Source organism: Lepus europaeus, chromosome Y, assembly GCF_033115175.1.
Source record: "Lepus europaeus isolate LE1 chromosome Y, mLepTim1.pri, whole genome shotgun sequence".
NCBI classification, from domain to species: Eukaryota; Metazoa; Chordata; class Mammalia; order Lagomorpha; family Leporidae; genus Lepus; species Lepus europaeus.
The window spans coordinates 3,221,921-3,294,009 of record NC_084851.1 but is presented as its reverse complement, the minus strand read 5'-3'; the positions used below and the strand labels follow the sequence as shown (position 1 = coordinate 3,294,009).

Genomic DNA, 72,089 nt, shown 5'->3' with positions numbered 1-72,089 from the left:
TTTCATCAGTCAGACACCTGGAAATATGGTCCTTCCTTTGCTCTTTTCAAATCCAAGAGCAGTGGAAATCATCATGGTTAAACCCTGTTCACTCACCCTGTTCTTGCTTGTCAAATGCAATTAACCCTTTTTGTGAGCGAAGCAGATCTACAGCTTCATCCATAATAAGATGACTTAACTTTTCAAATGTTTGCTTAAGTTTTTCATTGATAAAACAAGTCTCTCTAAGTTCTCACCTCTTGTTTTGTCATGCCTGGCTTCCAATGGCAGCAGTCCTCATAATTGTCAAACTCTGAAATTATAGTGAATGGTAGTGTGTGGTGGAATGAGGTGAAAAGGTCATATCAAGATGGCCTCTGAGGTGAAAAGGTCATACCAAAATGGCCACTGACAACAGAAACTTACTGGCAACATGCCGTGATTGGATGGCTTTGGAAACCACATGACAACAGAGCCTGACTGACGGCAGGCCGTGTTTGGATGGTTTCAGAAACTGCCTGGCGACAAGAGCCTGACTGCCAACAGGCTGTGATTGGATGGCTTTGGAAACTGCCTGGCAACAGGCTGTGATTGGTTGGGGCATAGACCACCCCTTGACCGGATTGGCTGGTCTTGGCTATATAAGATGTTGTACTAACTCAAATAAATGAGTCTGCAGGCTGCTCGCCTCAGGCTTGTTTTCACCTGACTCACAGGGTCTGTGTGGTGGTGACTCCATGCCTCTTGCCCCCACCACGCTCCTTCTCTCAGAAAGGAATCCACTGCAACATTGTTGAGAAATCAACTGCCACAGTAGTGGGCAGTTGGGCAGTTTTTGTTACATTCATTGTCTCCTCACAAACCAGAGGGAAAAATTGGAAATCTGGAGAATCCTTCACTGTTGTTGTTGTTTTCCAGCACATTGCACTAAATCAGTAATCCTATCTCAGGCTGTTCTCTGTGACAAACTAACAATCTGAACGAAACAACTCACTTTTATGGTGCTAACACCTCTTCAACACCCAGGGGCAGCTATAATTCCTCCTTTTACAACTCTTTCTGAATGAGGCTTCATCTTCTTTGTAATTAGCTCACTCACACATAATTCATCTGAATAATGTCTCTGTCATAAGGACTAGGGAAAGTGACTTCTTGTGCTTCCAGATTCCATTGAACAGCATCAATTTTTTAAAAAAGATTTATTTATTTAATTGAAAGGGTTACACACACACACACAGAGAGAGAGAGAGAGAGAGAGAGAGAGAGAGAGAGAGAGGTCTTCCATCTGTTGGTTCCCTCCCCAGATGGCCGTAATGGCCAGAGCTGTGCCGATCTGAAGCCAGGAGTCAAGATCTCCTTCCACATGGTGTGTAGGGGCTCCAGGACTTAGGCCATCTTCTACTGCTTTCCCAGGCCATAGCAGAGAGCTGGATCAGAAGTGGAGCTGTCAGGACTCGAACCAGTGCCCATATTGAATATTGGCACTGCATGCAGCAGCTTTACCTGCTACACCACAGCGCCGGTCCCAACAGCATCAATTTTTATCCAGGTGCATTTGCCTCCAAAGTCATTGAACTTAGCATATTTTGAGCCATAATAAAACTGCAGATAGGCTTTTTTCATTGCTATTAATAATGCACCACAAACTAGGCACAAAGTCTTGCCTGTGACTTCAACAAAAAAAAAATAATTTGCCCATTTCCCTTGGAAAGAGACACTCTGCCTCATTTTTTGTTTTCTCGGTAGTCACAGTTTGTGATAAGGATGTGATACCACTTACGTCTTGGTAACTATCCAATGTGAGTGTTGTCAGCCAATATGATCATTTGCCTTTATCAATGTTCTAGTTCTGCCTCTTGGATTTGGAACACATCCAACGTCCATGTCATTGACTCTTGTGGTCTTTTCTGTGTACTGAGATTCATCTTGTGTGAGGATCATTGATTGTGCAAGTGTGGATAAAGGTTCGATTGCAGTTATACCCTGTGGCAGCAAAGAAGTCAAAAACATCATCACAATCATCAGAGGCAAGATTAACAGTGACATAAGGAATCATCTCATCTCATCATCTCATCTCATCTTTGCAAGGTGTCCAGTGCATAACAAGTCTTTCCAGGCAGATGAATCAATTAATTCACATGGTTTTATTGGAATTCTGCTCCCAGGTGAGGTTCCCTGGTCCCAAAAGAGCGGGGGTCAGGGAAGTTGCATGTCAGAGGTTGGGAGGGCTCCTTTTATAGATTCAGGGCATGGGAGTTGCAGGTTGAGGCAGGTTTGATCCTCATTGGTTGACCTTTAGGCTCCTGCGGGGACCTTAATAAGGACTTTTCTTCCCCAGAAGTGAGGGTAGGGACTCTCCATTCCCGGAAGTGTAGGCCTTCTCTCCTTGCAGATCCCAAAGCTACCATCCCAACCTTTTGATGATAGGAAAAGGGCAATGATGAATCTCTCTGGCTACTTCCTGTTGATTGGAGACCATGAGGTACTCTTCACTGGCATGGGGCAATGTCTCAAGCCACTGTCTCCTGGGTGGGGAGCCAAATATATCCCTGTAGCAGCATTTGGTTGACCACCTGGTTGCTGAAGGTCTTGGTTCATTCCATTACCACCTGCTGTAAACACTTAAACAGACACTGTGGTCTACAAGTCAGGGTGAGAATAGCCACTGATGATCCTAAGAATGGCATTAACCGGGTAATGAAAGGATTTCATAGAGGAGAGGAAATGGGGGGGGGGGTCCTCTGGACCTTTGTGAAGCCTGTTTGATGGACATGGTTTAAAACTGATCCCAGCCAGGGAGAAAGGCCACTCAACTTTTTCAGGTAGAGGGGTTTGTCTGTAGAGAAATTCTGAATAATCATACAACATTAAGTGGAGGAGAGGACCATCAGCACACACAGATTGGGAGCAGAGCCATTGATGTTAGAGTAGAGGCTATGATTATAAAGGAATGAGGCCCAAGAGGGTTAGACAGGGTCTAGAACAAAGGACAGAGTCATTATTAGAGGATACAAGAAAGGTGCTGCTTAAGCCATGAATAAGTTCTCTGAGAGGCAAATAGAAACTGACAGAAGGGGCTTGATAATAACCTGGTGGGCTTTAGACCTTATAAATTAGGAGGTCCGGACCTATCTCTTCACATAGGGTACATCCTAAGGGAGCTGTGAACCTCCTTGGGGAAGGCACCCTGTTGACTTCCATTACCTAGCTGGCCTGGGAGGAGAGCTGGCCAGGTAAAGGCAGGTGGCATCTCTAACAAGAAATTTACAGTTCTGCCTGCAATGTTGCTGACCCTACTTGGCCGTCCCTCAACTGCAGTGGTCACTTTGGAAGCTTGGCTGAGTGAAGGGCTTTTCAGCTTAGAGACAATAAGATCCATGGCTCTGACCTGAAGTCCTTCAACTTCAGAGAAGTTCCACTCCCAGGGATCTACCTCTTGGCTGGCAGAGCTGCCAGGGCTCTTCACAAGCTGACTTCTGCTGAAGCCCAGGCTTACCACATTGAAAGCCACTGCAGTGGACTGGCTTATTGGGTCTCTCTGATGGCAGATCACTGTACAGAGCAGCCTTTAATAGACCTACCACATATCTTTACATTGTTTCAGATGCCTAGCTTTCTTTTCCTCCTAGTTTTTGTTAAATCACACCAGAGGATGCAAGTCAAGGCGTTGCTCAAGTCCCATCTCTAATCTTGGTGGCCTAAACTGGAAGTCTATAGTCACAGGCATGTTCTGTAGTAGTTTTTCTGAGGTAGATAATGCCCATGAGGAAAGCTATGTCCTCACTTTAAAACTTTCTTTCCTTTTGGTCTGAAAGGGAGGTCTTCCCTGTTTACTGTGCGGATGGGAAAGTAGATCTAGCTGTGAAATTATAATTTAAGCTTTCATTTTGGCTATGCTATTGTTACAGAAAATGTTAGCCATTCCTTTTATAAGATATCAAGATCAAATTTTACATCTTGGAGAGTCCTTCAGAATAGAATTACTCTCCTACCTAAAGAGAATAGAGAAATGAGAGAACAAGTTGGACTTTTAGGATAGAGAAATGAGGGAGCAAGTCCTAGATTGCCTAGTGACCACAGCAATATCAAATGAAAACTTAGCAAGCTATTTCAACCATTAGATAACAACTTAAGAAAATATTTACCTAAAGGTCAAATGCCTTCTATAAACTTTAAGAATACATGTATTTGGAAACATCTCTTAAGTATCTAACATGGTGTAGCTTGTTTAACCAGTAAACTTAAGAACAAACAGATAAATTCTTTTAGTTTCTTTCCACTAACAAATTTGAAACATCGGATACAGAGATTCAGAATAGTTGTGTGTTAATTACAGAGTACAACCACTAGTACTAGAACAACAACAACAACAACAAATTCTAAAAAGGATAAAGTATTACATTGTACATCTAGAGTCAGGACAAGAGCTGATCAGGTCATTGTTTCTTATAGTGACCATTTCACTTCAACAGGTTTCCCCTTTGGTGCTCAGTTAGTTGTCGCCGATCAGGGAAAAGAAATGAAATTTGTCTCTTTGCAACTGGCATAATTCACTCAGCATGATGTTTTCCAGATTCCTCCATCTTGTTGCAAATGACTGGGTTTCATTGTTCCTTACTGCTGTATAGTATTCTATGGAGTACATGTCCCATAGTTTCTTTATCCAGTCTACTGTTGATGGGCATTTGGGTTGGTTCCAGGTCTTAGCTATTGTGAAGTGAGCTGCAATAAACATTAATGTGCAGATGGCTTTTTTATTTGCCAAATTAATTTCCTTTGGGTAAATTCCAAGGAGTGGGATGGCTGGGTTGTATGGTAGGGTTATGTTCAGGTTTCTGAGGAATCTCCAGACTGACTTCCACAGTGGCTTAACCAGTTTGCATTCCCACCAACAGTGGGTTAGTGTCCCTTTTTCCCCACATCCTCTCCAGCATATGCTGTTGGTAGATTTCTGAATGTGAGCCATTCTCACCGGGGTGAGGTGAAACCTCATTGTGGTGTTGATTTGCATTTCTCTGATTGCTAGTGATCTTGAACATTTCTTCATGTGTCTGTTGGCCATTTGGATTTCCTCTTTCAAAAAATATCTCTTGAGGTCCTTGGCCCATCTCTTCAGTGGGTTGTTTGTTCTGTTGTTGTGGATTTTCTTGATTTCTTTGTAGATTCTGGTTATCAACCCTTTATCTGTAGTATAGTTGGCAAATATTTTTTCCCATTCTGTCGGTTGCCTCTTCACTTTCCTGACTGTTTCTTTCGAAGTACAGAAACTTCTCAATTTGATGCAATCCCAAATGTTAATTTTGGTTTTGACTGCCTGTGCTCCTGAGGTCTTTTCCAAGAAGTCTTTGCCTGTACCTATATCTTGCAGGCTTTCTCCAATGCTCTCTGATAATTTAGTCATGTCAGGTCATAGATTTAAGTCTTTAATCCATGTTGAGTTAATTTTTGTGTAAGGTGAAAGGTAGGCGTCTTGCTTCAAGCTTCTGCATGTGGAAATCCAATTTTCCCAGCACCATTTCTTGAATAGACTGTCCTTATTCCAGGGATTGGATTTGGATCTTTGGTCAAATATAAGTTGGCTGTAGATGTTTGGGTTCATTTCTGGTGTTTCTGTTCTGTTCCATTGGTCTATCCATCTGTTTCTGTACCAGCACCATGCTGTTTTGATAACTACTGCCCTGTAGTATGTCCTGAAATCTGGTATTGTGATGCCACCGGCTTTGTTTTTGTTGTACAAGATTGCTTTGGCTATTCGAGGTCTTCTGTGTCTCCATATGAATTTCAGCATCATTTTTTCCAGGTCTGAGAAGAATGTCTTTGGTATCTAGATTGGTATTGCATTGAATGTATAAATTGCTTTTGGGAGAATAGACATTTTGATGATGTTGATTCTTCCAATCCATGAGCATGGAAGATTTCTCCATTCTTTGGTATCCTCTTCTATTTCTTTCTTTAAGGTGTTGTAGTTTTCATCATAGAGATCTTTAACGTCCTTGGTTAAGTTTATTCCAAGGTATTTGATTGTTTTTGTAGCTATTGTGAATGGGATTGATCTTAGAATTTCTTCCTCAGCCCTGGAATTGCCTGTGTATACAAAGGCTGTTGATTTTTGTGCATTGATTTTATATCCTGCTACTTTGCCAAACTCTTCGATGAGTTCCAGTAGTCTCTTAGTAGAGTTCTTTGGGTCCCCTAAATAAAGAATCATGTCATCTGCAAAGAGGGATAGTTTGAGTTCTTCCTTCCCAATTTGTATCCCTTTAATTTCTTTTTCTTGCCTAATAGCTCTGGCTAAAACTTCCAGAACTATATTGAATAGCAGTGGAGAGAGTGGGCATCCCTGTCTGGTACCAGATCTCAGCGGAAATGCTTCCAGCTTTTCCTCATTCAATAGGATGTTGGCCGTGGGTTTTTCATATATTGCTTTGATTGTATTGATGAATGTTCCTTCCATACCCAGTTTGCTTAGAGTTTTCATCATGAAAAGGTGTTGTATTTTATCAAATGCTTTCTCTGCATCTATTGAGAGAATCATATGGTTTTTCTTCTGCAGTCTGTTAATGTAGTGTATTATGTTGATTGCTTTGCGCGTCCTGACAGTATTTTTTAGATTTCTGATTCCTTCTTCTTTTCTTTGATTTGACTGTTTCCTTTCCTGTTCTCTGTCTTCTGATTCCGATATTCTCTCTTCTGCTTCACCCCTTCTGTATTTAAGGCTGTCTAATGTGTTTGTCATTTGATCTATTGAGTTCTTCATTTCATTGTGGTTTTTGGTCACTATCACAGTTTCATGTTCTAGTAGTTGTTTCATTTCATTTTAATTCCTCCTTAGTATTTCATTTTCACGAGAGAGATTTTCTATCTTGTCATTTAAGGATTTCTGTAGTTCAAGAATTTATTTTTGAGAACTTCTTAATGTTCTTATCAGTTTTTTGAGATCCGCTTCTTGCATTTCCTCTATCTCTTCATCTTCATAATCTTGGATTGGGGTGTCTTGTTCATTTGGGGGCATCATAGTGTCTTCCTTGCTCTTGTTACCTCGGTGTCTACGTTTGTCGTTTGGCATGTTGGAGATAATTTATGGTGTTTTTTTTTTTTTTTTGCTGTGGTGTTTCTTTCTTTTTTTTCGTTATACTATGCCTCTAAGTGGGCTGTCTGCTTTGATGGATCCTTAGAGGCTGTGATGGTTGTGGCCAGAGAGCTCTGTTTGATTCCTCAGGTGTAAGGCTGTGCACAAAGCGACTCATCCAGATTGTTCTGTCCCTTGCTCCTTGGTGGATCTCTCTCTTTCTTTCTTTCTTTCTTTTTTTTTTTTTTTTGATTCAGTTGGGAAGTAAATCCACACAGCTGAGTGGAATTGAGGGTAGTTGAAATCTGGCCTCTGTGAGTATTCGTTTGATCTACCCCGGGGACCACACAAAGAGTTTATGCAGCTCTCAATGTGTTCTCAAGTTTCACCAAAGTTCCAAAGTTACTGTTTTGTGTACTAGTTGGCGGTGCTTTACATATGTAAAATGGTGCCTGCTCATTTTTTTGCTCGGTGAGTGAAGAGAGAGGCCTCTGCCTTTCCCCCTCAATGTCTCACGTTTCTGACGTTTTTGTCTTACCTCCCGTTCATTCCCGTGCTGGCGAGATTCTGCAGCTTGTCTCCTGTGGTTGGGTTTCCATGCGGTGGGCTCCCTGTAGGTCCTCTGTGTGACATCCACTAGATCTGGAAAGTTTTCCTCTGCAGTTTTTTTCTTGAGTCTTTTCCTGAGGCTACAGTAATTCCACTTTTATGAAACTTTATTTTCCCAAACTACGGCGCACATCCTCACTATCCGCCATCTTGGCTCTGCCCACCACCATGAACTTTTAAAGCTGACGGTCATAGGGCATGGCAAACTAGAAGGCCAACTTCAGTGCCTTGTGTATTTTCTTTATCTCTTTTGGAGATCAATGATTCCCAAATGTCCAAAATCTCTTAAGATCAACTGTAAAAATTTATCAGGATGAGAGTGTCTTTAAACTGTGACAAGAAATGTTTGATCTTTCCCTAGGCAGATTGGTTATGAAGTGAGGGAGATCAGGCTTAATTTTAATCCAGGTCTTTGCCTTCTACTTAGAGAAGCATTCTATGTACAGGCTCATATAGAGTGTATGAAGTGGTAAAGTGAGAGAGCAAACACACACATACACATGCAGGCATTTTGGAGGAGTGGAGTGCGCCAGGAAGAAGAGGGGTCAGGGAGGGAAGGTGCTGAGAGAGCACCTTCATTGACTCTTCTTGTCCAGGTGTCAAATGAAAGAAGAAAAAGAGGGGACCCTCCCAGGTGCAGGTCTCTTTTATAAGATTAAAAAAATTGGCTACATGGCACCTCCCATCTCAGGTCCCAAGCTAAGGGATATACATCCTGGGGAGGGGGCTGTTTAGATGACATAGAGTTGGGGATGTGGCTTCTAGTTTGTTGTCGTAAATATAGCCACTTCACCTTATTCCTCTCCAATTGCATTTTTCTCCTTCCAGGCCTTAGTGTTTGTGGTTCCTTCATGTTTGGTGTTTCTGTTTTATTTAGAAGGCAAAGAGATAGGTAGAGAAAGTTTTCTCCATTCTACTGGTTTACTCCTCAAATGCCTACAACAGCCAGGGCTGGAAAGACCTTTGCCAGAGGTCAAGCAACAATATGGGTTATTGAGTGATCATCCGGTGCTCCTGCACTTAGCAGGAAGCTATGCTGATGACTGGAGCTGGATTACAAACCCCGGCACTCTGATACAGGGTGCAATGTCCCTGGAGGCATCATAACCATTGCACCAAGCACTGTCCCCCTTTGTTGTACTTGAAACAACAGTGCTATCTGTAAGTCAACTTTGGCAGTGTAGTATCAGGATATGTAGCTTGGACATGGATGGTGTCTGAGGCTGGAGCAGGAGCCCTTGGTACTCCTAAGGGACAGGCATGGCAGTCAGGTGTGTAATGCTGATTGATATTTCTTTAAGGGGAGTAGTCCAACTATCCAGTGAGTTTATATATTTAGGCTTGTACCTTGTTTTAAATGGCTGATTTTATGTTAACCCTAGTGTTGCAGGTTATATGGCAAATGAAAATGCCACGATATATCACAGATTCAGGTCCAATCATTGTCAGTATATTCTGTAAAGGGGGTATCAGTTTTTATCATCACTGTCATGAACTCCATATAAATTGTTTGAAACTCCTGGAGTGTCCAATTTATGACTTACATTCATGAACATCTCTTACCTACAAGCTTAATCTTTTGTAAAGTCTTGCTGCTTAGGAGTCCTATCTCATCTTGTGTAGTGGAATGAGAAGGCCATGTGAAGGTGGCCACTGGCAAGCGAGTGTCAGTTAGTCAGGAATGGCTTTGAAACCTACCTGGCTCTGGAAACTGCCTGGCGACAGGCTGTGATTGGATGGATTTGAAACTGCCTGGCGACAGGCTGTGACTGGATGACTCTGGAAACTGCCTGGCGACAGGCTGTGATTGGATGGATTTGAAACTGCCTGGCGACAGGCTGTAATTGGATGGCTCTGGAAACTGCCTGGCAACAGGCTGTGATTGGTTGGGGTATAGACCGCCCTTTGACCAGATTGGCTGGTCTTGGCTATATAAGCTGTTGTACCAACGGTAATAAACGAGTCTGCAGGCTGCTCGCCTCGAGCCTGCTTTCACCCGACTCCCGGGGTCTGTGTGTTGACTCCGCGCCTCTTGCCCCCACCACGCTGCTCCTCTCAGAAATGAACCCACTGCAACATTGCGGAGAAATCAACTGCAACAATCTTGCTCACTTTTGGCTCACAATCGAAAAAAAGGACACCAAAACCGGGCAGTTCCTTTACTGTATTGGGCTTGGGATAGTCTTGGATATTAATCAATAACTGCCATAACATTTCAAGTAGCATTCTGATGACACTTGGGAATTTGACCAATGGTCTCAAGCCCTCTTATGCATTTTACCTCCCATTATTTCTCAGCTTTTTGGCTAAAATCAAGTTCAGTTTTAACTCCCATCACAATGACCACAAATGACAGCTGAAACCAAGTACCTCTGAGTACTTTGAATAACGTTTGTAGCTACCATGAGGTCCCTATCTCCCAGCCTCCCCCCCCTCCCCTTAGCTTAAAATTTCCTCCTCCTTTTATGTTTGCAGTCAACCCTGTACATAAACCAATTCATGAATTGAGGGAGTGGTACAGATTCATGAAGTCATTTGTTTCTCTAATTGACAACATCTTGAAAGGTTTCTTTCCCAGGAATTCCTGGCCTGGTGTAAAAAAGAAACTACCATTAGCTTGTAGCTCCCACAGTGACTGACAACTATTTTGTCATCATAAAAACTCTCTAATAAACACAGTGCACTAAACAATGCAGGGAAGGACAGGAGCACTGCTGACCGCCAGAAAAATGAATAAAAGCTGGACACATATTTTTCTCTCTGGGTTTGTGTGTGTTGTATGAAATCACCTTAGCTATTCAGGATCTCCAGTGTTTCCAAATGAGTTTCAGAATCATTATTTTTTTAACTTTTATTTAATAAATGTAAATTTCCAAAGTACAGCTTATGGATTACAATGGCTCCCCACCCCCATAACTTCCCTGCCAACCGCAACCCTCCCCTTTCCCATTCCCTCTCCCCTTCCATTCACATCAAGATTGGTTTTCAATTCTCTTTATATACAGAAGATCAGTTTAGTATATATTAAGTAAAGATTTCAACAGTTTGCACCCACCCAGAACATAAAGTGAAAAATACTGTTGGAGTCCTAGTTATAGCATTAAATCACAATCTACAACACATTAAAGACAGAGATCCTACATGAGGAGTATGTGCACAGTGACTCCTGTTGTTGACTTAACAAATTGACACTCTTGTTTTATGGCATCAGTAATCACGCTAGGCTCTTGTCATGAGTTGCAAAAGCTATGGAAGCCTTTTGAGTTCACCGACTCTGATCATATTTAGACAAGGTCATAGTCAAAGTGGAAGTTCTCGCCAGTCTTCAGAGAAAGGTACCTCCTTCTTTGATGACCTGTTCTTTCCACTGGGATCTCACTCGTGGAGACCTTTCATTTAGGTCATTTTGTTTTTTTGCCTGAGTGTCTTGGCTTTCCATGCCTGAAATACTCTCACGGGCTTTTCAGCCAGATCCGAATGCCTTAAGGGCTGATTCTGAGGCCAGAGTGCTGTTTAGGACATCCGCCATTCTATGAGTCTGCTTCCCATGTTGGATCGTTCTCTCCCTTTTGTTGTATCGGTTAGTATTTTCAGACCCTATTCTTGTTTATGTGATCCCTCTGACTCTTAGTCCTATCATTATGATCAATTGTGAACAGAAATTGATCACTTGGACTAATGAGATGGCATTGGTACATGTCACCTTGATGGGATTGAATTGGAATCCCCTGGTATGTTTCTAACTCTACCGTTTGGGGCAAGTCAGCTTGAGCATGACCCAAATTGTACATCTCTCCCCTCTCTTATTCCCACACGTATATTTAACAGGGATCTCTTTTCAGTTAAGTTTCAACACTTAAGAATAACTGTGTATTAAATACAGAATTCAACCAATAGTATTAAGTGGAATAGACAAAAAAATACTAAGAGGGATAACGTATTAAGTTGTTCATGAACAGTCAGGGCAAGGGCTAATCAAGTCAACATTTCTCATAGTGTCCATTTCACTTTAATGGGCTTCCTTTTTGGTGCTTGGTTAGTTGTCACTGATCAGGGACAACATATGATATTTTTCCGTTTGGGACTGGCTAATTTCACTCAGCATAATGTTTTCCAGAGGTAACAAGAGCAAGGAAGACACTATGATGCCCCCAAATGAACAAGACACCCCAATCCAAGATTATGAAGATGAAGAGATAGAGGAAATGCAAGAAGCGGATCTCAAAAAAACTGATAAGAACATTAAGAAGTTCTCAAAAACAAATTCTTGAACTACAGAAATCCTTAATAGACAACATAGAAAATCTCTCCCGTGAAAATGAAATATTAAGGAGGAATCAAAATGAAATGAAACAACTACTAGAACATGAAACTGTGATAGTGACCAAAAACCACAATGAAATGAAGAACTCAATAGATCAAATGGCAAACACATTAGAGAGCCTTAAAAACAGAATGGGTGAAGCAGAAGAGAGAATATCGGAATTAGAAGACAGAGAACAGGAAAGGAAACAATCAAATGAAAGAAAAGAAGAAGAAATAAGAAATCTAAAAAATACTGTCAGGAATCTACAGGATACTATCAAAAAAACGAACATTTGGATTCTAGGAGTACCTGAAGGCATGGAGAGGGAGAAAGGATTAGAAGGCCTTTTTAGTGAGATACTAGCAGAAAATTTCCCAGGTTTGGAGAAGGACAGAGACATCCTAGTACAGGAAGCTCATAGAACCCCTAATAAACATGATCAAAAGAGATCCTCACCACGACACCTCGTAATCAAACTCACCACAGTGAAACATAAAGAAAAGATCCTAAAATGTGCAAGAGAGAAATGCCAGATTACTCTCAGAGGATCTCCAATTAGACTCACAGCGACTTCTCATCAGAAACCCTACAAGCTAGGAGGGAATGGCGAGATATAGCCCAGGTACTAAGAGAGAAAAACTGCCAGCCCAGAATATTATATCCTGCAAAGCTTTCATTTGTGAATGAAGGTGAAATAAAGACCTTTCACAGCAAACATAAATTTAAAGAATATGTTGCCACCTGTCCAGCCCTGCAAAAGATGCTTAAAGATGTGTTACATACAGAAACACAGAAACACGGTAACCAATATGGAAGAAGATAAAGGAAGGAAACCTCACAGCAAAAGATCACAGGAGTCTCAAACAATATATTAGAAAAAACCTTTGGCAAATGACAGGGCAAAGTTACTCCTTCTCAATAGTCACATTGAATGTTAATGGCCTGAACTGTCCAGTTAAAAGACACCAGTTGGCTGAGTGGGTTAAGGAACAAAACCCATCTTTTTGCTGCTTACAGGAAACTCATCTTTCCAACAATGATGCATAAAGACTGAAAGTGAAAGGCTGGAAAAATATATACCATGCCAACAGAAATGAAAAAACAGCGGGTGTAGCCATCTTAATATCGGACAACATAAACTTTACCACAAAAACTGTCAGGATAGACAAAGAGGGGCACTATATAATGATGAAGGGATCCATTCAACAGGAAGATATAATGATTATCAATGTATATGCACCTAATCACAGGGCACCAGCTTATTTAAAAGACTTGTTAAGGGACTTAAAGGGAGACTTAGACACCAATACAATAGTACTGGGGGACTTTAATACACCACCCTCAGAGACAGACAAATCAACAGGACAGAAGATAACAAGGACAGTAGATTTAAATGACACTATAGCCCAAATGGATCTAACAGATATCTACAGAACATTTCATCCTACATCTAAGGACTTTACATTCTTCTCAGCAGTACATGGAACCTTCTCTAGGATTGACCACATACTAGGCCATAAAGCAAGTCTCAGCAAATTCAAAAGAATTGGAATCATACCGTGCAGCTTCTCAGACCACAAAGGAATGAAGTTGGAAATTAGCAACTCGGGAATCCATAGAGCACATGCAAACACATAGAGATTGAACAACATGCTCCTGAATGAACAATGGGTCATAGAAGAAATTAAAAGAGAAATAAAAAATTTTCTGGATGTAAATGAGGATAACAGCGCAATATACCAAAACCGATGGGATACAACAAAAGCAGTGTTAAGAGGAAAGTTTATATCAATAGGTGCCTACATCAAGAAACTGGAGAGGCATCAAATAGATGAGCTTTCAAGTCATCTCAAGGATCTAGAAAATCTGCAGCAAACCAGACCCAAACACAGTAGGAGAAGAGAAATAATTAAAATCAAAGAAGAAATCAACAGGATTGAATCCAAAAAAACATTACAAAAAATCAGCAAAATGAGGAGCTGGTTTTTTGAAAAAATAAACAAAATTGACACCCCATTGGCCCAACTAACTAAAAAAAGAAGACAAAAGACCCAAATCAATAGGATCAGAGATGAAAAGGGAAACGTAACAACAGACACCACAGAAATAAAAAGAATCATCAGAAATTACTACAAGGACTTGTATGCCAGCAAAAGGGAAATCTATCAGAAATGGACAGATTCCTGGACACACACAACCTACCTAAATTGAACCAGGAAGACATAGAAAACCTAAACAGACCGAGAAATTGAGGCAGTAATAAAGGCCCTCCCAACAAAGAAAAGCCCAGGACCAGATGGATTCACTACTGAGTTCTACCAGACATTTAGAAAAGAACTAACTCCAATTCTTCTCAACTATTCAGAACAATCGAAAAAGAGGGAATCCTCCCAAATTTTTTCTATGAAGCCAGCATCACCTTCATTCCTAAGCCAGAAAAAGATGATGCACTGAAAGAGAATTACAGACAAATATCCCTGATGAACATAGATGCAAAAATCGTCAATAAAATTCTGGCCAATAGAATGCAACAACACATTAGAAGATCATCCACCCAGACCAGGTGGGATATATCCCTGGTATGCAGGGATGGTTCAACGTTCGCAAAACAATCGAGATAAAACACTACATAAACAGACTGCAGAAGAAAAACCATATGATTCTCTCATTAGACGCAGAGAAAGCATTTGATAAAATACAGCACCCTTTCATGATGAAAACTCTAAGCAAACTGCGTATGGAAGGAACATTCCTCAATACAATCAAAGCAATATATGAAAAACCCACGGCCAACATCCTATTGAATGGGGAAAAGCTGGAAGCATTTCCACTGAGATCTGGTACCAGAGAGGGATGCCAACTTTCACCACTGCTCTTCAATATAGTTCTGGAAGTTTTAGCCAGAGCTATTAGGCAAGAAAAAGAAATTAAAGGGATACAAATTGGGAAGGACGAACTCAAACTATCCCTCTTTGCAGATGATATGATTTTTTATTTAGGGGACCCAAAGAACTCTACTAAGAGACCACTGGAACTCATCGAAGAGTTTAGCAAAGTAGCAGGATATAAAATCAATGCAAAAAAATCAACAGCCTTTGTATACGCAGCCAATGTCACAGCTGAGGAAGAACTTCTAAGATCAATCCCATTCACAATAGCTACAAAAACAATCAAATACCTTGGAATAAACTTAACCAAGGATGTTAAAGATCTCTACGATGAAAACTACAACACCTTAAAGAAAGAAATAGAAGAGGATACCAAAGAATGGAGAAATCTTCCATGCTCATGGATTGGAAGAATCAACATCATCAAAATGTCTATTCTCCTAAAAGCAATTTATACATTCAATGCAATACCAATCTAGATACCAAAGACATTCTTCTCAGATTTGGAAAAAATTATGCTGAAATTCATATGGAGACACAGAAGACCTCGAATAGCCAAAGCAATCTTGTACAACAAAAACAAAGCCAGTGGCATCACAATACCAGATTTCAGGACATACTACAGGGCAGTAGTTATCAAAACAGCATGGTGCTGGTACAGTAACAGATGGATAGACCAATGGAACAGAATAGAAACACCAGAAATGAACCCAAACATCTACAGCCAACTTATATTTGACCAAAGATCCAAATCCAATCCCTGGAATAAGGACAGTCTATTCAAGAAATGGTGCTGGGAAAATTGGATTTCCATGTGCAGAAGCTTGAAGCAAGACCCCTACTTTTCACCTTACACAAAAATTCACTCAACATGGATTAAAGACTTAAATCTATGACCTGAAACCATCAAATTATTAGAGAGCATTGGAGAAACCCTGCAAGATATAGGTACAGGCAAAGACTTCTTGGAAAAGACCCCAGGAGCACAGGCAGTCCAAGCCAAAATTAACATTTGGGATTGCATCAAATTGAGAAGTTTCTGTACTTCAAAAGAAACAGTCAGGAAAGTGAAGAGGCAACCGACAGACTGGGAAAAAATATTTGCCAACTATACTACAGATAAAGGGTTGATAACCAGAATCTACAAAGAAATCAAGAAAATCCACAACAACAAAACAAACAACCCACTTAAGAGATGGGCTAAGGACCTCAACAGACATCTTTCCAAACAGGACATCCAAATGACCAACAGACACATGAAACAATGTTCAAGATCACTAGCAATCAGAGAAATGCAAATCAAAACCACAATGAGGTTTCATCTCACCCCTGTGAGAATGGCCCACATTCAGAAATCTACCAACAGCATATGCTGGAGAGGATGTGGGGAAAAAGGGACACTAACCCACTGTTGGTGGGAATGCAAACTGGTTAAGCCACTATGGAAGTCAGTCTGGAGATTCCTCAGAAACCTGAACATAACCCTACCATCCCACTCCTTGGAATTTACCCAAAGGAAATTAATTTGGCTAATAAAAAAGCCATCTGCACATTAATGTTTATTGCAGCAAATTCACAATAGCTAAGACCTGGAACCAACCCAAATGCCCATCAACAGTAGACTGGATAAAGAAACTATGGGACATGTACTCCATAGAATACTATACAGCAGTAAGAAACAATGAAACCCAGTCATTTGCAGCAAGATGGAGGAATCTGGAAAACATTATGCTGAGTGAATTAAGCCAGTCCCAAAGAGACAAATCTCATTTGTTTTCCCTGATCGGTGACAACTAACTGAGCACCAAAGGGGAAACCTGTTGAAGTGAAATGGACACTATAAGAAACAATGACCTGATCAGCTCTTGTCCTGACTCTAGATGTACAATGTAATACTTTATCGTTTTTAGTATTTGTTGTTGTTGTTGTTCTTCTTGTTGTTGTTCTAGTACTAGTGGTTGAACTCTGTAATTAACACACAATTACTCTTAGGTGTTTAAATTTTAACTGAAAGGTGATCCCTGTTAAATTTAAGAGTGGAAAAAGAGAGGGAGGAGATGCACAATTTAGAACATGCTCAATCGGACTTGCCACAAATGGTGGAGTTAAAAATGTGCCAGGGGATTCCAATACAATCCCATCAAGGTGGCATGTACCATTGCCATCTCACTAGTCCAAGTGATCAATTTCAGTTCACATTCGATGGCTCGGATAGGTTTAAGAGTCAAAGGGATCACACAAACAAGACAAGTGTCTGCTAATACTAACTGATAGAATCAAAAAGGGAGAGAAAGATCCAGCATGGGAAGTGGGAGACACAGCAGACTCATAGAATGGCAGACGTCCTAAACAACACTCTTTCCTCAGAATCAGCCCTTAAGGCATTTGGATCTGGCTCAAGAGCCCATGAGAGTTTTGTTGGCATGGAAAGCCAAGACACCATGGAAAAAAAAAAAAGAAGACCTAAATGAAAGATCTCTGGGAGTGATATTCCAGTGGAAAGAACAGGGCCATCAAAGAAGGAGGTACCTTTCTCTGAAGCGAGGAGAGAACTTCCACTTTGACTATGACCCTATCGGAATAAGATCAATGTCAGCGAACTCTAAAGGCTTCCATAGCCCTGGCATCTCATGACTAGAGCCTAGGGAGATTACTGACGCCATGAACAGGAGTGTCAAATTGTTAAGTCAGCAACAGGAGTCACTGTGTACTTACATGCCATGTGGGATCTGTCCCTAATGTGTCTTCTAATGTGCAGTGATGCTATAACTAGTACTGAAACAGTATTTTTACACTTTGTGTTTCTGCCTGGGTACAAACTGATGAGATCATTACTAATTATATACTAAATCGATCTTCTGTATATAAAGATAATTAGAAATGAAAAAAGGAAAAACCTGGTGTTAAATTGGAAATGGCATAGAAAATTAATTAATTTAAAAATATATATTATGTAAGATCTCTGTCTTTAATGTACTGTACACTCTTATTTAATGCTATAACTAGTACTCCAACAGTATTTTTTTTCACTTTGTGTTACTATATGGGGGCAAACTGTTGAAATCTTTACCTAATATATAGTAAACTGATCTTCTGTATATAAAGAGAATTGAAAATGAATCATGATGTGATTGGAAGGGGAGAGGGAGCAGGAAAGGGGAGGGTTGTGGGTGGGAGGGAATATTTGGGAGGGGGAAGCCATTGTAAACCATAAGCTGTACTTTGGAAATTTATATTCATTCAATAAAAGTTTAATTTAAAAAAATTTAACAATAAAAAAAAGAATGAGAAAAGGAGAGGGAGGAGATATATAATAGGGGACATGCTCAATTGGATTTGCCCCAAATGATGGAGTTAGAAAAGTGCCAGGGAATTCCAATACAATCCCATCAAGGTGTCATGTACCAATGCCATCTGACCAGCCCAGGTGATCAATGTCAGTTCACAACTGATCACACTGATAGGCCTAGGAATCAAAGGGATCACACAAGCAAGATTAATGTCTGCTAATACTAACTGATAAAAAAAAGGGAGAGAAGGATCCAACATGGGAAGGGGGATACACAGCAGACTCATAGAATGGCAGGCGTCCTAAACAACACTCTGGCCTCAGAATCAGCCCTTAAGGCATTCGGATCTGTCTGAAGAGCCCATGAGAGTATTGTAGGCATGGAAAGCCGAGACACGCTGGGGAAAAAAAAAGATGAAGAAGAAGAAGAAGTCCTAAATGAAGGATCTCAGTGAGTGTGATCCCAGTGGAAAGAGTGGGGCCATCAAAGTAGGAGGTGCCTTTCTCTAAAGGGAGGAGAGAACTTCACTTTGACTATGGCCTTGTGGGAATGGGATCAAAGACGGCGAACCCTAAAGTCTTCCATTGCCTCAGCAACTCATGGCTAGAGCCTAGGGAGATTAATGATGCCATAAACAAGAGTGTTAAATTGTTAAAACAACATCAGGAGTCACTGTGTACTTACGTCCCATGTGGGATCTGTCCTTAATAGGTTGTTGAAGATGAAGTAATGATATAGCTAGTACTGAAACAATATTCTTACACTTTGTATTTATGTGTGGGTGCAAACTGATGAAATCTTTACTTAGTGTATACTGAAGCGATCTTTGTATATAAATATAATTGAAAATGAAAAAAAAAAACCTTGGTTTTTTTTTAAATTGGAAATTACATAGAAAAATAATCAATCTTTTTTTTTAAATAAATTATTTTGCAGAATCTCGGTCATTAATGTGATGTACACTGCAATTTAATGCTATAACTTGTACTCCAACAGTATTTTTTTCACTTTGTGTTGCTATGGGAGGGCAAACTCTTGAAATCTATATATATATATACTAAACTGATTTTCTATATATAAAGAGAATTGAAAATGAATCGTGATGGGAATGGAAGGGAAGAGCGAGTAGGAAAGGGGAGGGTTGTGGGGGGGAAAGTTGTGGGGGGGGAGCCTTTGTAATCCATAAGCTGTACTTTGAAAATTTATATTCACTAAATAAAAAAATATATATATCATGTAGGATCTCTGTCTTTAATGTGCTGCACACTCTTATTTAATGCTATAACTAGTACTCCAACAGTATTTTTTTTCACTTTGTGTTGCTATATGGGGGCAAACTGTTGAAATCTTTACCTAATATATACTAAACAGATCTTCTGTATATAAAGAGAATTGAAAATGAATCATGATGTGATTGGAAGGGGAGAGGGAGCAGGAAAGGGGAGGGTTGTGGGTGGGAGGGAAATTTTGGGAGGGGGAAGCCATTGTAAACCATAAGCTGTACTTTGGAAATTTATATTCATTAAATAAATGTTTAATAAAAAAAAATTCAGTGGAGGGGCGGAGCCAAGATGGCAGAAGAGTGAGGGCGCACACAACAGTTTGGGAAAAGAAATTTTAACAATGGCGGAGTTACTGTACCCTGAAGAAGAGTCTCAGAGGAAAAAACTGCAGAGGAAACTCTTCCGGATCTAGTGGATGCGACACGGAGGACCTACTGGGAGAGTAAGATGGCCCACTGCCGCGCCAGGCCGAGCCCTGCTGAGCCGCACGGAGCTGCGCTGAGCCGCACCTAGCAGCGCCCAGCCATGCCGTGCCGCGCCGCGACCACCCGACCCAACCCGCATAGAAGCGTGCCATGGACACGGCCCACCCACAGAATTTGAGCCCCAGCGCTGGAAGCAAAGGTAACCCGAGACATTGGCCGTGAAGGTTAGACCGTGGTCTGAGCTCATGTGCGGGGGAAGGGGGAACTACACCAGGCTGACTGAAAAAAAAAAGGGGGGGGGAACCAGCTGGGACACTAGCCTCTCTCTGCATTCTCCTTACAAACCCCATCTTAATATCAGATAACATGTTTTTAAGACTCTCTAATGTGTTTGTCATTTGATCTATTGAATTTTTCATTTCATTATGGTTTCTTGTCACTATCACTGTTTCTTGTTCTACTAGTTGTTTCATTTCATTTTGATTCCTCCTTAATATTTCATTTTCGCGAGAGAGATTTTCTATCTTGTCCATTAAGGATTTCTGTAGTTCAAGAATTTGTTTTTGAGAGCTTCTTAATGATCTTACCATTTTTTTGAGATCCACTCTTGCATTTCTTCTATCTCATCATCTTTATAATCTTGAATTGGGGTGTCTTTTTCATTTGGGGGCATCATAGTGTCTTCCTTGCTCTTGTTACCTTGTTTTCTACATTTGTTTGGCATCTTGGAGGTGTGGCCAAGGAGCTCTGTTTGGTTCTTCAGGGTTAAGGCACAGGGTAACTCACCCAGATTGTTCTCTGGCTTGCTCTCTTGCTCTCTCTTTTTTTTTTTTAGACTCAGTTGGGAAGAAATTCCACACAGCTCACTGGGTTGCCTAGGCTAAGGAGTTTGTTTTACATATGTAAGTGGTGCCTGTTCTTTGTCTTGCTGAGTTTTGTAAGCAGAGTGCAGAGAGAGGCTAGTGTCCCTGATGGTTCCCCTTATTTATTTGCTTTTTTTTTCTCTCCTCCAGTCAGCCTGGTGCAGTTCCCCCCGCCCCCGTGTGAGTTCAGCCCATGCTCTAACCTTCCCTTCCAATGTCTCGGGTTACCTTTCCTTCCAGCGCCGGGGCTCAAATTCTGTGGCTGGGCTTCTGTGGCTGGGCTCGCTGTTTTCCCCTCTCATGGCTCCCGTGTCTGCGGCGCAGCTCCCATACATCTTTTTTAAAAAACAACATTTCAGCTAGTTTTTGTTGGACAGATTGTGGTCCTTTCATTAAAGGAATTTTATCTTGCCCTTAGGAAGGCAAGGCAGATGTATGTAGTGGCAATGAACTTCTGTTTGATGCAAAGAGAATTTAAAGTCAGCCCCAGTGTTTTTATTTTTACTTTGCCCCCTACATTCGAGCAAACAGAATTCCTCTGCATGTACTGCCTTAAAAGTACCACAAGCTAACCAACTGTACCACAGGAATTCCAGTGCAGAGAATTCCTAAATAATGGAGGGACAACAGGTTCAATGTCTGCTTTTGGCTTTTGAACTGAACCAGTGTTCTGAATATTTCTGAATATTTAATCATGGCAAATGATAGTTTGAATTGGAGTTTCCTCATTATTTTTATTTTTTTATTTAATGAATATAAATTTCCAAAGTACAGCTTATGGATTACAAAGGCTTCCTCCCCCATAACTTCCATAAATTCCCTCCCACCCGCAACCTTCCCCTTTCCCACTCACATCAAGATTCATTTTCAATTCTCTTTATATACAGAAAATCAGTTTAGTATATATAAAGATTTAAGCAGTTTACCCTCACATAGCAACACAAAGTGAAAAAATACTGTTGGAGTACTAGTTATAGCGTTAAATCACGGTGTACAGCACATTAATGACAGATCCTGCATGATACTTTTTTAAAAAAGATTGATTAATTTTCTATGTTTTTACTGTACAAGGTTGCTTTAGCAATTCAAGCTTTCCTGTGCCTCCATATGAATTTCAGCATCATTTTTTCCAGATCTGAGAAGAATGTCTTCGGTATTTTGATTGAGAACTTCTTAATGATCTTACCAATTTTTTGAGATCCACTCTTGCATTTCTTCTATTTCATCATCTTCATAATCTTGAATTGGGGTGTCTTTTTCATTTGGGGGCATCATAGTGTCTTCCTTGCTCTTGTTACCTCGGCTTCTACGTTTGTTGTTTGGCATGTTGGAGATAATTTATGGGTTTTTTTGCTGTGGTGTTTTTTTCTCGTTATATTATGCCTCTAAGTGGGCTGTCTGATTTGATGGATCCTTAGAGGCTGTGATGGGTGTGGCCAGAGAGCTCTGCTTGATTCTTCAGGTTTAAGGCTGTGCAACAAGTGACTCACCCAGATTGTTCTTTCCCTTGCTCCTTGCTCGATCTCTCTCTCTCTCTCTCTTTTTTTTTTTTTTTTTTTGACTCAGTTGGGAAGTAAATCCACACAGCTGAGTGGAATTGAGGGTAGTTGAAATCTGGCCTCTGTGAGTATTTGTTTGTTCTACTCCTGGGACCACACAAAGACTTTATGCAGCCGTCAGTGTGTTCTCAAGTTTTCCATAGTCCCAAAGTTACTGAGTTTGTGTACTCATTGCCGCTTTACATATGCAAAATGGCACCTGCTCTTTGTTTTGCTCGGCTTTGTTAGGTGAGTGGAGAGAGAGGCTAGTGTCCGTGCTCATTCCCCTGATTTATTCATGATCTTTGCCCAGTGGGGCCTCAGGCCTCTGCCTTTCTCCACCAATGTTCGGGTTTCTGAGGTTTTTGTCTTACCTCCCGTTCCCGTGCCGGCGAGATTCTGCGGCTCGGCTCCCGCGGCTGGGCTTCCACGTGGTGGGCTCTCTGTAGGTCCTCTGTGTCACATCCACTAGATCCGGTAGCGTTTCCTCTGCAGTTTTTTTCTTGAGTCTTTTCCTGAGGCTACAGTAATTCCACTTTTATGAAACTATATTTTCCCAGACTATCGGTGCACGTCCTCACTATCCGCCATCTTGGCTCCGCCCTCCTTCTTAATCTTTCTTACCAAGCACACAACTCGTGATGTTTTTCATAGAGTCTGGTTGGCTCTTTCTATCTTATTGGAAAACTGATGTCTCCATGCAGAGTGAAGGTGCCAGGTTATTCCTAGGTCCTTACAAATCCCTTGTGTAACCTGGGAGATGAGGGAAGGCCCATTGTCGCTTTGTAAAGGTTTTGGAAGACCAAAGCGTGGAATAACTTCCTTCAGGAGAGTTTTCGTCACTTCCTGAGCTCTTTTAGTTCTGGTTGGGAAGGCTTCTACCCATCCATTAAAGGTGCCTATAAGCACAAGCAGGTACCTATAGCCTTGACAGAGTGGCATCTGTGTAAAATCTATTTGCCGGCCTTCCCCGGGGTAAGTTCCCTTTTGCCGTATAGACCCCTGGAGGTTATTTTCTCTTGTCCTTACCTAGTTTTAGAGCTCTGGTTAAGTGATCAGTTCTGTTAACTGAGCAAAACTTCCTAGGGGCAGAGCACGCTTCAGTAATGTGCCATGCCGTAACTGTTGCATACCCTGAGAAGCAGGTTCCATCTGACAAAGCTGCTTCCATTTGTGAACCAAACCTCATCTGCATTAGTCAGGGGGCTGTCTCTTAGGTCCCTTCTGCTGGCATAGGTCAAGTCTACAGTCTCAGAACAGGAGAGGAGGGGACCACCTTCCCCTGCAACTGGCATTAAATTAGCTGGGTTTAGAGTAGAGCAATGCATTATTTTTACCTGAGTGTTTTTCAGAAGGAGGACTTGATACATTAGTAGCCTACTATCTGTGAGCCAGTGAAAGCCCTTTTGCTCTAATAGAGAATTTATTTGATGTGAGGTATAAAGGGTGATATCCTGACCCAGTGTAATTCTAGATACCTCCTCTGTCAGCAAGGCAGCTGCTGCTATCATCCTTAGGCAGTGAGGCCATCCTTGTGCAACCATGTCTAAGGTTTTAGAAAAGTAGCCCACAGTAACTCAGATCCTGAGTTAACCCTCCTAAGGTGACTCCCTGCCTCCCAGTGAAGTACAGCTGGGAGGGTCCCCCTGGGTTTGGCAGTCCTAGCACAGGGGCTTTAGTCATAGCATCCTTTAGCTGAGCAAAGGCTGTGGTTTGCTCTTTCCCCAAAGGAGGGGGCTCTGCTTTGGCTGCCTGTCGAGAGCCTGGTTTAGGAAGTGTGCTATTTCCCTGTATCTAGGAACCTGTAACCTGATAGAGAAAAGCTGGGACTGCCTGAAATTTGCAGAAGTAGGAATTTGCTGCATGGCCCATATCCTCTCTGGGGCTGGTTTTCTCTCCTCAGGGGCGAGGATAAGGGTTAAATAATTAACACTGTGATGGACTAGCAATGCTTTGTTTTCCTCTGGATACCTAGTAGCTAGTTTTGCTAGGAAGTTAAGCCAATGTACAAGACTAGAGTCTCAGGCTGGGAAAGGAGACAGACTAACAAATCATTTACATTTAACCATCTACATTATGGATTATTGTGCACCCCCCTCACAAGATAGGCCCTTTAAGTCCTCAGTGAGGTGCAGGACTATCTGAGTTAACTGTTACTGAAAGCCCTGTTTTCAGGAACTGGCAGGGAGGGCTTTCTAAGCTTAATACTATTGGATAGACTTTTAAGGCCTGGCTGGATATGTGAGGCCCAGACCTATCCATGGGGTGCTGGAAGAGAATTGAAAGAGTTGCAAATCTCCTTTAAGGGAGGCACCCTGTTCACTTGCATTACATGGCTGGACTAGGAGGAGAGCTGAATAGGAAGCTGATAGAAATAGGCAACTTGTGTCTCACTGACCTTAGGCCATCCCCTCAATAGCAGTGGCTAGAGCTGGAAGCTGGACAGAGCCAAAGGCTTTTTAGCTCAGGGCCACAAGGTCTGTGGTTCTGAACCAGGAGTCCTTCGACACTCAGTTCCATGTCCAGTGGCTTTGCTCTTGGCAGAGCTGACAGAAGGCAGTTGCTGTCACGACAGCTGCTTGCCCAATGCCCTGGCTCCTTATATCAGCAAAAGGTGCCATTTGGGGTGCACTGGCCTTGCTGGGTCTCCTTGATGGCAGATCACTGTGTAAAGCAGCCATTGATTGGCCTTACATCGCTCCTGCTGCTAGCTTGCTCCTCGTTCTCTTGGTCTCTAGTAAAGTAGACCATGGAGGCAGCCTCTATGATGTCAGTCAAGGGGGTGCTCAACCCAACCCTGATTTTTGAAGATTCCTTTAATATCAGGGTGAGCTAAAAAAATATGATCATGGGCAAATTCTGACACTTAGTATTTTCCTGCGAGTTAAAACCATGCCCATGAGGAGAACTGTGACCTTTTAGGTAAGATCAACTGTGGTGACCTGCTTGCATACTTTGAGGTCATGAGTACAACTTCCTAACTATCCCTCAATTTGGTTTAAAAGGGGAGTCCTGCCCATTTATTGTGCACACCTAAAAATCAATCTAGTTGTCACATTATTTCATAGTTTAACCTCTTTTTCTGGCTATGCTGTTTGGTGCCCTATACTGTGGCCAGCATTATTACAGAAAAGGTCAGTCATCCCTTACATAAGGTCTGGGGATCAAACCGTACATCACAGTGGAGAGTCCTGCAGAACTGTAGTAACTTCCCTTCTGGAAGAGAAAAGAGGAGAAGTGAGGCAGCGAGTTGGGTCTCTAGCCTGACTTCCTGGGCTTTCAGATTTAACTGGTGTTTGACCAGTGTTTACTGCGTAGCCTGACTTAGAGGAGAAATTGTGGCAGAGGTCTCTGCCATCCTTTGGCTTCCGGATATCTACCATGTAGCCAGTGGGTTATGGGCCTGGCTTTCCGGGTTTAACTAGTATTACCGTGTAACCCATAAGTTTAGGTTTTGGGGCTTCCGGATTTTCACCGTGTAGCCTGTGGACACTAGAGCTTTCTTGGGCTCCTGGAACCCAGTGTTCTAGCATCTGGCACAGAACCATCTCCAATAATCTCTAAGTCTCTTTTGGAACACTTTCTCCCTTTTGGCTAGACCTCTGTTTGATCCACATTTGAACTAGCAATGCCTGGTTATTCAGCGTTAGACGGATGGAGACTTTGTCAGTCGCTCTTTAAAGGATCTGGCTTCTGAGCCAGAGACTGCAGCAGCTAGAAAGAAACATGTTTATAACTGAAGTTTAGCATCATTTCACATCTTGGCACCACTTTTAATCTAAACAGCCCAATTGGTTATTATCTCTGCAAGATGAGAGATATATCTTTTGACATCTCCAGGGGCCCCTCTGGAGATACCAAAAGTCCAGAGAATTTAGAACTTTGATTTTCAGAAAGTCTGTTAAAGGTGCCAAGAGAACTTAGAGTATCTGGTCAAAATACAATTTCTTAACATCCTGAAATGGTAGCCATTCATTTAGGGTGATTTTAACACTTTTAGACCAGATCTAATCATAATATTTAACAATGCTTTTCATCAATCTGAACTTAACAGAGACAATAGAGTACACAATAGATTACTTTGGCAGAACATGAATTCTATGTCTCTTGTTGTTGAATATACAAGAAATAAAAACCTTGAACATAAGAGTTCATCTAATTCAGAACTATTTAACAGAGTCAAAAAGAGCTTACAGGACCTAACTCTAGAAATGGCAGAGTAACCGATTAAGCAGACACTGTGAAAATAGATGTTACAGTTTTTGCAAAAACAGATTCCAAGATTTATGATTTAGACCATTACAAGATATTTACTAACATTAGTGCACATTTTTTAAAAACCCCATTGTTGTAACAGAAGATCAGACTTCAACTTTAGGTCAGTGTAATTTTGGCATTAGCATTCAACTTAAAGAAAACTCTGTAAACAATTTTAAAATTGTAAGCTTTTTAAAACTTTTCATGACTTGCTCACACCTTCTGAAACTTTACACCTGCAGTTACTTTTACATAGTCTTGAATTGTCATGTATGGACAACCTATGAGAATACATGCTAACAAACTCAAACAGTCTCTCTTATTGAATTCAAGATGTGAAAAGTACACATAATACATTTTCCCACATTTTACTTAGCACTGATGCCTAGATGACTTTAAGACACTGAGTTATTATTATTATTATTATTATTATTATTATTATTATTATTATTTTTGACAGGCAGAGTGGACAGTGAGAGAGAGAGAGACAGAGAGAGAAAGGTCTTCCTTTGCCATTGGTTCACCCTCTAATGGCCACCTGGGCCAGCGTGCTGCGGCTAGCACACCGCGCTGATCCGAAGCCAGGAGCCAGGTACTTCTCCTAGTCTCCCATGGGGTGCAGGGCCCAAGCACTTGGGCCATCCTCCACTGCACTCCTGGGCCATAGCAGAGAGCTGGCCTGGAAGAGGGGCAACCGAGACAAAATCTGGCACCCCAACGGGGACTAGAACCCGGTGTGCCGGCGCCGCAAGGTGGAGGATTAGCCTATTGAGCCACAGCACTGGCGAGACACTGAGTTATTAATGAATACCACACCATTATCTGAATTAAAAGTCAAAATTACATTTTGATGCTTTTAAGTAACATAAGGATAACTCCTCCTGCACAGCAAACACGGACACTAGTACATGTTTACAACTTTGAAAAGATCTTCATCATTAAGCGAAAGAAGTTTAAAGCATATCAAAGACATGTAAGACTGAGCAAGTGAGCCACTAGGGCATTTGCATTAACTCAATTCTCTGAACCAATCTGTATTGGCTTACTTTAGTTAACAACATAAAGGCTTGTATACACAGAATTTACTTCTCATTTTGCTGGAAAGCAAAAACTTGAATACAGCATAGATCTGACACCATTTACAACATTTTAATACATTTCACATAATCTGAATTGACTCAAGCAGCTGTTACTTTAACAAATTTAGAGTCTGATCCTTTGAGAGTTCCAGGGATCCAACTGGAAGCCCAAAGTTGGAAGACTCAGTTTAGAATTTAAGCTGTCAGAGTCAAACCATTTAGCCAAAATTAGTAGATTTCTGATCAGTTGTGTAATCACTCAAACATTAAAAACAGACAAATAATGTAAACAACTTCGCATTGCATTTTTCCCAATCAAGACTCATAATGGCAATAGAAAAACATGACGCTCTCATCAGATAAGTCAAGGACAGCAGCACAGAAAAGAACTAGTCATCAGCGTATGAGCCCATAGCTTAGGTTTCCATTAACTGTGAAGAGAAAAACCCATCAGGTTGGAAAGGGTGATGGATTACTGTTCTTGCTCTCTTAGGTAAGGCCAGCAGTAGTATTGAATTGGAAATGGAGAGGAATAAAGCAGCCCTGGGGTGCGCTCTCCCTAGAGATATCTGGCTATGCCTGCTTGGGTGCAGCTGGCCACATTGACTGGAATAGAGTGCAGAGAAAGACTGTGGTCCCATTTACGGGGAAGACTGCACATGCTGGGGCCTGGCAGGAGTGGCCATGGGGTTGGTTAGGTGCACCATTTCACCAAGAGTGCTGGGAGCCTCCTATAATTCAACCGAAGCCAGATCAATCAGGACTACTGCAAACACTCAGTGAATTAAACCACACAGTTAACGTTAGCTCCTTTCCAGATTCAGTCCTCAGGCAATCAAAGCTTAGCAACAGTAACAGCTCACAAAAACTTTAAGAAGCACTAGAGCTGCCATGAGTTGCAAAGATGGGAAACCTTCTACCAGGTTGGAAAGGGTTAACTGGTAACAGCTTTTCCCTTTCTTAGGTGGAGAGACCTGTGGAATTTCCCTCTCCCTTTCTCCTGGCCAGCTGTATAGGAATGGAGATGAGGAGAGCAAAGAGTGGGGGAGGGAGACTGAAAGCAACAGAGGACAAGATGTGAGCTGCTGCCCTCACCTTCCCCTATGAATCTCAGCTGGAGGAGAGCATAGGGAAAGGCCCTGATGTCCCGGGGCTGAGTGGGTGTTTGAAATCTCCTATCACTCAAGATTGCCCGCTAGCTACCTAGTTGTCCGAGTTTACTTGGAGGGCCAATATTAGCCTCGATCGAAGCTAAGCCCTGTTCGCATAGTGATAGGCAGCATGACCAGGAGTCCCTCCAAGAGAGAGACCTGGTCCTCCGATCGATCGCAGTCCGGCCTCCAGGAAGCCAAAGCGAGCTCAGGGGGGTCTCCAGGCTCTCAGCCAACTGCCCTTCCTAATTTCCCTCCTGTTCCTTCCAATCCCTCTGGAGTTTCAGCCATAGCTAAGCTGTGGCGGGGCGGGGCGGGGGGAGGGGGGGAGGTCCGAGAATGCGGAGAGCTGTGGGGTGCCAGACACCCAATGGTCACTTCCACAGACCCAGTCCCTCTTGAGGGAAGGAATACTGACCTCCGATGTCTTCTCAAAATCCCTTCGTGGTTGCCAAAATGTTACCGGAGAAATTGCAGGGTTCTTGTCTTCGCGCAAAAAAGAATTCAGGCATGAGACAGAGAGCAGTGGGAGGTAAAATAGCAAGGTTTATTAGGGAAGGGACATCCCTAAGGATGGATGGGCACCTCTCCAGACAGGACCTGAGAGAGTGCTCAGTCCCTCGGACTGGGGGGTGGGGGGAAGGAGCGAGGTTACATGGTTAGGTAGAGAGGTTACACCTGACCAGGTCAGGCGGGTGGCCCAGCAGAGAGGCAGAGGGCTGAGCGTGCAGACCGGTTGAGGCCGGGGGTTATTAAGGAGCTGGGTCTTGCTTCCCCACCTCTGCTCCTCTTGGAACAAAGGGCTTGTTGGAGGTAAGTAGAAAACCTTCTATCTGAGTTTTCCCCCTGAAGATATCAGACAGGAGGAAGGCTAGCTGGTGCCTGTCCTGAGTTTAGAGGAAGGGTAAGCAAGACCCCCTACAGAATCGGGATCAGAGCAGGCTGTTTGAAATGCAGATACCGGGCTGCATCTGGGAGATTGTGGAAGATTTGTCAGGCAGCAGGGGCGGGGACCTCCACCTGGCAGGTTATCAGGTCAAAGGGGGCAGGGCAGAATGAGAATACCAGGCTGCCCCTGAAACATTATCTGGATGACTGTGAGACGCAGATGGATATGCTGGACATGGATGTCTTCTCTTTAGGCCTTTATGTCACACACACATAAGCTCATTTCTGACTTCCTACCTAACAGGTGTTGGCCCATGCAAACTACAAACATGACCCTCAGAGGAACGTGAATGCATCTGTGCCAGGCTTGTTAATAAAATCCTTAAACTGAAAAAAGAAATAAATAAAATAAAATAAATTTTAAAAAATAAGGATTTGGAGCCGGGGCTGTGGCACAGCAGGTTAAAGCCCTGGCCTACAATGCCAGCATCCCATATGGGCACTGGTTCTAGTCTTGGCTGCTCCTCTTCCAATCCAGCTTTCTGCTATGGCCTGGGAAAGCAGTAGAAGATGGCCCAAGTTCTTGGGCCCCTGCACCCACGTGGGAGACACTGAAGAAACTCCTGGCTCCTGGCTTCAGATTGGCACAGCTCTGACCATTGTGGCCATCTGGGGGAGTGAATCAGCAGATGGAAGACTTCTCTGTCATGTATTTCTGTTAGGCCATCACAAAACACACCAAACACCAGAGTAAGGGAAAGGGTTTATTGGGGAAAACTCAGCAGACCAGAGGGGAGGGGTGGAAGAAGGAAAAGAGAGAGAAGGAGAGTATAAGAGAGAAACAGAGAGGAGAGGAGCTAGCGAGGAAAGAAGAGAGAAGAGAGACGAGATGGGGAGAGGAGAGCAGACGAGAGGAGACAAGAGAGCCACGTGTTCAGGAACAGGTCCTTTTAAAACTTTGCCAGGGGGCGGGCAGGGAAGCAGGAGCAGCGAATCCCATTAGGATGGGGGTGGAGCTTGACAACAGAGGTTGGGCCACATGACCACCTGGCTTCCAGCAATGGCGACAGGGGCTAGGGCCTAGGATGGTGTCAGGATGTAGATTGCGCCATAGATAAAACTGTGCCGGTTTCCTAACACTCTCTCTCTCTGTCTCTACCTCTCTCTGTTAACTAACTCTGTCTTTCAAATAAATAAAATAAATCTTTAACTAAAAAAAAAAAAAAAAAAAAAAAAAACCTCAACAAAAAACACAAGGGTTTACATAAATAGTGATAGAATCACACTTAGACCAGTGAAGGAAAAATAAGTACTATATGGCTATGCTAATAGGAAGTTCAAGCTCAGACAAAACTGATGTTTTATGATAGAGATTATGCCATCACTAGTGGGGGACACTTATTATAAATGGTCAAAGGGAACTTTTAGGTCTGAGGAGATGATGGAAATATCTCATTCCCGAATAAGGATGGTAGTGGACTCAGGAAAATGAATGTGTCAAAGCTCGTCCAGTAACGATCTGTGCACAAGATCTCATGTAGATTATACTTAAAGTGGTTTAGCATAACGCAATGTGAGAAACAAAATGTCCTTAAATTCTACTGATTTAATGTTGATTTAAACAACCATCACAAGTGTGCTACCAAATTCACCAGAGATAAGTGTTGGTAAGAGGAAAGAGTTTATTTCAAGAAGCTGGCAATCTTGGGGAAAGAGTGGTCTCCTAAGTCAAAATGTGCTGTTTCCACCCAACAAGCCAGCAGCAAGTAGGGTTTTTTTTTTTTTTTTTTATTGTGGTATAAAAATTTCATGTATTTCGTGTGTACAGATTTAGGAACATCATGAAGCAAATGGCATTTTAAAGGGAAAGGGGGAAACTGGAGGGGAGGCTACAACAAAACAGTGAGTACATTCAATGGATGATTAGGCAGATTTTTAAAGCTGTGTTTCTGATGACCACTGGGAAACCCAGGACATCAGTCAGGAGGAAGATTCTTGAAGCTTATCATCAGTCAGGTGAGTCAAGTGGAAGGCTTCTTCTTAGTTGGGTGTGAGGTCTGCCATTCTAGTCATCCCCTCTCAATATAGGCTTTTGAAAGACTTATGCAAACAATACTATTCACAAGACTAGTCAGGGGCAACTCAGGAGACTAGTCATGGGCAATTCACAAAGTTAGTAGTTGGCTTTTGTTAGCTAAAATATGAAAAGAGAAAAGAAGATACTTTAATCGTGGTTTCAAGTGGATCTTCACATGTATGGAAAATTAATATATGATACAGTGAGATTTCAAGTCAGTAGGGCATTTACTGCCTGTTTTGATGATCAATGAATCTGTATTTACTTTAAAAAAATCCATGTTAGTTCCAGTAAAATATCTTCCAGTTGGAGCAGTTCCTTTCAGGTTGATAACTAATATTTAGTCAGCTTTTCACAAGTCTGACCTCTGTTACAAATGCTTTTATATTTTTCATTTTTTATTTAATGTTCATGCATTTTTTATCACTTTTATATCTAAAACATTCCAGAGAGATAGGTCTTTGTAGAAGTTGTAATTGAAAGGACACCCTGACATATAAAGTATTTCAAAGTCAGGCCTAGTAAGCAACAGAATCAAATCTCAGGAGTTTTTTTTTTTTTTTTTTTTTTTTTGCAGAGCCCATGTTTTTATGCTCTCTCCATTCCTCTAAATATTTTTTGAAGACTCATTTATTTATTTTGAAATTCAGAATTAGAGAGAAAGAGAGACAGGAAGAGGGGGAGAAAGAGAGAGACACCCGCTATTTACTGGTTCACTCCCAGGATGGCTGCAATGGCTAGGGCTGGAGTTTGTTCCAGGTCTCTCATAGGGGTGGCAGGAGCCCAGACCTTGAGCCATCTTCCATTGCTTTTTCCAGGCCATTAGCAGGGAGCTGGAATGGAAGTGGGGTATCCAGTACATGAATCGATACCCACATGGGATGCCAGTATTGCAAGCAGCAGCTTTATCTACCTGATACACCACGATGCTAGCTTCACCTCTAAATATGTTTTTAAATGTATTCATTTTAAGATATGGAAGCCAAAAGCACATTCAGTACATTTACTCTAGATTTTCACTTAAACTCAGAGAGTACAAGGACACCACTTCCCAATATTTGTGACAAATAATATGCATGTACTCTACTTATATTGATTTCATATGAATATTCTCACACTGGGCAAGTATAAGAATGTAGGAAGGAGAGTTCAGCTTTCAGTTTCTAAAACTGCAAAGGGCCCAGTCATTTGTAAATCTGCAATACAAACAAATTCACCAAGTATTTAACAACACAGCAAAATGCTCTCTTCAGTAACACATGCTCTGAAATTTCAAAAGTACCCAATAGATTACTATGGAAACTCGGCAAGTACATAGCTCAAATTTCTGAACTGTGCTGCATTTTTTTGTGAGTAAAATTGCAGTTACCAGGAGTAAGAGGAGTTGTATATTGCTGAGGTGTTTGTTGGGTCAAAGAATACAAATCTTCAGAGAAGTTGGGGCCGTAAATGCAGATCTGTTGTTCAGCACAGAGAATATAGTTACTAACAAAGTATTCTGTACTTAAAAGTTGCTAAAATCACACATTCTAAAATGATCTCATCAGAGAAATACAGAAGCATGGAAGATGAAACATTTGTTAACCTGACTTAGTCATTCCAAAATGAATACATACACATCAACATAATTTTTGGAGACAATCCGAATCTCACCAGAATTATGATGTGTGAAAGAGCCTTACATTATATTGTATATTTTTATTTCCTTGATGTTTTGATCACTCAGTGACACTTTTGAGAGCATCAGAGAAGACTTTATCCAAGACTAAAACCTGAGGTGTAGGGGCCAAGGCAGTGGGGTCTTGCAGTGGGAGCATGAGCTTGGGTTCAAATGAATATAGCTGGAACAACTGGAAATGTATTTCCAAGGGGCTCTGTGGGGGCAGGGATATAAGAGTCAGTAGATTAAAGGATCATCCCTGAGAAGAAATATGGGAGGGGGGAGGTATAATGGATAGTCTAATTAAACTAGCCTGTGGAGATTCTTGCAAAAATGATCCAATATTAAATAGCGGATAGTGGAGAATGAGGAACATGACCAGATATCCAGGGTCCTTAGAAATTGGGATTTTGGAGAATTGATGGTATCTGTTGGCTTAGCAAGTTTTTCTGGAAAATTCAATTGTAAAAACATAGAAATATAAGCCTAGCAGAGGGTCCAGAAATCTTACTCTGTCCAAGCAGACAACCTTGGTCAGAAGTTTTAGAAAAGCAAAATTAACTTAGGGTGAAAGCCAAGATAGGTGTTGCTTCTGGCTGAGAAGAAAGAGCAATTTAAAGTATTACTAAGTAGTTTACATGATTGTTTAATAGGGAATGGGCAATTTGTACATTTTAGTAGGTATAAAGCTCAGGTTAAATAATATTTAATGTGGAACAAATTAGTCTGTGATACGAATATGTACTTTTTTTGAACCTTGAACTTGGCATCAAAAACACAGTTGTTCTAACCTACACTGTTTCATACTTCATTTTTCAGTCATTGGTTTTTAAGGTTTGAGATGTATGTATTGAACACTGGATTTGACGAATGCCAAGTGTTTCAACAGTTTGCTTTTATTTTGAAACGCAATGACTTCTTATGTAAGCTGCCAGTTTCTACTTCATCTTAAGCACAAATTTTAAGACATCTCTGATTTTTAGAACATTATTGAAAACTCATCAAGTTAAACTGCACTATGTGACCAGCCCCCAGCTCTTCCTACTTCTGTCCCCATAATCTAAGTAGTTTATATTCTTAAATTTTCTCTCTCTATCTTACTGTCCACAAACTTTAAAAGAAAATCACTCATGGAAACAAAAGGAAATCCCCACTGTTGAAGGAGGATGGGGAAACAACTCTCATGCAAGGAAAGGCATATGAGTTGGGGAGTTTACTTCATAAGGTAAAGATACAGTAGGTTCAAGGCAAACAACACAACACCTGAACTGAAAAGAAGGCAAAACTGGTTTTTCCACAGCAAGGTGCAAAACAAGAAAAACCACTGAGGATGTTTACATACCTATTGCATACCTAATCTTTTGAAATGGGTAGTTTACAGGGAGATGCACAAAGTAGCTGAAACACTGATCACCAACCTAGTCTACAAAGAATTGCTTTACACTCAACTTAGCTTTTAATCTGTTATTGTGCAGCATATTTTTGTGTGTTTCACATCACCGCCAGAGCTACAGTATTTAAAATAAAGATCAGCATGCCTTCTTGATCAAGTTGTAATGTATTAAACAATCATACCCATTGGTCGAGCTATTTATGAATGTTCTTATTTATGAATGTTCGTACCTTAAACGTCCTTACACACGAATGTGAAATTAGCACTGAGGCCTTCAATATTAAGAGTGTGGATATTAAAACACGAGACAGTCACGGCTGTAATTTATGGTAAAGGGGAATGTTCTCACAGGTGTGTGCAGCCAGTGTTACTCGATTTTCTTGCCAGTTTGTCCAGTTGCTGTGGCATTGCTGTTGCGGCAGCCAGCTGCCTGTGTTCACTGACTGTGAGCAGATTAGCTGGTCCTTCATTCCTGTGCAAGGACATAACCCATCGTCCATATGTACCTCGCTGCACAGCGTGGAAGAAGGTTGTGCAAGCAGCACACTGTCGCTCTTCTGTAGGATTTTAACCTTCCGGCGAGGTCTGTACTTGTAGTCCGGGTATTTCTCTTTGTGCACCGCCTGCAGTCTTTGCGCCTCCTGGAAGAATGGCCATTTTTCAGCTTCTGAAAGCATTTTCCACTGGTGTCCCAGCTGCTTGCTGATGTCTGAGTTTCGCATTTTGGGATTCTGCAGAGCCACCTGGCGTCTCTGATGTTGGGACCACACCATGAACGCGTTCATGGGTCGCTTGACCCGTTCCTGGCCGCTCACTTTATGCGTTCCTCCTGTGTTACACTGGTGGTTTGTGCTAACCAAGGCAAAGCTATTCGATTGCTGTTTGGCTGGTGTGTAAGCATCGCTGCACAGTGCTCCGAACATAAGGGCATACAATTTGAAAGCGTATAAGAGTTCAGGAACTTACTTAACTATTTAAAGCTTGCTTCTCATAGAGACTTGTTCTTCGGCTTGACTTTTGAAATGAAAAATTGATTTCTCCTCCCACAACCTTACGCCTGTTAGTCCCACCCCAAGCCACCTACCAGCACCCTATCAACCTGTCCATTCTCAAGTAAAATGTGTTTCAGTAACACTCTGTTATTCTAACAGCCTTGGAGCTCAAGTGACCTTTATCATTTGTTATTCATTTGCCTCAAAGCATGCTGCCACAGCAGAGAGATACAAATTGTTTATCTTTGCCAGTGTAGATGAAAGCTGCCTTTGAAAAAATCACAGTTTCTCTTTAAAATATATCTGTAACATAATTCTGTTGAGCACACACACACACACACACTGAATACTGAATTTATAAAAAGCATTATGTTATATCTGATTATTCATAAATACTGGCAAATCATTGTGGATTCCATGCCTGGTTATCCACACAAAAACTTTAGCTTGGGAATATTAATATATGTAAATACATACATGTAGAGCACCTAATACTGTTATTTTTAAAAGCATTCCATTAAAAAAAGAGACATGACTGTGAAAGTAAAACAGTTCAGGTAAGACTTAACATACCTTACAGAGGAATTACTTTTTATGTTTTCGCTTACTAGAAAAGTGGTATGCTGTTGAATTCATTCTCTTTTTCACTGTCACATAACTAGTGCTTTGGGAAATAATATTTTGCAAATGTAAATTAAATATCCATCCATAGCTAAATATTAGGGACTTTAAGTTATTATCCTTTACATTTTAGTTCAGCAAACTTCAAGGTCAAAAGATGAAGGTTTATCAAATGAATTAAGGGAATACCTACCCCTACCCCCCAAAAAATTTTTAAATCAGATTGGGAACTATGTCATACATATCTTTATCAAAATGAAGCAGCCCCTCACCCCTCACAGACTGTTTAGGACTTAAAGGCACTTTTTTTAATGTGGGAATAACAACTGCAGAATGCATAGAACACACACTTTTATTATAAATACAAAGAAACCACAACAATGAGTAAGAATGATGCCAAATGGGTTAAAAAACTACAAATTTTAAAAGCATCCATATAACCAAATATGGTTTATCCAATGAAGATAATGATGGGTCAGTGCTAGCAATTCTGGGAATAACAATTATCTGCATTCAGTTGGAACAAAGGCATAACAATCTAATTTGTATCCTATTCGTCTAATAAAGTTTAGTGCTAGCACAAAAACAAACAGAAAATGCCATTATTTGATCCTATTTAAAATAAGTGCCTCATCGAGAATCCATTGAGGATCTGAGTTGGAAAATAAACTGACATACAAAAGCAGATTAAAGGTTAAAGCCCTGGTCTGCAGCTCCGGCATCCTGTATGAATACCAGTTCAAGGCCTGGCTACTCCACTTCCAAGCCAGCTCTCTGCCATGGCCTAGGAAAGCAGTGAAGGGTGACCCAAGTCCTTGGGCCCCTGCACCCATGTGGGAGACCTGAAAGAAGCTCCTGCAGGGCTCCTGGCTTTGGATTGGCTCAGCTCTGGCCATTGCAGCCATTTGGGGACTGAACCAGCAGAGGCAAGTTCTCTCCCTCTCTGCCTCTGCCTCTGCCTCTCTATAACTCTGCCTTTCAAATAAATCTTCATTAAAAAAGGCCACATTTCTAAAAAAAAGCCAAAAGAATGTCACAGGTACGTTTATCATTATGAGAAGAAAAATGGGATACTGGCTTGGAGCAAGAATAAAGAAAATGTAAATGAAAAGGGAAGGGTTCATTGCTTTTCAATCTGTATTTCCTAGGACCGTACATACAGTATATTATATGCACAAAATAATCCTTTAATCTTTTCACTAATGAAGTGGGTGGAAATAGCTCCAATATTTGAGAGGAAAAGGAAGGGCCCATCCATTTTTTTTAAAAAAAAGTTTTATCCTTTTTTGAAGTAACAATCCTTAATTGTAAAAATTCAAAATGAGGAGAGAAGTGAGATTTAATTTGCCTCCTCAGTATGCTATCAATAAAGAACCAATAGTTTTGATATTTTGACTCATTTAAATCTCACAATTCATGAGATTCACTGTAAGGGAAATGGTGCAGATGAGAGATGAGACAAGTCAGGAATTCACAGCCAAACTGAATTTATTCTAAGAAAATAAATAAATTTGCAAAGGTAGGTGACCAACTGCCCGTGTACACACAGACTGAACACATGGCAGAGGGCCCACATCTCAGCAGGTGAACTTTTTATATCTTAGGCAGGCTAGGGGTCCCCAGGGGAGGTGAGGGGTGAGACACAAAAGTGAGTTTCTCTATATAGGTTGGCACCAGTCTTTCGAAAAACACAGGGGATGAGATGGGGAACAACACAGGGTAAGAATCTGAATAGGTTTCTCTCTCTCCTCTCTTAAAAATTTATTTATATACATACTCAACAGGCAGAGTTACAAAGAAGCAGAGAAAGAGGGGGGAAGGGAGAGAGAGAGAGAGAGAGAAAGAGAGAAAGAGAGAGAGAGAGGGGAAGAGAGAGAGAGAAATGTGTGAGCTGAAGCCAGGAACCTGGAGCTTCTTCTGGGTCTCCCACACTGGTGTAGGGGCCCAAGGACTTGGGCCATCTTCCACTTTGCAGACCATAGCAGAGAGCTGGTTGGGAAGTGGGGCAGGCCACATGGAATGCCATCACTGCAGGTGGCGGCTTTACCCACAATGCCACAGCAAGGCCCCCTAAATAGGTGTCTTTGAAAGAATGTAGGTAAAAGGTGTAAATTCCGGATTTCAAAGGATGCAGGAGTAAGGGTACATTCTGATTTTATCTTCTTTTGGTCTGAGGCTTATGTCCTTGTTCCTTCATTCACTACCAATGCCCAGGTTTCTCCCAAGAACATTTAGTGTTCTTGCCAAATTGAGTCTTTGTACCCTTTGTTAAACAGGTACCACTCCCTTCCCCCCACTTCAGTAAATGAAAGATTTAAAGCACTGTTGTGACACAGAATCTCAAGCTTTCTTATGCATTGCATATGGCTGTGTCTCAATAGTTGTTAAACATTTTTACAATGTAACTTCACACAGAGTTAGTTGCTTTTTTAAATTAAAGTAAAAGTAATTGGGAACTGAAGAACAATAATTTAGATTAGTCCAGTGACATGGATTACCTTTTAGATCAATCACAAGATTTGTTCTCATTGGTTACAAACTCCTGGTAGCCCCAGCTTTAATTTGTACAGTTGAATGCAACCAGTTAATCAGTGTACACGCAATAAAATCTATGATATTTTATATTAATAACATACATCTTTTCTCTTCCCAAAATATCGTTCAATGTTCGACAAATTTAAGAATAAGTACAAATTAAGAAAGAAATATAAGCTATGTGAATATAATCCCTTTCTCCCAAGACACTGCCATCAAAATACAAACATTTATGAGTACATAGTCATACACTCTGTGTAAAATTTTAGGCCACAAACATGATTAGTTTATGTCAATTCCCACTGCCATTTTTCAAACTACATGGTAGGGGCTGCTGTGGCATAGTGAGTTAAGTTGCTGCCTGCGACACTGGCATCCCATGTGAGCGCCAGTTCAAAGTCCTGGCTCCTCTGCTTCCAATTCAGCTCCCTGCTAATGTTCCCTTCGAAAGTAGTGGAAGATGGCCCAAGTTTTTGGACCCTTGCCACACACGTGGGAGTCCCGGATGGAGCTCCAGGATCCTGGCTTCAGTAATGAACTGGACCATTGAAGCCATTTAGGGGGTGAATCAGCAGATGGATAGTCACTCCTTAAGTCAATCAATCGGCGTTTCAAACAAATAAATTTTTTTAAAAAGTTAAAAATAAAGTTATTTTTGGTAGTATGGGATAGTAGACACAAGCAAGAAAGATAAATGTGTAAAATGGCAAAATTAAAACCTCTTGTGATGGACACAATCAAATAAATTAAAATTCTACTAAAGTAAATCTGAATTCAAGAATTTTTCCAAGTACATACCCGAATTTAAAACACATTTATGACATTGTAGTCAAATGGCTTTTTGAAAATCATGCTGAATTCTTTCAACAAATGTATTCGATCTAGGTACATGTTCAATTATTTAATTGCTGAGTTCAAAAGGACCACAAAGAATCTGATGCACTTAAATATGATCCATTTCTTAGGCATCTCATTCCTAGGAATTCACCTAATTAATCAGTGTGGTGGAGATGAAAATTCTCTGAAGAAAAGAATCTTATAAACACATTTTAGTGTATTTAGTGTACAGCTTTCAGGTAACGCTGCTTGTTCTTCATTTCTAGTATGTGTTTTAATTTATTTTTTGATCTTTTAACATATGGGAAACTGCTTGTGAAATGAGATTCTACTTGTTTGCAATAAATCTGTTCTAACATGAAGCATTTTCCCAAGCACATAGTTCCAACAAGGGGGTCTGAGTTATGTAATCTGAAGGCTGATTACATACACGTATTCTGTCCTGAAACTTAGAAGTGATCTCACTCCTCCCATTTAACTTCTGATGTACGGTGTGGGTTACTCCCATACCTCTAATCAGCTCAGATATTATTGGCCCACATTGTCACTCTTTCTAGTCTTGAAAATGAAAGCTGCCTTTGAACTTTTGGACCGACCATCTGATCTCTGGCAGGATCTATCTCCCTTCTGTTCCTGTCAACAATACTCCTCTAGTGAACCAACACCTGTTTGGTCCAAAATGACTTTAAGGAGGAGTTTGGAAAGATAATCTCACAAAGGGGTTCTGTGATGTTCTCAATTTTTCTCACTTTGTTGCATTAAGATCATATCCAGTTTTCATTCAGTTTCTAATTTTTAAAATGTTTTGTGCCTTGTCAGCTTGGGAATATATTGTTCATAGTCTTTGCTGAATTTTGTTTTTACCCTGTAGAGCTTACTATACGAGAAACATGGAGGTACTCTTCTTTAGCTGTTGTACATTTTACAAACCTTTGTCCAGTTTTGGACTTAAAATTGCAATTGTCCTTTTTATTCTTTAACCTTGAACAGAATAATGTTACAGCCAGATTATCTGAATGATAAAAGCTTTCTATTATCTTATGAGCTTGAAAATAATGTTGTTGTTTGGGTTGCACATTGTGATGCATTGGGTTAACATCACTGTTTAGGATGCCCACATCTCATATTGGAGTGCCAACATGAGAACTACTATCGGAGCACTGCTTTGAGTTCTGGGTACTTTCTTTCAGATCCAGATTTCTGATGGTGTATTCTGAGAGGCAGCAGGTGGTGGCTCAAGTACTAGGAATCTGTCACTCAAAGGAAAAGGGAAGGAAAGGAGAAAGAGAGAGAGAGACAGAGACAGAGACAGAGACAGAGAGAGACAGACAGAGAGAGACAGAGAGAGACTGACTTTCGTCCTCTGATTCACTCCTCAAATGGCTGCAATGGCCAGGGCTGGCCAAGTTGAAGTCTGAAGCCAGGGGAATCTCCCAGGTCTCTGACATGGGTCCAAGGACCCAAGCACAGGGCCCATCCCTCTACTGGTCCCCACCCCATTAGCAGGCACTGGATCAGAAGTGGGGCAGCCAGGACTTAAACTGGCTCCCATGTGGTGTGCCTATTTTGCAGGTGGTGGCCTAACTTGCTGTGCCACAAGAACCCCAATCCAGTTCCCTTCCAATGCACCTGGAAAGCACTTGAAAAAATACCTGCACCTCTGCCACTCATGTGGTACACCAGGATGGTGTTCCAGGCTCCTGGCTGTTGTGGCTACTGGGGAGTAAACCAGCAGATGGAAAATACCTCTCTCTTCTCTCTACACTCGATCTTAGCCAAAAGGCCGATAAGCGATTGTCTCGTCTCTCTATATCACTTTTCCTTTCAAAAGAAGGAATGAGTCTTCAACAAAATGGTAACTCTTTGATCTCTTCTGTGATTTTGCTACTTAAATTTTCAGTGATAAATTATGAATCCCTAAAAATTAATTAATTTAATGCCAATTATAACTTAGGCTATAGCTCACTTCTCATTTCCAGTAACACTTTTTCATTTTTTTTATATCACCTACATTTATTTTATTTTTCTGTGATCTAAAGTAGGCAGAAGATACTTAATATTATAACCATCTAAGAGAATAGGGTTTCTTAATCTTAATTTTCTAGCTTTAGAAACAAAGAAGGTACAGATGAAGAACTTGAGAAGGTGATAGAACATTTAAATTATACTTGCACTCAAGTAATTTGGTTTCATGCTTCATTTAAATGTTTTATAGTGCAATAAGCATGTAAGGAGTCTACAGCCATTTATGTACACGTCCCAGTGTAAATTTGACCTCATATTGTTCACATAGATGAGATGAGCCTTCTGCAGTTTTGCAAATCTTAGCACTAGGAGAAAGTTTTTCCCTTACTAGAGGAGAAAACTAGCTTTACCTTAGCCACCACAATGAGGGAGCCTGGGATTAGAAGCTGGCCAAACTCTATCCCATAGCTCTTTGTCAGCACATACAAACTGTAGTTTCTTGCCAACACGTATACCCTGAACAAAACAGGGTGAAAGTTTGGTTGTAACAGTCTTTGCCAATGGACAAGAAGATTTAGGTTTTGACAAAAGCAAAGTGAGATAAATTTTCATTAAAATCTTCCCTGTTTTCACAATAGCCAGTTGCTAACCACTACATTTGCTCTTTGGAGACAGTATGTTAAAGACACAAATACCCCTAGGATGTGAGACTTCAGCAGCTCAGTCTCATTTTCACCAGCCCCTCCCTTTACTGGCAGGTTTTCTGTTTCCTGCTCAAATAGAACATCACATCTTCTCTTCTCATGGTAGCAACTGGTCTCATAAATTTTTATCAACTCCAGGATGCCAGCATGAACGCATCTCCACCAATTTCCCTGTAGCAATAAGGTTCCTGACTGATGCCTCATGACTTAGAGAGATTACCAAGAGAAAACCTTCCAAATTTTTGATATGAAAATTTAACCTGGCAGGGCATCCTTCAGAAAAACCCAAAGAAACAGGAAAATCTGTGTATTTTCATCCTTGGGTTTGATGAAGTGGAGAGTTATGGTGCAGTATGACTGTTTGAAAGGAGTATGATCTAATGCTCTTAGACTGGGGGGAGGTTTATCTAGGCCTGCATGATCAAATTCTTCTTTCTCTTTCTGTCTCTTTGAACTCTTTCCTCTGGCCACCAGGAGAACACCTTGGAGACAGATATTGTCCCCTGCTTGAGAGGAAGAAGAAGGAATTTGCTAATGCCTCTGCTGGAGCAGAAATCAGGGAGAAGGTCAGAGAGACCTTCATGCTTCTGTTGTTTTCTGAAATAACAATGTGCCATGTTTTCGGGTGTCACAGTCTGAATACTGTTGTTCCCTTAGATAATATGGGGAAAGGTGTTTTCAAAAGCCTTGTCTAAAATAAACTTTGTAAAATATGTCTTTTTTATTTATTTGACAGGTAGAGTTATAGACAGTGAGAGAGAGAGAGACAGAGAGAAAGGTCCTCCTTCCATTGATTCACTCCCCAGATGGCATGCCGATCCGAAACCAGGAGCCAGGTGCTTATCCTGGTCTCCCGTGGGGGTGCAGGGACCCAAGCACTTGGGCCATCCTCCACTGCCCTCCCGGGCCACAGACAAGAGCTGGACTGGAAGAGGAGCTACCAGGACTAGAACCCGGCACCCAATATGGGATGCTGGCGCTGCAGGCAGAGGATTAACCAAGTGAGCCACAGCACCGGCCCCTGTAAAACATGTCTTTTGTGGTAAGAGTGGTTCAATTGGTTCTAGGCTGCCCAAATTTAACCACAATGTGAGTCCTCACCTATTAATTGTTTCAGTCCTTTTGTGACATTTGTGTGATAAAAGTTGGCTCCCCAAATTATACTTCTGAAAGTCACCAACACACACCTGTACATCAGAAAAAAAAAAATCTCTATTCCTCCTCATGGGCTATGAGGTACACTGCTTGATGACCTTTTATGCTGTGTGAGAATGGGGAAGTTGTGGGAAGACTTGGAAATTTGACTGAGGATGGGTTTTCCAATGCAGAGGGTCATGGAGGCCAGGGTCATGGAGGCCAGGAGACCAAAATGGCCTTATTAGGATTAGGTAAGGACCATCACACAGCAGCTCATAATTGGGGAAGGCAGCAAGGTGAGCTTTTTGAGGCAAAGAATTCACTAATCTTGGGAGCAAATCTCATCCGCCGATGCATTCCCTTGAAAAGCTGATGAGTCTCTTTGGAAGTTCTTGTAATAAGTAATCTAACCATTTACCTGAGCAAGACATTCCTAGAAAAGCAAAGCCACACTAGTAAAGACAATGAGATGGCACAGTGTTGTGGTAACATGGACAAGAAGGTATGGTTTCAGCTCCCTGTGCCTAGGCTGACTTTGGGGAAAATGGCTTCGATTCTTATATGACAAGCAGACACTTGATTAGAGCCAAGCATTTTGTTCTATGTCTGTCTCTCATTCATTCATCAGCTTATTTGGGATCTCATTTTTTGTTTAAACTAAACATGATAAAATTATGTATTAGGTATTTCCTATGCAATTTCCTTTAAACATTCTAGAATCAATTTTGAGGAATAATCATTAAGCTATTTTATTTGAAGAGTATGTATGTATGTGCACACATACACACACGTGCTCATGCACACACACACACCTCTACACAGAGAGATCATGAGAGAGAGTTATTGCATCCACTGGGTTACTCTCCAAATGCCTGTAATAGCTGTGGCTGGGCCAGGGTGAAGTCAAAACTTCATATGGGTCTCGCGCAAGTGTGGTATGGATCGAAGTACTCAAACTAGTGTTTCCTAGAGTATATTTTAGCAGGAAACTGGATCAGAAGCAGGATGACTCAGGCTGGGCACACTGATAGGGAATGCAGGTATCTCCAGAAGTGTTTTAACTTTCTGGATTTCACTTGTGCTTAGTGAATGGAAAGTACTAACATAATACATCAATGTGAAACTGTATGTCCTTGCTATCTGTAGCTCTGTAATATTTTTAAGTGTGTGCTCATGGACAATTTATTTTTATTTTTCTATTTTGCATATCAAAATAAATTGACTTCTGAATCAAACTAATCTTCACTGCAGGATGCTTCAGCAGATGTGACTAAACATTCTGCACATTGTAGTTTCCAGTCAGCAAGAACAGGACAGCTTTGGAAATATAGGTTGAAATGAATATAAGAATAAGTACTATTTCTTTCTTTCCTTGCTTCCTTTCTTTTTTGATTCTTTCCTTCTCTCTCTCTTTTTCCCTCCCTTCCTCCTCCCTCTATTTCTTTGCTTCTTAGAGTTTTAATTTGAAATGTAGTATTACTGGGGTGTGGGGGGGGGGACTCTTCCTTATGCTCTTTTCACTCATCTGAGGGCTGCAATGGCCAACACTGGGCCAGGCTGAAGCCAGCAGCTTCATCCAGTGGCTGCTCCTCAGTGGAAGGGGCTCAAACACATGGGTCATCTTCCACTGCTTGTCCCAGAAAATTAGCAGTCAGTTGGTTTGGAAGTGGAGCAGCTGGGACACAAAACAGAGCTGGCATCCCTGGTGTCAGATTTACCTGCTTTATCACAACACTTGTTGTGCACAATGACCAAAGAAAGCAAATGGCACTTGAGGCTGCAGGAGGAAAGGCACAGTTTTTTTATACTTGCAGGCTTGACTAGATTTGTGTCTCAAGAGCCAAGCCTCGGGCAGGGCCGCGGCTCAGTAGGCTAATCCTTCGCCTTGCAGAGCCGGCACCCCAGGTTCTAGTCCCGGTCGGGGTGCGGGAGTCTGTCCCGGTTGCTCCTTTTCCAGTCCAGCTCTCTGCTGTGGCCCGGGAGTGCAGTGGAGGATGGCCCAGGTCCTTGGGTCCTGCACCCGCATGGGAGACCAGGAGAAGCACCTGGCTCCTGGCTTCGGATTAGCGTGGTGCACTGCCCACAGTGCACCAGCCATAGCGGCCATTGGAGGGTGAACCAATGGCAAAAGGAAGACCTTTCTCTCTGTCTCTCTCTCTCTCTCTCACTGTCCACTCTGCCTGTCCAAAAAAAAAAAAAGAGTCAAGCCTCATCTTCTGTGTTTCCCTGCTTTTATACCCTGAATTTAGCAAGGCAGTAACCATGCAGTTTCAGTGCAATTTCGGGGTGCACACTGTTAACTTAGGCCCTAGGGACTAACAAATCTCAACTGCAAGGGTAGGATCGTTTTAGAATACAGGACCCAGAAGATCATAACTTAAAGGCATTTTTGCGAGGCACACAACTATCTTATCTTAGGTATACAGCTATGGCAGGTGGGGAATCAGTTTCCAAAGTCAGAATGGGTTTGCTTCGACCCAGCTGGCACCTTTGATGGCAAGCAGGAGGGTGTCTGTAGCATTCCCTCAAGCTGGCTTCTTTCATATCCACCAGAAGAGGGTCTATAACACACTGGCCCCGGGACTTTTTGAAATTGAAGGTCAAGTTGTTAGCGAAAGCTGGGTCCCTGTCCCTGGAGCCAAATGAAATAACAAGCATAAGGTCTTGGGGTGAAGGAAAGAGAACGCTTAAACTATTAGTATGTGAGTGGATAGAAAAAAACAAAATTATTTATCACCTACTATCTCAGTGTTAAGTTGTTTGAAGGAGAAGCATGATGACTTGTAGAATGGGAATTTAACATTGAGGGTCACATAGGACTTCTCTAAAGATGGATTGTGGTAATGAATGAGTCGTGAAGATCAATAGGCTTTCTGAGGTTTGTAGCAAAAGAACACCCTGATACAACGTTGTTCCACTATAATATTGTTGAACAGAAATGAGGAAAGCAGATGGAAAATCATGTCTTTAAAATTCTCACCTTGGAAATGCAGGAATGTACGTCAACCCCTACAGGCAGCTGTCCTTTACCGGGGATCCTTCAGATGCTCATGCATAATCCACACTGCCAGTGGCAAAGCCATAGCAGCAATAGCCAGGAACTTTTCATAGTGTCACAATGTGATATGATCATAATCCTTCTTACTAACAGAAAAGGATGCCAAAATCTTTGCTGTGGTCCTCTGCTAAGTCACTGCTACCATCTTCATAAATATAATAATGTCTGGCTTCTAAGCAACCTTCCAATCTGGCTTTACTAAGTACGATTTAGTAGATAGAAAAGGAAAAAGAAAGTAGGATATGACGAACTACCATATGACAGAATTATATATTGTGTACTTTGCAATTTTTGCTTTTAACATCCTAATATCACTTCTGGGGGATAATCACTATGTTTATTTGACACCCAAGCAATTGGTGTTCGGAAGAGGAAGGGATTGCCTTGTAGTCTTTTTTTATGCTGGATGATGCAATGGTATGTAAGTATTATATGAACACATCTTTCTGACTGTGAGATCAGTGCTATCTCAAAACTCTACCACCTTGAGTTAGAGACTAGTTTTATTTTATTTTAATGTAAATAAAGAGAGAATCCAGTTAAAAATGAAGAAAATGTACTGCATCTGAGTTCAGCCTTCATGAGTTGCTGGTTTGCTTAAAATAAGTGTTACATACTATTAGGAAACTGGGGCAGTTTTAGCCAGGTGGCTGCATTGCCCAGCTACCTGAGCCAGGCTCCACCCCCATCCTAATGGGATTTGCTGCTCCTGCTTCCCTGCCCACCCTCAGGTGAAGTTTTAAAAGGGCCTGTTCCTGTTCCACGTGCTCTCTTGGATCTTCTCTCCTGCGCTCTCTCCTCTCTCTTGGCTCGTCTCTCTATCTTCTCTTCTCTCTCTCTCTCTCTCTCTCTTATACACTCTTTCTCTTTTTCATCCACTGCCCCTTCACTCTGGTCTGTAGGGTGTTCCCCAATAAACCCTTTCCCTTACTCCGGTGTCCGGTGTGTTTTGCGATGGCTAACATTAATACATAACACATACTTTCCCATTTGAGTCATTTGGGCTTTGTGGTTATTTTACAGCTTTCCCAGGACACAGTGTTAAGTGTGAATTCTTTTAAGGTGTGCCATGTTGTCACCAGTAATTTGGTGTCTTTGTTTTCTGGTTTCCTTCCTGTTACAACACACAACAAGACATGATAGATGGAAACCATGTCTTGACTTGTAGTCTCTCTGCTTAAATTTTTTCTGATATGAGATGTTTGTGAATCCCTTTTGTGATTTGGTTGTGTTCCCTGATAGTGTTTCTTTTACTATTATTTTTGAGGTAGGTGCAGGGAGAAGGAGGTTATGGAGAAGTCCTTGAAGAATTTAGAAGATGTGATATAGAATACTCTTATTCAAACCAGGTAAATACACTCCAGAAATGCAACAAGCGAAAAAGCATTCAAAATGGTTTACAGAGAAAGAGCACTCGAGCCCATAGGAAATTCTCAAACTTACCCATAATCAGAAAACATCTAGCTAAAACTACCAAAAATGGCCTCTTCCTGGGATGGCTGGATGATACAAAACATTTTTTCCCATTAAACCCATGGGGTGATAGTGTTAGTGGAGTTGAGTAGGATAGATTCTTGTCCTCACACAAGGAAGAATTCAGACAGGAGACAGAGAGCAGCAATAAGCAAGGTAGCAAAGTTGAATGGGGTAGGGCATGCATCAGAATTGATGGGCACATCTCCAGACAGAATCTAACTGGGAAAAGCTGGGTTATATGGTTTAATGCAGAGAATACACCGACAGGTCGGCTGGGTGGCTCAGGAAAGACCTGAGTGCTGAGCGCTGAGCGGGGTGCAGTTTCTTTTCAGACTGGGGCTTTTAAAGGAATCAAGGCCAATTATTCTTTCTGTTTCTCTTTCCTTTTTCTCCTTCCTCCTGGACAAGGGGTTTGCTCAGTGTGAGCTAAGTAAAATTCCTTCAAAGTTTTTACTGTTCAGAATTATCAGACTTGACATTCCTCCTGCTCCCAGGCAGAGGAGATTCTTCCAAGTGTGCCTTCCTTTGGACAAACCTGTGAAGGCTTTATTGCCCAATGTAATCAGGATAGGTAACCCATTTGGGGCTGGGAAGAGAGGATTCTCCTGGGGAGCTTCCCTCGGAGGGAAGGCTGGGACCACCCAAAAAGTTGTCAGGCTATGGACAGGGTAGGATAAAATATTGGGCTGCTTCCCAGGCTGGGAGAGGCTGCTGCATTCCTTTAGTTTTTGTAGGCCCTTGAAATTCCTTGATTTTCATTAGGCCCCTCATGGACACATAGGCTAATTCCTAACCTCCTACCTAGCAACAGGAAAATAAGTACTTTGAAAATGTGTGAATGGGTGTACACTGCTCTCTGGGTTACTTCTTTCTGTTCATTTTCTTTGCTCACATTCTCTTTATTTTTATCTTCTACATATAACACTAATGATGTTCCTACTTTTCTTTCTGTATTCTTTATAATTTTATCTCTTTTAAATGGTATGTTTACTAATCTTTTACTTGCTAACTACTCCCTGATCACCAGTCTTGGATAAGTATCTTAATAGATACTGAATACATGTTGTACCTGCAATCTGTGTGACGTGTATTTAAATCTCCTGAAATATTGTTAAAGATGCCTACATGTAAAGAACTGTTAATTAAAAATAAAACACATTTGTTTATTAACGTGAAAGGCCGAGTTACAGAAACAGGGTTGCCGAAGGGGTGGGGCATGGGGAGAGGGATCTTCCATCCACTGGTTCACTCCCTAAATGGCTACAACATTCAGGGTTGGGCCAGGCCAAAGCCAAGACACAGGAGCTTCCCATGGGACTCCCACATGGGTATAGGGGCCCAAGCATTTGGGTCATTCTTCTCTGCTTTCCCAAGTACGGTAACAGGGCGCTGGATCAGAAGCAGAGCAGCTGGGACCCATACCAGTTGCTGGCATCACAGGTAGTGGTTTTACCAGCTAGGTCACAATGCAGGCAGGCCCCAAGAAGTGTTCATTTTTTGTGTAAAGACATGTGGTGTTTTTTGTTTTGTGTTTTTTTGTTTTGTTTTGTTTTGCTTATTTGTTTGCTTGCTTATAAGCTGCTCTCTTATTTTTTTCCCTTTTTATTGCCCTCTCTTTTCTTGGTCTCCTTACATTTGCAGGTTAAGTACAGCGTTATCTTCCTAGTCATAAAGAACTCTCCTTGTGATATTTGTATTCATTAGTGTTGGGTGAAATCAGTGTGTTGTTTTCATTAAAACTGCTGGTTAACTGCCTGGTTGTGACTTCAGCTGTAAGTCTGGCATATCTCTCTGTATCTGTTTGCAGATTTCTTTGACAACTTATTGCTTTCTGTGAGGAAGAGTGTCACTCAGCCTCCTGCTTCAAAAGACTTGCCAAGGAGGCATACAATTACATAAGGAAACAAGTTTTACTGCTTAAATGTAACACCCAGGCAGCTGATGCTTCAGGTCTACCCTGTGGGCTTCCAGCTCACTCACATCCCCACATCCCGAGGCACAGATTGCCTAATTCCTATCTCAAGGAGGACCTGGTCTAATCTCACTACCTATGTACTGCAAAAACAACCTGTGAACTAAAAGGAAGTTACCCTTGGTGACTGACACCAGAGACCTGCAGCTCTTTTGTGGTTTTGTCATAGGAGCACCACTTTCTTGTATCCCATTATAAGGCCCCAAAAGATCCTCACTAAGCAGCGTGGTAGTCCTAGAGACGGTAATGTCTGCTACTCTCTCACATGTCGACAGTTTAAAGGTTCGCTTTTCTTCACCCCCAAAACCTTTCGCTCATTGCTTTGGTTTGTTTCTGGAAACAGGGACTGAGCTTTCAGTGACAACTTGAGTTCCATTTTTACAGTCCTTATTGCCATCCACACTTCAGCCTGCATCTCCAAGTTCAAAGACTGTCTTGTGCACACATTCGCAAGTAAGATCTCTGGTCTCCAGACAAGTGTGGAAAGAGTGCTTCTCCAAACGTATGGGCAAGAAAAGAGATCTAGGTGTCCCAGCTTCCTCATGGGCATCTTTACAGACAGTTCTTCTCTCATCTTTGGGGTTCCTAACACTGAAATCTCTCTGCATTTTGCCCAATTTTAGCATTCTACACATACTTCTTTTGGATTTCTGCTAAATCAGCTCCCCATCTTCCACCTGCCCTTCTTACAAAATTCAGTTAACAACTCAGAAGCTATCGCTTCCAGTTCTGTTCTCTTGTGAGTTTAATTCACTTGTCTCATTACATGATCAAACTCATAGCATCTCAGATAGCAAGACATATTTTTTTATTGAAAGCAGTGTAATGTGTTGCAAGCACTGACCACAGTCTGTTTTCCTGGCTCCCACCTTTTCCATGTGCCTCTCCGAATCCTTCTTCCATATGGCTCCATCCCATGTCCTTGGGAGAAACATGTTTATTTATTTTAATTTGCACCACATTTGGGTCTGCAAGTGTGGTTTCTGAAGGTAGCTAATTGTCAATACTCTCCTTTCTCTACTTCTCTTTAGATGAAAAGGCTTAGGGAAAATTTCAAGGTAGTTCACTTAAGCAAGGCATACCTCAATGGCAGTTGACTTTTGGGCACTATGTTCACAGAGTTTCAGAGCCCTGAGTATCTGAACCTTCAAGACGGATTCTGGGTGGCAAAATGGGTTTAAAATTCAAATTGGTCCCAGGCAGCCCTTTGCTGACTAAAGGTTGCTCATATCTCTGGGAAACTACTTCGTTGCATTTTTCCTAGGACCTTTTCAAGTTTCAGCTGCCAGGGCTCCCTGCCCATTTTACTGCCTGTACCTGTCAAATTGACTGCAACCTGTGTTCAACTAGTGTACCTGGACCACTCAAAGTATCTCCATTGCAATCCCTTTGGAAATATACCAGTTTAAATTCTTCATTCACATGGGTGGGCACAAAAGCCAGCTTGTGAGGAGAGAAGGGCTATCCCTTCCAAATCAGCTGCTTCCTTTTCTCCCTTAGAAACTCATTTCAGCTTTGTAGGAATGGCTGCTTTTTCCCAGTCTGTAGATAGCTTTTCATAGAAGGAAAGCTCTCCTCTGCCTTCTTAATATAAACAACTGTGTCCCAGGCAGCAAACTGATTTTATTTTTAAAGATTTATTTATTTATTTATTTGAAATGCAGAGTTACAGAAAGAGAGAGTGAGGGAGACGCATAGAGAGATCTCCCTGCCAGTGGCTCACTCCCCAGATGGCTGCCAGAGCCAGGGCTGTGCAAGGCTGAAACCAGTAACAAGGAGCTTCATCCAGATCTCCCTTGTGGAGGGCAGAAATCCAAGCTGTTGGGCCATCTCCACTGTTCCCAGGTGCCTTAGCCAGGAGTTGGATCAGTGGTGGAGTACCCAGGACTTGAACTGGTGCCCAAAGGAATGCTGGTGTCACAGGTGGTAGGTTAACACACTATGCCACAAACACCAGCCAGCCAGCGAAGTGAATTTCTGGAGGCAAGAAGTTGTTTTCAATCCAGCATTTTGCCTTGAGTTTTCAACTTACCAATGCTACACTGAGAAAAAAAACACATTTAACGTTAGTTTTACCTATTTAAAAAAGCAGCTCTGTGCACAATCCCATTGTACTTTCTATCTATTGGTTTAATAGGGCCTCTTGGTTTTTTTGTTGTTGTTGTTTTCTGTGGGAAACAGGAACAAGCAAGTTCTTGCATCTGGGTTTTCAACATTCTCTGTAGGAACATGTGCATCAATGAGGAAGTGGGATTGTTTAGGCTGTTATGCTGATTAACAGGTGCCCATTTCCTCTACATTTGAAGCTCAATGCTATTAGGCTGATAACTCTCTATCAGTCTTTTTCAGAAGCTGATACATCTGCATCCTGATCTCTAGGGCTGACAGAAGCTTGGAGTCACTTTCTTCACCATCAGGTGAAAAGGCGGGGTGATAAAAAGAATTTCTTTGAAGCTGTTACTCAAACTTTTCTTTTTTTCATTTGTGTGTAAGGTCCGTACAAGAATCGTCATTTGCTGCAGTAGTCATGACACCTTTTGGGCTGTCTGCGTCCCACGTTAGAATACTGGCTTTGCTTTTGATCCAAGTTCTTATTTCTGTGTTACCCGGCGCTCTACATTTTAAAGTGAACAGTATCGAACAATTTTTAAAAAGACGTAAAGAAAAAAATATTCACGTGTCAGACCAACTCTTCACATTGTGTGGACTAGAATAAGGCCACGAGTGAAACAAACAAGAAAAAATGTGGAACAAACACCAACAATTTTTCTTGAGACCCAAGTGCTTAATCAGCTGTGTGGGACGCAACAGTTAACATCATGTGTGTCAACTGGCATTCATTGCCTGCACTTGAGGACAGAAAAAACTGGGGGTACCACGGAGGGAGGAAGGCGGGAAGAGTCCAAAAGCCCTGTCCCCGCGCCGCCGCCCACGCCGGGATGTGCATCACTTGCATCACTTGGCCGCGTGAGCGGTATCTGGTGCTGGGAACGCAGCAGCAGCGCAGAATCTCCCAATGTGACAGTGCACGGGAGGTGAGGAAGGGGAGGTGGCGGGGACAGAAGAGGGCGGCGAGAAGCAAGCACAAGGAGGGCTACAGAGTGGGGAATGGAGGGCACAGCAGGTACGGGGGCCCTGAGCGCACCTGGAAAGAGGGTGTGAAGGGGCAGTAAGCACCTACCGCCTTCCCTTCCCCGCCTGGCTGGAAACGGGGCGTCTTTGGCCCCACAGCCCCCTGAGGAGGGAGAGCCTGGGGGATGTCACTATGGAGTTGGGGCTGAGGCATCCTAGGGAGCACGTGCGCCAACACCGCTGCTGCAGCCCCTGGCTGAGTTAAACCTACCCGCGGTACCAGCTGCAGTGGTCTCCAGGACCCTGGAGACAGTTACAGCTGTATACAGTATTACAGAAAACCAATCTTCTTTATTTTGACGCTTTTATGAAACAAGTTGAATGTTTGCTAAGGTAAAAGCTGTCCAGAAGCTCTGTGGAGGAATTTTTGGAATTATGGCACTCCTGGCCATGGCTACCAAGCCCGTTCAGCTTAGAAGGGTACAGGAGGCTTTGAGAGACAGGGTTGCAAACCGTGGCCCTGTCAATCAGCCACTGACTTCCCTTCCTGTCAGTGGCATATCAATCTATAAGTTTTCAGGGAGAGCATGACTGGGACTATCCTGCAAGGAATAGCAATGCATGAGAACCTCATTTAAAAATCCCCAAATGTGCTGACACTACCTGTGTGAAGAGCTTTGGACAGGGGACGTCAGATGTCAGGAGCTTAGCACTGCAGAGTGTTGTTAAGTCCAGACTCTACCAAGCCCACCATGCTACTGAAAGTGAGCACTGTCTGTCCCCAGCTGGCTCCACGGCCTCCGCAAAGGAAAGCAGTGAGGCCCTGAGTGTGTGGCAAAAATGGCACCATACAGCTGAAAAGTGACTTGAATGAAGTGAAAGAGCTGCTGAAACCCAACAAGAAGTTGGCCAACATGATTGGTCACCTTTTTGAGATGGGCGATGAAAATCCACACAAAGAAGAGGAAATTCAAAAGTACAGTGTGGTCACGGTGGTCCCAGTGGAATTTGGGGTGTGAAAAATCTGCCTCCTGTCCCCCCAAATTTTATTTTTAGCAAGAACAAACAGGCTATCCTAATACCTTCAGAATCTCCAAATTTGCCATGAGAATAGCAAGGGAGCTCTTCCTGATCTCAGAACTTGTTGTGAAAACAAGTTACCTATCCCACCTGTCTGGGTGGACTTTTGTTTTATATATGAGCAGGTCATACAGGATGGAGAATTTTAAATCAGGTCTTTTGATGGGTTTTGTCCCCACCTGGTACCTGCATGCCGATCTGATTGTCAGGTGCTTTTTTTTTTTTTTTCCTGTCTTTGTTTAGAAACCCAAATGGCAGGGCCCTCCCCCCACCTTTTTTTTTTCCTCTTGGAAGTCCCCCTCCATGCCACTCTGGCTGGAGGTCTTTGACTCTAATAAATCTTTTTAACTGTCTCTGCTGTCCACTTGGAAATTCTTCTTCCATGTGAGACAAAGAACAAGGTAACAATAATTTCTCTGCCACTGTTTTCCTGTAACAATGGGAGGCACCTCACACTTTATGAGTTCACTGTTAATGAAGCAGCTGCTCAACTCTCTTTGAAGGATAATGCCCTGCTGACTAGAGGAGATGAATTTACTGCCCTGGCTAGGCAAATTTCTCAAGAAGTTACCTACCAGTATACTTAGAGAACCACCAGGTCAAAGTGTGGAGAAAGAGATGACTTATCCCCAAAGAGATTGAAAATGAAGGGTGAGTTTCCAGATATTCAGGATTCTGTGTAGACACTCTTCCTGCAAGCTAGCACTAAGTGTGAAGAACTTGAACCTCTTAGTTCACAGCAGCCTGACAAGGTAATGGCAATACAGATGAAGTGCCATTGCACCCAAGCTGGCTATGAGGGACTGCAGCATGGCAAGAGAAGACTATCAGCAGGACTTCACAGGCAAAGCTCACAAGAGCACAGCCCTAGTGCCTTGACTTCTGGTAACTCCAATGAGAGAGACCTTTAAATCTCCAAATGCCTAATTCACAGAACTGACAACTCCATCATTTTGTGGTGGATGGGGAGCTGAGTAGACTTTATCCCTGTAAGGCGAAGTCCCGCTCATCAGAGATCCTCAGCATTTTAAAAGACTAGCCTTGCTCAGATTTCACCTTAGAAAAGAAAGTCATCAAAACAGAACCTGAAGATTCAAGATAGCTGTGATTCTCCCACCATTCTCTGGAAATGGCATCAGATTTAAGGAAAACACTCATTCATAGAAATAAACCCTTTTTATCTACAGGCAGAGTGGACAGTGAGAGAGAGAGAGAGAGAGAGAGAGAGAGAGAGAGAGAGAGAGAGCGCAACAGAGAGAAAGGTCTTCCTTTTGCCATTGGTTCACCCTCCAATGGCAGCCGCGCAGCACGCTGATCTGAAGCCAGGAGCCAGGTGCTTCTCCTGGTCTCCCACGCAGGTGCAGGGCCCAAGCACTTGAGCCATTCTCCACTGCACTCCCGGGCCACAGCAGAGAGCTGGCCTGGAAGAGGGGCAGCCAGGACAGAATCCGGCGCCCTGACCGGGACTAGAACCCGATGTGCCAGCACCGCAAGGCAGAGGATTAGCCTATTGAGCTGCGGCTCCAGCCAGAAATAAACCTTAATAACCAATGTTGCCTCATTCAGTTCAAACAGATTTCATAGCCAGAGCATAAGCAGTGGTACAGTAGATTGTAGAAAACTCAACACAGCCACCAAAGAGAAAATTGAGTGTTGAAATCTGTAACAGAAATATTAATTCATTTGTATTTCTGTGTAAGTTGTTTTATGTAGAAAGCCTTATAAATTATTAAAAGAATTATTTATAAGAATAATTACAAGTTTTTGTGTGTGTGTGTATTCACCTGAATAGTCAATTACAAGTTATTATAAGAATGCATTATTTGGCCGGCGCCGCGGCTCACTAGGCTAATCCTCTGCCTTGCGGTGCCGGCACACCGGGTTCTAGTCCCGGTCGGGGCGCAGATCCTGTCCCGGTTGCCCCTCTTCCAGGCCAGCTCTCTGCTGTGGCCAGAGAGTGCAGTGGAGGATGGCCCAAGTGCTTGGGCCCTGCACCCCATGGGAGACCAGGAGAAGCACCTGGCTCCTGCCATCGGAACAGCGTGGTGCGCCGGCCACAGCGCGCCTACCGCGGCGGCCATTGGAGGGTGAACCAACGGCAAAAGGAAGACCTTTCTGTCTCTCTCTCTCTCACTGTCCACTCTGCCTGTCAAAAAAAAAAAAAAAAAGAATGCATTATTTAACAGTGTACAATGTGTAAAAGTAAAATCTAGATATTGTGAACTTTTGCTCCAAGAAAAAAAATGTTCTTCTCCTGTAACTATAGCTCTCATCCTGTGTGAGAGTTCTAAGATATGGCAATTTTATGGTAGCATAACTCCTACTTAAGTGAAAAAGAGTCTTCAGTTGTGGTGGAGGACCTAGACATGAAAGGTCACCCTGTGTTATCTACATGCTCCTTAAAGGCCACAACTTTTCTTATAAGTAAGAAAAAGCATGGAGCTTACACACAAACACACACACACACACACACCGGGTGTGTTCCTCCAGAACTGTAAGACAATACACTTACACTGACTACGGCCATCAGTTTTGTAGTAACCTGTTACAGAAGGCACAGATCTGTGTGCCACTCTTTTTGTTTTCTCGGACACACCATGCTCTGATGACACTTGGATAAATAGGTCCGGCATCTTTGTCTCCATGCCTAAACAAGAGAAGGACACCTGTTCCATAAATTTAGAAACCCACAAGTATTCAAAGGGATTCAGGTACAAAGGGACAACAGGGAGTTTTGTTTTTAATGTGACCTCATGAAGTTCAGGGAAAATCACTTAAAAGTAATAGCTAATATTTGACCTCAGTAAAGAAAATCGTGTTGATCTTTCAGGAGTGAGAACAATGAAAAGCTTATGATTCTGTATGATAAAATGACAACAGCTGGTTTCCCAAGGTAAGTTTGGACCCAGATCATGTGCATCCTGTGAGCTTCATTTTGTAAACAAAATGTAAGTAAAATATTTCATGCGCTGTTTAAAGAACTTAAGGTACAAACAAATAAAAAAATAATCTTTGTGTATTTTCATATAGGTACATTCTTTCCTTGGGCCCGTACGATGAGTGACGCATTGTTAAAAAAAAAAAAAAAAGCAGTTTAATCACATTCCTTTTAATTCAAAGGTCTTCGAGACTGAGCAAGATTATATCCAATCATGCATTGTTCTGTTTTTAAAAAAGACTTTAATAACTTCATCAAGTTAAATATACAGAAATCATTACATGTGGATTAAATCCTATATAGTGTCATTGTATACTTTCCAGCAGGAATCTCTCACATTTTTTTTCCCCTAAAAAAGAAAACAAACCTGGTATAATTGTTAGTATTTTATATGTTTAGTTGAGTTTCCATAGGTGAATGGGGACATCCGTGCACCAGTGGAATAAATGTTGTTTTTTTAACAAGGGAAAAAGATAACATCTGCTTAAGTTTGCATCACATGTTAACATTAGAGATCAGAAATGGGCACATTGCCCTACATTTTTTTCCACCTGATGGGCCCAACAGCGCTGAAAGTTAAAATCTGAAGATGCTGCTACGGACAAAAGACCAAAGCAGCCAAATGCCCCCTTAAGGCTTCCGGAGGAAAGGCAGGCTTGCCTAGACTCTTGTCTCCAGTGTCAAGCCCGGATCCTTTGTCTTCCCCTACTTTTATACCCTGAATTTAGCAAGGCAGTAAGGAGGTAGTTTCTTGGAGGCAATTTCAGTGCAATTTTGGGTCACACACTGTTATCTTAGGCCTCAGGGACTAATAAATCCCAGCTGCAAGGTAGGGTAAACAGTAAATCTTAACTTAAAGACAATTTAAGGAGGCACACAACCATCTTATCTTAGGTATGGGACTAGGCCTTTATGGCAGGTGGGGGAACTAGTTTCCCAAGTCAGTGTGTGAATAGACCAGCTGGCACCTTTGATGACAAGCAGAAGAGAGTCTGTAGCATTCCTCTCCCCCTCCTCCCAACTGTCTCCTTATTTAATGGCAAGTGAGAGAGGGTCTGTAAGAATGCCACTTTCAAATATTCTCTGTGAGATTCTTTGCATACATTCCAACTATTCTTCAGAGAAGCAAGCCTGTGTGTTAGGGAATAGCAAATGGTAATCATCACTTAATACCATAATGGGAAAAGGAATCACGACAGAGTTTTACATCCCTTTAAAATATTCTATGTGTTGCAGTGTCATACTAGGTATAAGATGAGTGTAATTCTTTCTGGTTGTGTATGTGTATTTTGACATCTGAGTTGTTTTAATGTGCTCTTTCCACATATTATTGGTGCTACTCCATTCAAGGTATTGAAACCCAATTTGTAGTGCAATGATAGTGGGAAGTGGGATTTTAGGGAGGTAGTGAGGTAGGGAGGTTACAATAATTATAGCATTAGTACACTTATGGAGTGGTCTAAAGAGAACTCTCTCACACTTTCCAGCATGTCAAGTCATGTGAGAAGATGGTAGCTTCCTCTGACTATGGATTTGGCTGTCATATGGTCTGGCATTTTGCAATCTCTGGAACAGTGATACATGAATATTTGTTGTTCACATGACACACAGGATAGGATATTCATTGCATGAGTCTGGGAAAATATTTTAGGGACTAAAGAGCTGTTTAATCATCTTCTAAATTAATCTGGAAGAATGACTAAGAGGGGTAAAAAATGCTATTCTAAAAGCAGTAAGAATAATGAAAAATCTAGGGCCTATGTTACATCAGGTCGTACAGTGGTCCTTTTGTATGGTGATTCCCCACTCCTTTAATTCTTCCACATCTTCCTGGCTTCATCTTTATGTATTTCCAGTGTTCTCATGTGTATTTTTCACCAGAGAAAAGTCATAGCGTTCTTGTCTTCACACAAGAAAGAATTGAGGCGTGAGACAGAGAGCAAAGTAATAAGGTTTTATTGGGGACAGGGAGCCCATAAGGGTGGAAGAGATAGGGAGTGCCCAGTCACTTGAACTGGGGGAAACTAAGGTTACATGGTTGAATGGAGAGAATACACATGGGCAGGCCAGGCAGGTGGCTCAGCAGAGGGCAGAAAACTGAGTGCACAGTCTTTGCTTAGACACCCGGTTTTTAAAGGACTCTCTATCCCCTTTTCTAGTGTGTCTGTGAAGGCCTTATTGCTCCATGTTATCAGGTCAGATAACCCATTTGGTCCTGAGGAGAGAGAATTTTCCTGGGAGCTTTCCTTGGGGGAAGGGCTGAGACCACCTGTAAGCTTATCAGGGTCTGAGCAGGACTTGGAAATGTAAAATGCTGGGCTTCTGGGAACTCTGAAGATGTGCCAGTTTCTTCAGCCCCTTCTCTCTCTCTCTCTCTCTCTCTCTCTCTCTCTCTCTCTCTCACACACACACACACACACACACACACACACACGGCTAACTTTTAACTTCCTGCCTAACATCCTCTCGCCTCCCCCCTGCCATAGAAAATATTCATAATCTTATGAGGATAAATGGCCAAAGGTCCATTTCCTATAGCTGTTTGGAAACTTACAAGTGGGCATCAGGATGGATATGGGTAATTTTCTCTTGCTAATTGACCTATAGTGTTTGAGAAGCATTATCCTGTTTGGTCCAGACGGCTGGTCACCTTGTCTAATGAGGTAGGCTGGGAACCCTGTCTTAGAAGCACCTGGAGCTGGGTGGCTTGTCTTCCATTAGAGGCAGAACCAACAAGGACATTAAAGCACAATAGTCTACAGAAAAACAGAAAGAATGTGAGTGCTCTGTCACCAAGGAGAGGCAATGAGCAGGATTTCCATGGTTAGGTCAGATATTTTAGCCTTGTCTATCTGATCTGGTGCAGGAGTTGTCTTGCCTCATCTAAGAAAGTATGAACATGATTTTGTACCTACCTAGCTTGACCCTACTTTGGGGGCACTCTCTTGGGCAGCAGGTAGCAGTTACAGGGCTTGCCCATTTTGAAGGACTGAATTAGCAATCCCTTTGTGAGAGTCCTAGTCATGGCAGCTATTCAAAATGGATGCAAGTTGTGCTTTGCTTGTTTGTTTTCCCTCAAGGAGGTGGGGGACTCTGCTTTGACTCCCTGTTGAGAGCTTGATTTAGGAACTGTGCTATTTCCCTGTATCTAGGACTCCATATCTATTAGGGAGATGCTGGGACTGCCTGAAGTTTGCAGGAGTAGGAATTTGCTGCACAGTCCTTATCTTCCTTGAGGCTGGTTTTCTCTCCCCAGAGGTGAGGATAAGGGTTAAATAATTAATTTTCAGGACAGGCCATGCTTTTTCTCTGGGTGCCTGGTACTGAGGAAGTTAAGCTAATGCAGAAGACCAGAGTCTCAGGCTGAGAAACAAAGCAGACTAATAAACCATCTACATTTTGGATTATTTTGCAACCCCCTCAAGAGATTGGTTCTTTAAGTCCTTGTCCAAGCATATGTAGGGCTATCTAAGTTAGCTGTTGCTCTAAATCCTGGTTTCAGGAACTGGCAGGGAGGGCTTTTTTTTTAAAGCTTGACAGTATTTGGATAGGCTTTAAGGCCTGGCCAGGTGTGTGTGAGGTTCAGACCTATCCATGGGGTACTTGAAGAGAATTACAAGAGAGATGTGAATTTACTTGAGGAAGGCACCCTGTTGATTCCCATTTCAAGGCTGGACCAGGAGGAAAGCTGAATAGGAGGCTAGTACAAGTAGGCAACTTATGATTTCACTGACCCTTGGCCATCTCTTCCATAGCAGTGGTTAGAGTGAGAAGCTGGGCAGAGGCTGGGCAGAGACAAAGGGGCCACAGGGCCTCCGATTCTGAACCAGGAATCCTGCAACACCCAGGGCCGTTCCATTTCCTGTGAACTTGCTCTTGGCAGAGCTGACAGAATCCAGTTTCTGTCACAACAGCTGCTTGCCCAATACCCTGGCTCCTCATATCAAAAACAGGTGACGTTTGGGGTGGACTGGCCTTGTTGGGTCTCTGTGATGGCAGATCACTGTGTAAAGCTGCCATTGATTGGCCTGTTGCCTATCATTACATTGCTCCTTCTGCCTAGCTTGCTCTCTATTAAAGTAGACCCATGGAGGCAGCCACTATGTCAGTCAAGGGGTTGCTCAACCCAACCCTGATATTTGAAGATTCCTTTTGATATCACCAGGGTGAGCTAGAAAACTACGGTCATGGGCAAATTCTGACACTTAGTATTTCCCTGTGAGTTAAAACCAGGCCCATGAGGAGAAGTATGACTTTTCAGGTAAGATCAAATGTGGTTAGTTGCCTGTTTATATATTTTGTGCTCTTCAGTACGACTTCCTATCTTCCCCTCAAATTGGTTTAAAAGGGGAGTTCTGCCCACTTAACGTGCACATAGAAAAATCAGTGTAGCTGCAACATCATTTTTTAGTATAATCTCTCTAATTCTTTGGCTATGCTACTTGGTCCTCTATACTGTGTCAAGGCATTATTACAGAAAAGGTCAGTCATCCATTTTATAAGGTCTGGGGATCAAGCCATACATCACAGTGGAGAGTCCTGTGGAACAGTCAATTTCCCTTCTGGGAGAGAACGGAGGAGAAATGAGGCAGCAAGTCGGATCTCTCTGATCGCTTATCCTGACTTCCTGGGATTTCAGATCTAACTGGTGTTTAACCAGTGTTTACTGCATAGCCTACTTAGAGGAGAAGTGGCAGACGTCTCAGCCATCGTTAGATCCTAGAGCTTCCTTGGGCTCCTGTAATGGAGTTCTCTAGTATCTGCTGCATAGCTATCTCCAGTCATCCCCAAGTCTCTTTTGGAACAATTTCTCGTGTTTGGCTGGAGCTCCGTTTGATCCACATTTTGTACTAGCAATGCCTGATTCTTCAGTGTTAGCTGGATGGAAACCTTGCCAGTCCCCCTTGAAAGAATCTGGCTTCCAAGCCAGAGGCTGTAGCAGCTGGAAAGAGACATGCTTATAACTGAAGTTTAGTATCATTTCACACCTTGGAAATACTTTTAATGCAAATAGCCCAATTGGTTATTATCTCTGCAAGATGAGACATATATCCTTTGATATTTCCAGGGTCCCATCTGGAAATATCAGAATCTGGAGAATTTAGAAATTGGATTTTTAGAAAGTCTGTTAAAGATGCCAAGAAAACTTCAAGTATCTGGTCAAAATAGGATTCCTTTACATCATGTGATGATCAGGGTGATTTTAATGCTTTTAGACAGAGTAAGTCTTAATGATAAGGTGGCCAAATATTTTCAAATAAATACATATTTAAAAATAACCAACTTTTAAGACTCAATGCTTTTTATCAGTCAGAACTTAAGATATACAGTAAAGGACACAATAGATTACTTCAACAGAACACAAAATCTGTATCTCCTTTGTTGTTGCATAGATCAGAAATAAAAACCTTAAAAATAGCAGTTAGCACATGAAATTACCACATAACTTGGAGCAATGTAACAGAAAAGAGCTTATAGGACCTAACTCTAGAAATGGCACAGAGTAACCAATTACACAGAAACTGCTAAAAGGAGACATTACAGTTTTTATAAAAACAGATGTTTAGATTTACAGTTGAAAAAATTGAGAGCTTCATCCTTCGAGAATTCCAGGGGTCCAGTTGGAAAGCCCAAAGTCAGAAGACTCAGTTTAGAACTTAAATTGTCAGAGAGTCAAGCCATTTAGCCAAAATAGTATGTTTTTAATCTGAGCATTTTAACCAGGCTGAGTGCTAGATCTGATCAGAGTTGGGGTAATCACTCAAATATTACAAATAGGTAGATATTGTAAACTACTTTGAGATACAGTTCTCCCAATCAAGACTCAGTACTGGCAACAGAAAAATACAAAGACACGTGAAAACTCTCATTAGCTAAGTCAGTTACCAAAGCACAGAATAATAGTAATAATAATAATAATAATAATAATAATAACAATAAACTAGTTATCAGCTTATGAGCCCATTACTTCAGACCATGAACCACATCATGAAACAAAGAGGCAGAGAATCAGAGACTCCTATAGGGCTGAAGGAAAAAGTTTTCATCAGCTGCAGAGAAACCCATCTAATTTCCTCCCTAAACATCTTTATGTATTTCCAGTAGAAAAGTTATTGGCAGTGTTCCCATGGGTATCTTCCTACACCATTTTCCATTCTCTCAGTATTTTGTGAGACCCTTGATTTTGTTTTACAGATTTATCACCAAGTTAGGAATATCACTGAGGGAGGAAGGGAATATCACTATGTTGTTAGAATTGAATCGAAGACCTGTATTGAATCTGTTAAACACTAATTAACATACTCCACATGAATGAACATAAACACACCCTTCCCTGCTATAGAAGTGGAAGCAGGCAAAGAGGACATAGGTCAGCTGAAGACTGGATAAAGAAATTATGGTATATATACCCAATAGGATACTACACTGTGATAAACAAACAAACAAAAAATGAAATACTGTCTTTTGCTACATTGCACTTAGTGAAACAAGCCAGTCCTAAAAAGACAAATACCATATGTTCTCCCTCCTCTGGTAACTGTAGAGCACCTAAAAGGTAACCTACAGAAATGAAATTGACACTGAAAAGTGATGACTTTGAACTGCCCTTGACCCCACTGTTCAGGAACCGTGTCATTCTTCATACTATTTGTCTATTTGTCTATTTGTGAGGTGCCAATGAGTTGTGGCTTGAGCAGAGTCATTCCATTTTGTCCCTGAATGTCCTCCAGTCACTCAATTTTGTCCCTGGGTGCCCTCTAATTTTTCTAACCAGTCACACAACTGCCATCTACTCAAAAATTAATCTTGTAAGAACGTTATCCGTAAGGATTGTTTACATTAAGTTCCATAATATGTGTTTGATGCCCCCTGAGATAAGCATAACCTTGCTTGCTCTAGCTTCTGTAAATGCTTGTCTTTGTAATTAACTCCAAGAAGACATGGTTTTTGCCTTTATAAGCTTCCCCCTGAGCTCAATGGGAGCTGTATGATTTGGAGTGCATATGTCCCCATGCAGCCAGCCACTGGCTTTCAGAAATAAAGACTCCATAATGTAGCCCTGAGATTTAGCATCTTCTGGAACTCACTGTCCCATATATAACAAGTGTAGAGTTAATCTTATGTGTATAATGTTTGTTGAAAATAGATGCTTATAGAAAAAAGAGGGGAGAACAGAAGAGGGAGAAGGAGGAAGGGTGGGAGTGAGAGCAGGAAGGCGGGTAAAGTGGGAAGAATCATTATGCTCCTAAATTTCTACATGTGAAATGCATGAAGTTTGTATATTGAACAACATGCCCATGAATGAACGGTGGATCATAGAAGAAATCAAAAGAGAAATCAAAACCTTTCTGGAAGTAAATGAGGATAACAACACAACATATCAAAACTTATGGTTTTTTGAGAAAATTAAAAAAAAAAGACACACCATTGGTACCTCCTCTCAACAGCCATGATAGAAAAAGAAAATATCCTCAAATTATGCAACTAATAAAGAATTAACATCAAGAAACTCAAGAAGCGCAAGAAACTTAACAACAGCAAAACAAACAATGTGGCTATGAAATGGGCTTAGGATATGAAGAGGCACTTTTCAAAGGGTGAGAAGCCAAATAGCCACAGACACATGAAAATATGCTCAGGAGCACCAGCCATTAAGGCAATGCAAATCAACCACAAATAGGTTTTATCAGACTATCATCTGAAAATCAAAAAACAATAAATACTGGTGAGGATTTGTGGGAAAATGTATTCTGATACACTGTTGGTGGCAATCTAAACTAGTACCACCATTATGGAAGACACTATGGAGATTCCTCAAAATGGCACACACACTCAGAAATCCTGTGCTTTGATTTCTTCTATGTTCTTCCACTAACTTTCTTTTCATTTTTGAAATCAGTTCCAGGTGGACATTTCTCCAACGCTCCAACTTCAAGCCCTCGTGTGTGTGTGTGTGTGTGTTGTGTATTGTGTTTGTGTGTGTTTTGTCACTGGTGTCAGTCTTCTAGCCCATTATCGTCATCCCTCTGATAATCTTCCTTGGGCTTTATGGTTTGGTTGACAGGAAGGAGTGGATTTCATTTTCATAGGGTCTGTAGACTTCTTTCTTTGGACAGAGATGAAGCTATGAGTGAATCTGAATTTTCCTTAGGAATGGCAAAACAAAAAGAAGGGATATTTTAAAGGTAAAATATACAGAAATCATGATACTACTATAATTATGACTGCATAATTTATGGTTACAACCATCAACATGATTTCTGTGTTTCCCTGTTCCTCTGTTATTGATTTAGTTCTTGGACATACCAATCATCAAGCTCTCAAAACGTGTTTTATTTCCATTCAATCTTTTCAAACACATAAGAATGAAGATAACATCTTTAATGTCCATAACTATTCATACTATTCTGAGAGCAGATAAAATGCTTAGAGGGACAAGTATACTTTGTTAACTACTTTTATACCCTAGATTTAGCAAGGCAGTGTTTAGGTAGTTTTGAGGCATTTTTGAGGCAATTTTGGGGTACAGATGGTTATTCCAGACCCTCAGGGTTGAACAAGTCGGAACTGGCAAGGTGGGATAGATTTACGATACAGGAATGAGTAAATTATAACTTAAACAGGGTTTCAGGAAGCACATGGCTGTCTTTTCTCAGGTATGTGAGTAGGCTTTTATGGCAGGTGGGGAACCATTTTCTAAAGTCAGTATTGGTTTGCTTAGACCCAGCTGGCCCTTTGATAAGGAGTGGGAGGGAGTCTGTAACATTATTGCTACTGAATGAAAGTACTGAGAGTTGAGGGCCAGAATCTGAAATTTTAACACGCAGTACTTGTATAGAAACAAAAGATTTAAAACAGAAACAAAGAAAAAAAAAAAGACCTGGTGACACCATGAAATGCTGACTCATGTGGGTTTATATTAAGGAAGTAATTACATGTTTATGGTATATGCATACCATATACTCAATGCACTTTTTATTTTAATAAGAAACAGTAGTGTAGCAGGTAAATTTTAGCCATTGAGAAGTACTAATGAAAAAGGGTATGCAAAGCATTTTTTAGGCCCTGGAAATAATAGCCCAGGGCTTACAGTCATGGTAGTAGGCAGAGGTCTGTATGATTTTTCAGCAAAGAAGCCATTTTGACAAGCAAAATGCTTCTGGTTTTATAATATCTGTTTCATAATATATCTTGAATATATATGGAAACTGTATGCATTTATACATATGTACCCACACATACATGTATATGTGTATGTGACTATGTATGTATACATCAGTATGTATATACATGCACATATGCAGAATTCACATATGCATCCATGGGCAATCCATGGACACCAGAGCATTGTAATGGCACTTGTAGCTTTTTTTTATTGTCAATATTTTATGATAATAAGATAATCCATTCTTTGTTTTTTTTCAATGTTTTTTTTTTTAAATTTTATTTAATGAATATAAATTTCCAGTGTACAGCTTATAGATTACAATGGCTTCCCTCTCCCATAACTTCCCTCCCACCCACAACCCTCCCCTCTCCCGCTCCCTCTCCCCTTCCATTTGCATCAAGATTCCTTTTCAATTCTCTTTATATACAGAAGATCAATTTAGTATAAAGATTTCAACAGTTTGCACCCACATAGAAACACAAAGTGAAACATACTGTTGGAGTACTAGTTATAGCATTAAATCACAATGTACAGCACATTAAGGACAGAGATCCCACATGAGGAGCAAGTGCACAGTGGCTCCTGTTGTTGACCCAACAAATTGACACTCTAGTTTATGGCGCCAGTAACCACCCTAGGCTGTCGTCATGAGTTGCCAAGGCTATGGAAGCCTTCCAAGTTTGCCGACTCTGATCATATTTAGACAAGGTCATAAAAGAGAGAGTGAGGATAGCAACCAATGATCCTAAGAGTGGCATTTACCAGGTTTGAACAATTATACAGCATTAAGTGGGGAAGAGGACCATCAGTACACACAGGTTGGGAGTAGAGCCATTGGTGGTAGAGGTTATGATTACGAAGGAATGAGGCCCAGATAATCCATTCTTTGAATAAAAAAAGAACATCATTGAGTCTCTTTTTCAAGTGTGAAAAAGATGAGAAATTGGAGGCTCTTTTAGGAGTGCATCTTTGAAGAGAGAAAATAAGGAGCAACCCTGGAAGAAAAGCCTATCAAGGAAATAAACTTGACAAGATATCCAGAATTGAATAAGGGTCTATTATAGAAATATAGAAAATGTGGAAATATCATATAAAAATATTTTCTGGTAACATGACTGAAACAATTAAATGGACCCACTTGGAGAAGACAATCCTGGTCATCAGATCCCATAAAACAGGGGAGAAAGAGATATTTCAAGAGTTTTTTGACTGTTTGTTTTTTAACTGAAAAAGCCTTTCTAAGCAGCAAGAACCTTATGTCTGTGGCAGGTGTGTGTTTACATTTCAGATGGTGGATGAAACCTGGGATGGTGGAAACAGTCCAGGGGAATTACAGAAGGAAAAGCTTATCTCCCCTTCTCCCTGTAGATAATTCTCAGGGAGAAATTATTTTCATCAGAAGTAAATGTTTTGCTCACTGTCAGGAGAGCAGGAATACAAAATTTGCTTCAACTGTTACATTAATACTGTCTTTACTCCTTGCTTTTAGTACAAATTCCACAATGTGTAGGGTAACAGCTGTCTCACTGTTTCTTTCTGTGATGAGCTGAAAATGGGGCAGTGTGATATGGTTATTGCTCCAAGTTAACAAAGTATACTTGTCCCTCTAAGCATTTTATCTGCTCTCAGAATAGTATGAATAGTTATGGACATTAAAGATGTTATCTTCATTCTTATGTGTTTGAAAAGATTGAATGGAAATAAAACACGTTTTGAGAGCTTGATGATTGGTATGTCCAAGAACTAAATCAATAACAGAGGAACAGGGAAACACAGAAATCATGTTGATGGTTGTAACCATAAATTATGCAGTCATAATTATAGTAGTATCATGATTTCTGTATATTTTACCTTTAAAATATCCCTTCTTTTTGTTTTGCCATTCCTAAGGAAAATTCAGATTCACTCATAGCTTCATCTCTGTCCAAAGAAAGAAGTCTACAGACCCTATGAAAATGAAATCCACTCCTTCCTGTCAACCAAACCATAAAGCCCAAGGAAGATTATCAGAGGGATGACGATAATGGGCTAGAAGACTGACACCAGTGACAAAACACACACAAACACAATACACAACACACACACACACACACACGAGGGCTTGAAGTTGGAGCGTTGGAGAAATGTCCACCTGGAACTGATTTCAAAAATGAAAAGAAAGTTAGTGGAAGAACATAGAAGAAATCAAAGCACAGGATTTCTGAGTGTGTGTGCCATTTTGAGGAATCTCCATAGTGTCTTCCATAATGGTGGTACTAGTTTAGATTGCCACCAACAGTGTATCAGAATACATTTTCCCACAAATCCTCACCAGTATTTATTGTTTTTTGATTTTCAGATGATAGTCTGATAAAACCTATTTGTGGTTGATTTGCATTGCCTTAATGGCTGGTGCTCCTGAGCATATTTTCATGTGTCTGTGGCTATTTGGCTTCTCACCCTTTGAAAAGTGCCTCTTCATATCCTAAGCCCATTTCATAGCCACATTGTTTGTTTTGCTGTTGTTAAGTTTCTTGCGCTTCTTGAGTTTCTTGATGTTAATTCTTTATTAGTTGCATAATTTGAGGATATTTTCTTTTTCTATCATGGCTGTTGAGAGGAGGTACCAATGGTGTGTCTTTTTTTTTTAATTTTCTCAAAAAACCATAAGTTTTGATATGTTGTGTTGTTATCCTCATTTACTTCCAGAAAGGTTTTGATTTCTCTTTTGATTTCTTCTATGATCCACCGTTCATTCATGGGCATGTTGTTCAATATACAAACTTCATGCATTTCACATGTAGAAATTTAGGAGCATAATGATTCTTCCCACTTTACCCGCCTTCCTGCTCTCACTCCCACCCTTCCTCCTTCTCCCTCTTCTGTTCTCCCCTCTTTTTTCTATAAGCATCTATTTTCAACAAACATTATACACATAAGATTAACTCTACACTTGTTATATATGGGACAGTGAGTTCCAGAAGATGCTAAATCTCAGGGCTACATTATGGAGTCTTTATTTCTGAAAGCCAGTGGCTGGCTGCATGGGGACATATGCACTCCAAATCATACAGCTCCCATTGAGCTCAGGGGGAAGCTTATAAAGGCAAAAACCATGTCTTCTTGGAGTTAATTACAAAGACAAGCATTTACAGAAGCTAGAGCAAGCAAGGTTATGCTTATCTCAGGGGGCATCAAACACATATTATGGAACTTAATGTAAACAATCCTTACGGATAACGTTCTTACAAGATTAATTTTTGAGTAGATGGCAGTTGTGTGACTGGTTAGAAAAATTAGAGGGCACCCAGGGACAAAATTGAGTGACTGGAGGACATTCAGGGACAAAATGGAATGACTCTGCTCAAGCCACAACTCATTGGCACCTCACAAATAGACAAATAGACAAATAGTATGAAGAATGACACGGTTCCTGAACAGTGGGGTCAAGGGCAGTTCAAAGTCATCACTTTTCAGTGTCAATTTCATTTCTGTAGGTTACCTTTTAGGTGCTCTACAGTTACCAGAGGAGGGAGAACATATGGTATTTGTCTTTTTAGGACTGGCTTGTTTCACTAAGTGCAATGTAGCAAAAGACAGTATTTCATTTTTTGTTTGTTTGTTTATCACAGTGTAGTATCCTATTGGGTATATATACCATAATTTCTTTATCCAGTCTTCAGCTGACCTATGTCCTCTTTGCCTGCTTCCACTTCTATAGCAGGGAAGGGTGTGTTTATGTTCATTCATGTGGAGTATGTTAATTAGTGTTTAACAGATTCAATACAGGTCTTCGATTCAATTCTAACAACATAGTGATATTCCCTTCCTCCCTCAGTGATATTCCTAACTTGGTGATAAATCTGTAAAACAAAATCAAGGGTCTCACAAAATACTGAGAGAATGGAAAATGGTGTAGGAAGATACCCATGGGAACACTGCCAATAACTTTTCTACTGGAAATACATAAAGATGTTTAGGGAGGAAATTAGATGGGTTTCTCTGCAGCTGATGAAAACTTTTTCCTTCAGCCCTATAGGAGTCTCTGATTCTCTGCCTCTTTGTTTCATGATGTGGTTCATGGTCTGAAGTAATGGGCTCATAAGCTGATAACTAGTTTATTGTTATTATTATTATTATTATTATTATTATTATTATTATTATTACTATTATTCTGTGCTTTGGTAACTGACTTAGCTAATGAGAGTTTTCACGTGTCTTTGTATTTTTCTGTTGCCAGTACTGAGTCTTGATTGGGAGAACTGTATCTCAAAGTAGTTTACAATATCTACCTATTTGTAATATTTGAGTGATTACCCCAACTCTGATCAGATCTAGCACTCAGCCTGGTTAAAATGCTCAGATTAAAAACATACTATTTTGGCTAAATGGCTTGACTCTCTGACAATTTAAGTTCTAAACTGAGTCTTCTGACTTTGGGCTTTCCAACTGGACCCCTGGAATTCTCGAAGGATGAAGCTCTCAATTTTTTCAACTGTAAATCTAAACATCTGTTTTTATAAAAACTGTAATGTCTCCTTTTAGCAGTTTCTGTGTAATTGGTTACTCTGTGCCATTTCTAGAGTTAGGTCCTATAAGCTCTTTTCTGTTACATTGCTCCAAGTTATGTGGTAATTTCATGTGCTAACTGCTATTTTTAAGGTTTTTATTTCTGATCTATGCAACAACAAAGGAGATACAGATTTTGTGTTCTGTTGAAGTAATCTATTGTGTCCTTTACTGTATATCTTAAGTTCTGACTGATAAAAAGCATTGAGTCTTAAAAGTTGGTTATTTTTAAATATGTATTTATTTGAAAATATTTGGCCACCTTATCATTAAGACTTACTCTGTCTAAAAGCATTAAAATCACCCTGATCATCACATGATGTAAAGGAATCCTATTTTGACCAGATACTTGAAGTTTTCTTGGCATCTTTAACAGACTTTCTAAAAATCCAATTTCTAAATTCTCCAGATTCTGATATTTCCAGATGGGACCCTGGAAATATCAAAGGATATATGTCTCATCTTGCAGAGATAATAACCAATTGGGCTATTTGCATTAAAAGTATTTCCAAGGTGTGAAATGATACTAAACTTCAGTTATAAGCATGTCTCTTTCCAGCTGCTACAGCCTCTGGCTTGGAAGCCAGATTCTTTCAAGGGGGACTGGCAAGGTTTCCATCCAGCTAACACTGAAGAATCAGGCATTGCTAGTACAAAATGTGGATCAAACGGAGCTCCAGCCAAACACGAGAAATTGTTCCAAAAGAGACTTGGGGATGACTGGAGATAGCTATGCAGCAGATACTAGAGAACTCCATTACAGGAGCCCAAGGAAGCTCTAGGATCTAACGATGGCTGAGACGTCTGCCACTTCTCCTCTAAGTAGGCTATGCAGTAAACACTGGTTAAACACCAGTTAGATCTGAAATCCCAGGAAGTCAGGATAAGCGATCAGAGAGATCCGACTTGCTGCCTCATTTCTCCTCCGTTCTCTCCCAGAAGGGAAATTGACTGTTCCACAGGACTCTCCACTGTGATGTATGGCTTGATCCCCAGACCTTATAAAATGGATGACTGACCTTTTCTGTAATAATGCCTTGACACAGTATAGAGGACCAAGTAGCATAGCCAAAGAATTAGAGAGATTATACTAAAAAATGATGTTGCAGCTACACTGATTTTTCTATGTGCACGTTAAGTGGGCAGAACTCCCCTTTTAAACCAATTTGAGGGGAAGATAGGAAGTCGTACTGAAGAGCACAAAATATATAAACAGGCAACTAACCACAT

At 41.4% G+C, this 72,089-nt stretch overlaps 1 protein-coding gene and 1 pseudogene across 1 annotated transcript; one reads left to right on the top strand and one right to left on the bottom strand.

Moving 5' to 3' along the window:
- Positions 1 to 35,066: 35,066 nt before the first annotated feature.
- LOC133754238 (sex-determining region Y protein-like) lies at positions 35,067 to 35,684 on the bottom strand. Its single transcript, XM_062184742.1, has one exon. The coding sequence runs from the start codon at positions 35,676 to 35,678 to the stop codon at positions 35,067 to 35,069; it is 612 nt and encodes a 203-aa protein (XP_062040726.1). The 5' UTR covers positions 35,679 to 35,684.
- Positions 35,685 to 52,871: 17,187 nt separating this feature from the next.
- On the top strand, positions 52,872 to 55,306 carry LOC133753991 (NGFI-A-binding protein 1-like; annotated as a pseudogene).
- The last annotated feature ends 16,783 nt before the right edge of the window (positions 55,307 to 72,089 follow it).

Coding starts and splice junctions, on each gene's coding strand:
- LOC133754238 (XM_062184742.1), bottom strand. CDS start 35,678: ATGTTCGGAGCACTGTGCAGCGATGCTTACACACCAGCCAAACAGCAA.